The sequence below is a fragment of the Molothrus aeneus genome, unplaced genomic scaffold (genome assembly GCF_037042795.1).
Source record: "Molothrus aeneus isolate 106 unplaced genomic scaffold, BPBGC_Maene_1.0 scaffold_40, whole genome shotgun sequence".
Classification (NCBI taxonomy): Eukaryota; Metazoa; Chordata; class Aves; order Passeriformes; family Icteridae; genus Molothrus; species Molothrus aeneus.
In genome coordinates this window covers 1,179,177-1,240,499 of record NW_027099068.1, presented here as the reverse complement: position 1 = coordinate 1,240,499, position 61,323 = coordinate 1,179,177, and the positions used below count along the sequence as shown (strand labels likewise).

The 61,323-nt window shown below is 52.6% G+C and overlaps 1 protein-coding gene across 1 annotated transcript; it reads right to left on the bottom strand.

The window, feature by feature from the left end:
- Positions 1 to 15,599: 15,599 nt before the first annotated feature.
- LOC136570854 (serine/threonine-protein kinase PAK 3-like) lies at positions 15,600 to 24,988 on the bottom strand. The gene is made up of 13 exons (XM_066571259.1): positions 24,978 to 24,988; positions 22,385 to 22,572; positions 22,153 to 22,316; positions 20,842 to 20,964; positions 19,738 to 19,882; positions 18,993 to 19,056; positions 18,313 to 18,361; positions 17,890 to 18,002; positions 17,513 to 17,630; positions 16,652 to 16,751; positions 16,174 to 16,370; positions 15,940 to 16,077; positions 15,600 to 15,701 (listed from the first exon to the last, which is right to left on the bottom strand). Exons 1-13 carry the CDS (start codon positions 24,986 to 24,988, stop codon positions 15,600 to 15,602), a joined length of 1,512 nt encoding a protein of 503 aa, XP_066427356.1.
- Between the last annotated feature and the right edge of the window lie 36,335 nt (positions 24,989 to 61,323).

The window sequence follows — 61,323 nt, the reverse complement described above, 5'->3', positions numbered from 1 at the left end:
CTGTGAATTTTCTCTTCTCTCCTTTCCCATTTCCCTTTTCCTTCATCTCTGGCCTGACCTCAGGGCCCTTTCCCCTCGTGTCAGGCCCTCTGTTTGCTGCACTCCAGGGAAGCTCTCAGCTGTGGGTTCCCCAGCGTGGCAGCTCCAGGCTTGGAGCAGCAGAACCCAACTGTGGCTGAGAGCCCAGACCCCCCCTGGGCCAGCTGGGCTTTCAGCTGCCAGGGCAGCACGCAGGGAAAGGGGCAAGAGAGAGCTGAGGACGCTGCCAGAGCAGCCCTTGGGCAGTGCAGGGTGAGAGTGGCTTAAAGTGCTGCTGAGCCCCACTGCGGGGGCACAGGAGGCTGCTCTGCCATGGCCACGGCTGTGCCGCCCATCCAGACAGAAAGGCAGAGCCAGCAGGCTCTGATGGGGGAGAGCAGCTCCATCCCTACCAAAACTTGGTCACTCCTGCTAAAACCTCTCTTTGTCCTTCTGTCTGAACACTGACACTGCTTTGGAAAACAGAATGGAGGTGACACGAGACAATCGATTATAACTTGTAAACAAATTTCCATGGGTTTTTTGGTTTTGTGAAAAATGCATGTATTTTATGATTGGCTTTGTGCAAATATTAAAATGAATGTTATATGTCTTGTGTTAGAAAGCAATGCTGTATTAAGTCTCTTAAGTACTGTGTTAAATATAGTTTTAGGTTATAAATATTGTTAAAATAGAAACGATGCTATGTAGGATACTTTTTTTAAAGGAAGGGCTTGCAGCAAGGTAGCAGCCACAGGACACCTAAATCTTTCAGAGAAAAAGAATTTATGGCCCTCTTATCAGAAGAAACGAACTTCTTCCCGCCTCCAAGGCACTGTTAGGATTCGGAGGAAGAAGCTGACCATGACCAGACAGGATCCTGTGTTTGAATGGAATTTATGCATCATGTATGAAGTGTATGAATATGCAACAGGCTGTTGCTTTTAAGGGTTAATCCTGTGTTAACCGGGTGTCCTTTTTCGGACTTTTGCTGCCCAGAAAAAGGTACCTGGACGTCCGTAACTCTTTGTTGTCTCATATTGTCCTAATTCAAATTTCCAAATTATTACTACTCTAATTGTATTTCTATTTTTATAACCATTTTATTACTATTAAACTCTTAAAATGTTAAAAACAAGTGATTGGCGTTTTTCAGAGTTTGTTGTGGTGTTTCAGTTTGGTTTGGGTTTTTTGCATGTGTGTGAGGCTTAAATGTGTCCTAAAGTTCTTGTGCATGCATGAGGCTGTAGAGTGGCCTCCACGGGGATCTCCTTGGCTCTGCACAAGCCCAGAGAGCAGCACGGGCACCTCAGGCCGAGCACAAAGGAGCACAGGATGATCTGCAGGGTGCTCTGTGACAACAGGCACTTGGAGCTGTTGTCCAGTGTGTAAGAACTACATCCCCTTTTCTTCAGATTCTCCTAAAAATGCCCACTGATGTTGTTTTGTATGATGCAGCTCTCCTAAGCCCCTATTACACTGTATCTGCACGAGCATTCACACAGGTGTTTGCTAAAACAATTCTGCTCCAGCTGAAAAGCACCAGGTACCCTGAGCAATAGCAGCAGATAAATGGACATAGACTTCAGGAGCAGAAGCAGCATTAAATCCATGACAATTGTGGAGATGTGAAAATACAGAAATCCACCAATGGTAGCAAAGCCCACACATCTCCACTGGGTTCTGCAGAATGGCAGCAAATAATGCACGGGTGTGGAGACCATGAACTGGTTGGTGCTGCACTTATTTGTCAGTGAGCAGAGCTGTGGGAGGCAGGGATTAAGGGTGATTTTGGAACAGGAAGAAGAAAGGGACAGACAAATTCCAGGTGGAGGCAGAGTGGCTCTGCTCTGCTGACCCAAGGAGAGCAGGGAACAAGTTGGAAAGGAGTAGGAAAAAAGAGTTTTGTAAAAGGAAACCTTGCTATATAGGCATTGGTGTTCTTGCCACAGCCCACAGAGCTTAGAGCATGAATATTCATCCCATTTAAATATTCCTGCAAGATGTAAGAAAAATTCCTTTCCATGTGGTTATTTACACAAACATACCCATGAACAAATAAAAAAACTGCACAACTACATGTATCATTAAACAGGATACTCTGTAGATTCTCACATTAACACTTGCAGAATTATATATGATACTTCCAAACATATAGAGACTCTTGTTCTCCGTTTGCTTCTTTAAAACTCACAAAATGTAATGAAATTCTCTTTCAAAACTGCAGAGCCTGCTGTGTGGCTAAGCAAGCCATTATTTGCTTGCTCACAATCATCTCTTCCTTGTGTGTTAGTCACTGATGCATTAATTGCTTATCCAAACTTGAAACGGTTCATGAGTCATTCTGAAGAGAAACTAAATGTGAGGGAGCCCATTTGAATGGAATTCATGTCCTCTGCCTCTTAAAGCTGAAGGTCTGTATTTATTACCTGTCAGAATGAAGTCTTGTTGCCTAATAAATGGGAAAATAGGAAAAATGCTGACTAGAGCACCATGTTTCAAGGGATCATTGCATTTTAGTTTTATTTGACCAAATCAGTAGTCAGAGAGAGAAAGGACTGGTCAATTACAACAGAGAAAGCAGGTGAAAGAGATGTCTAGGTCTGCTGCAGCTGGAGTCAAAAATGAAGTGTGTGGGTTTTGAAGTGGGGAAGGGATTCCAGATGAGATGATTTTAACTAACTTGCATTACTAAATGCATGATCTTCAGACAAACACGTTGGTATTCCTTGTATTGAGGAAAGGAAGGGTATTGGGGAAGATGAAACAGGAAAGCCTTATAAATATGATTGTCTGGCAAAAGATTTTGAGAATATAGAAACTATAAGCAAGATTGAAATGAAAGCAAGCTTTGAGATACCTTAGTTAGTGAACAACTGGAAAACAATGGTGTGGCCCAACTGAAGGTAATCCCCTTTTGAGGAAACAATTCCCTCTGCTTGCAGGCAGGTCCAAGGTTCAGAGCAGACCCTACTAGCTCAGCAGAAGGGGTCCAAAGAGGAGTTTTTAGGGTTTAAAATGTAACACAGTATGGTGATGTAATGATTCTTACAGGCTGGATGTAAATGCTATAGGATTTGTATCTTGGACTAGATTGGTTAGTGAGAATTAGAATGTTCAACAGAGAAGAAGATTTATTGTATTGTAGCGGGAACCTCGCTCTCTTACGCTCTTCCCCTCTTACTCTCTCCCCCTCTCATCCTCTCTGCCCCTCCCTTCTCCCGGGCCTGCTCCGAGCTGTGCCTGGCAGCTCCAAGCAGGGCCCTGCACCCAGGCCCTTTGCAATGAGCCGCAGGTTCCACGGCCTGGCTGCAGAGATCTCTCGTCTCCGTCCGTCCCGGCCGTCCCACCCCCCAGTGCTCCTACAGAAGGGGAGAAAGAAGGCATGGAGTTTCCAGGAGTATCCAGATAAATCCACTTTGTTCTGGATCAATATGGAATTTTCATGAAGCAAAAGCATTAAGTGGAGGGCTCTTCACCCATTTCTTTTTTTACTAAAATTCTATGAAAGATACTATTTTGGAGTGTAAAAACTTTCATGTTGAAAACATGAATGTGCTGAGAAAATTTGAAGTCTGGGCCAATGACAATTCACTGTTGAAAATCCAAGTCTAAAACTTTTCAGATTAAATGACCCAGGATGAAGTAGGAAACACAAGTCCTTCCCTTGAACCTTGATTTGCCTCTTCTAGCTCATTCCTGAAAGTGGTAGGCAAAGAGGATCCCACAGAAATCAGAGGAGCATCAGGGTCTATCCCTAAAAGGCAACTGTAGATGGGAAACAACTTGGGAATTAGAGGGACATCAATGAGCCACTTGTGAGTCCAACTGTTAGTGAAGAGCCCTTTTCCAAAGAAATGCCAGCTTCTCTCAAGGAAGCTGAGCAGCAGGATATTGTGGCTGATGTAGCTGGCAGGTACAAAGCAGAGAAAGCAGGAAATTTCTGGAAATGAACCCTGTATTCACTGATCACAGCAGGATGAAGAACCCATTTGATCAGACTCTGGCTCTTAGTAAGAAAGGAAGAAAGCTCTATTTATTATATCAGGCCCAGCTGTTCATGGTCAGAGGTGGTATCAGCTGCTCAGCAGAAGGCACAGCTTTAACTCCAGCTCATCATGCCTGGAGGCAGCCCTGGAAGTGCTCCTGCACTTCAGCTGGTGCCAGGGCACAGGGACACCCGCACACCCTCCCTAGACCCCTGTATGCCATAAAACTAAAGGCATCTCCCCAGCCAACCATCCTATCCAGCACTTAGCACAGAGCATGTCACTGCCAGTGACATCTGCATGAAAAAATACAGAGAAAAGTGCAATTACAAAACATATTGGGGGCTCAATATAATACAGGAAAAATTCAGATTTTTGTACTTACCTTCATAAATGAGCATACCTACTAGCTCTTTTCCCTAAATTAATTCATGGTTGAACATCTGCACTTTCCATAGCAGTGTCCTAAAATTCTTCCATTTATGCATTCCCAGCTAGCAGAGCTCTCACACAACCTGTTTTTTCTCTGAAGTGTATGGAAGGACTTAGTTCAGATGAACTGTGCTGCTTCCTCTGAAAGATATAAAATTATGGAAATAATATCTGCAAAGCCATAGGTTCTTTAAGGCAGGCCTCTGGTATGTAAAATAGGGAGTGTTTACATTTAGCATCATGTGCACATAAGATAACGATCAAACCATTTTCTTACCTTCATGAAAAATAGTTTTTGTGCTCTCATATATGGCACAGCCAAATAAGGCCGAGCTCAGACACAAATGCGTTCCTCACCACACAAATGGCCAAACAAATGACAGCTGCCAGTGACACTTTTCCTGCGGTCCCGAGTGCCCCAAGCGCGGATCCAAGCGGCGTCTCACCTGCTCAGCTCTTTCCGGCCCGCGGATCCGAGCCTGTCCCGGAGCGTCAGGAGCAGGGATGGGAGCTCAGCAGCTCGGGCTCGATGCCGTGTGCTCCGCTCGGGGCTCCCGACAGCTCCTGCGGGGCCGGAGCAGCCCCGGGCAGCGGGAGCAGCTCCTGCTGCGGCAGCCGGGCAGCCTCTCCCCAGACACACAGGTGACTGCACACCCGTGCATTCAGGGCCAGCTCCATTCTGCTGCCCTGGGGCTGGCGCTCTCCACTGTGTTGCTGTTAGTGCACATTGGTGTGTTGGTCCTGGAAACACCCAGGAACAGGCAACTCTCAGGCACACATTCTGCTCCCCGGGATGTGCTGCACAGTCCCTGCCTGTTCCAAACACCAGTTTGGTTTTGTTCTGAGAGCTGTGTTTTCCATCTCAGTGTTTGACCAGCTGAAGGCCCCGTTGATTATTTTCATTCAGCATTTGTGGATTTCACACATTTGCAGTTGTGCTGACTGCTCCTTCCAGCTGCGCAAGGACAGCCAGTGTGGACCTTTTCCTATGTAAAATGCATTGTGTGAGGACTGTTGGGCTGGAGGGCCCTTCTGTAATGTTATTGCCCCAATTCCTTCTGCTGAGAAAGATAATTGGATTCAGGCACTTAATCCATTTTGTAGATGCTGCAAAATCTAATCTGTAACAAACACATGATCAAGTATATGGGAATTGGTGTCAGTTCCTTTCTTCCTTCCCAAACTAGGAAAGCCATTTTTTCTAAAATCCTCTAGCAAATGGCTGTTCCATAGTGGAACTTCTCAGCATTAAAAAATTGCATTGACATCTCTATAAAATATTTCTCTGAATTTTCTTTCTCTCTTTTAAACTCTCATTGCAATCTAGATGGAAACCAATGTTTAAATGGCAGAATTTCTCTGCCAGTCCAAATACAGCAATTTGCCTAAACGTAATTAAACTGAAGTTTGGTGCAAACCTACACAGGCCTATGTAGATAAGAAAAAGATGAATACTGATTATTCCTATGCAGTATAGAGAAAAAATAACCTATGATTAAATCACGTAATGTGATATATCATATTTATTTATTTATTAAATAATGAAATCAGTTTATTATTTTCATATATCATGTAGCGCTAAATCCTGGTTTATTGTTTTCCTATTAAAATGTCATTGGTGGATGACATAAAGCAATGAGTCAAATTAAGAAAAAAAATTTTTTGAATATTTTTCTGACAAGATTTTTTTAAGATTCAGAGGTAAATAACAATCATCTGATACAAGAAGTTGGTGAAACTGCATTTTGCCCTTTAGTCAGAATCTTTGATTAGCTCTATCCAGTGGTTTCTAGATCTGGCTGAAATGAAGTAGCTTTTTACAGATAATATATGGAAACTTTGAGGGAGAGATTAAAAAAAGGCATTGACAGATCCTGATATCTGATTTATTGGGGTATTTAGCCATGTGCATAAGCACATGAACTGCAGTGATCTGTGACAGGATTCATTTGCCTAAAGGATCTGACTTAACTTGGAATGCACAATTCGGAAAGAAGATTCCATGGACATAGACAATGAAGTAAGCTTTAAAAACTTGACAACAGCAGAGGAGAACTAGTGAAAGCCTTACTCAGAAATGAATAGAGAATTTTCTTTTTTCTAAAATTATAAGAGCATATTTGTTTGTGCCTCACCACTGCCTAATGCTTTCTGCAGTTCAGCACGAGGAGCCATCCTAGACCAAATCCAGACCCAGACGAATCTCTCAGATAATCACAGCTCACCCCCTCTGCTCCTCTGCCTCGGTGAGCTGCGGGAAGGCGTTGCTCCAACCCAGCTTGTTTTCCTTTGGAGGCCATTCCAGATTGTGAATCCAATGGCTATGTTTGGCAAAGGACATGTGCTCTGTGTCATGCCATGGTTTCTGTGACATGGGTCAGCCACAGGATCCATCTCCTTTTGCCTCTCTGTTTTGATTTACTCAGTGAAAAAGTAGCCATGTACATATGTTTGGATGTACAGGCATGTGAGCAAATGGTTCATCTTGCTCACTGTGAAGGCAGGTGGAAAAAATTGGAAGAAAAAGACTGCTTTTATACAAAATTCAATACTAATTTCATAGAAAATCACTAAGGAGCTGATTAATGAAGACGATCACTTAATGCTTCCTAATTAGATTGATGGCATTTACCCAGCGCCCTTAATTCATTGTGCATTAAGGAGAAATGGCAAAGGTTTTCAATTGAAGGCTTTGTTTACTCCCAGTCCTTAATTTCAAGGTTGTCATCCATGCAGTGGAATTTCCTTTTGTTTTTTTGCATTAAGAGTTCAGTGTAAATAACTTGGCTGGTTAAAACCAAAGTACAAGGAAGGCTCCAAGGGTATTATGGTAAAGATCTATGGGCAGAAACATCATTAGGGAGAAGAGGAAAACACCATTATATAAGGGTTGCAGTGTTGATCCAAAAACAAGGCAACGAGGATGATGGCATCCAAAAGTGACCAGTATGATTTGATGATTATGTAATTGCTGGAACCAGATATTACAAGAGGTGAAAAAAATCTGAAAAACCTAGAGGAAATGCTCCTGGATCTGAATCCTGATTTCCCCACTGTACAGCTGCTTATGGCCTCTGTTCTAATTTCCATCCATCTACAAAAAAAGATGAAATTACCACAGAAGCTTTCTTTCCAGACTGATTAAAGGGAGCAGGATAATAGACAACAGAACTGGTAAGACATTAGAAGTAGAGACTTGTTGCAATGTAATAGTCTAAGGCATAATTTGTGGCATAAATCCTATTTCAGGAAAGAATTTAAGCATATATTTAAGTCTATCTTTATTGACACAATGCCTTTAAAATATGCTTCAGATGAAATGTGGGCTTAAAGTCAAATTAAATATAATATTGAAATATATGTGCAAACTTACAATGATTTTTTTTAGGATTCCCAAGTGAGGATAACTTCAAAACCCTTTTATTTTGTCTTAAATTAACATTGATTTTGTGCACAAGAAAGTTATCCAAGATATTGCTGGCCGGGGGTCTATGTACAAGTCATGAACGGGACGGGACTGCTGAGGAACGTGCCTCGAGCTGTTTGTTTTCCAGCATCAGTCTGTTATAAATGATAATCGAAAGCCAATTTATCAAAAATGCGAAAAGATTTATCTTTTTGCGCATCCAAAATATGGTCCTCAAAACCACCACAGCCAAAGAGACAGCATCGAGCCCGGGATCGGCACTGGGTGAACCTGGATCCAGCCTCTGTCGCATCAAATCCTCCCCCCGTTCATGAGAGCCGCTTCTAGCGACGAGGTTTTATACAGTTTATTGTGCCCGAGGCAGAGGAGTCCCAATTTCTTTTGTAACTCCTCACATTCATAGTTGGTTCTTTCACTGTGCAGAGCTGGACAAAGGCCGTCTCCTGGTTGATAGCCAGCGTTGATTGAGTCCGGGGAAGCCATGTATTCACATGTATGTTCCTGGCGTCCCTGGCTATTTGATCGCTGTTATCCGCAGGACGATGATCGCTCTTAGGCGGTTTCTGATGACTCGAGATACCGGTGATCATCCTGCTGGGAGCGTCCATTCTTACGCTAAAGTGTCGAACTTTATCTAGCCGTCTCTGGGAATCTTAGAGTTTGAATGGACATCCGTCCCTCGGGCCGTGTGTGGTCAGAGACACGTTTGGATTTCACAATCTTTATAAAATACATTCTTTGGCAGCATGAATTATTTCTAACATATATTACAAGTCTCATTACATGGTTATGACAATGGGAAGATGCCAGCAGCTCACATCCCCAGCAGCAGACAAAGAATGTCTGTTATCAGCAGATGTCCTCTCCCGAGGGAGGTGTGAATGTGGTCACTCAAAGAGAGAGATAAAGCAAACTGCCCACTTGACAAAAGATAATCTGCCATACAGATGGTAATTGAAAACATCTTGCATTGCAATCTTCAACATTATCCACCCCTTTTTCTATTTCCATTTGCATCACAAAGAAACCTTACACACAGTTCTCACTTAAGACTAGGTTTCCCTGTGGTACACAATGGCTTTCTCCATCTTTCTGCTTTACCCACCAAGTGCAACCAGGTCCTTGAGCAAAAACAATTCCACGGATGGGTTTGTCTTTGCCTGAGGTGGGAGTAACCCAAACAGTCTTTCCTAAAATACCTTTCACGTGTACAACAGGGACTTTATCTCCATCCACTGTGTGCAGGGGTTCAGACTGGGCAGGACCAGCTCGATTTATGGACCCTCTGGTGTTGACCATTCAGGTGGCTTTTGCTAAGTTCATTTCCCAATTTCTAAAAGTCCCCCGAGCCAGTGCTTAAGGGTAGTTTTAAGTAGTCCATTGCACTGTTCAACTTTCCCAGCAGCTGGTGCATGATAGGGGATATGATATATCCATTCAAAACCATGTTCCCTGGCCCAGGTGCTGATAAGGCCATTCTTAAAATGGGTCCCGTTGTCTGACTCAATTCTCTCAGGGGTGCCATGTCTCCACAGGATTTGCTTTTCCAGGCCCAGGATGGTGTTCTGGGCAGTGGCATGAGGCACAGGGTCAGTCTCCAACCATCCAGTGGTGGCTTCCACCATGGTCAGCACGTAGCGCTTGCCCTGGCGTGTCTGGGGCAGTGGGATGGAGTCAATCTGCCAGGCCTCCCCATACTTGTACTTGGATCACCACCCACCATACCACAGGGGCTTCACTCGCTTGGCCTGCTTGATGGCAGCACACGTCTCACAGTCATGGATAACCTGAGAAATACTGTCCATGGTTAGATCCACCCCTCGGTCTCGTGCCCACTTATAGGTGGCATCTCTAGCCTGATGACCTGAGGCATCATGGGCACATCGAGCTAGGAACAACTCCCCCTTATGTTGCCAATCTAAGTCTATCTTTGACACCTCTATTTTTGCTGCCTGATCTACCTGCTTGTTGTTTTGGTGTTCCTCATTAGCCCGACTCTTGGGGACATGGGCATCTACATGGCAGACTTTCACAGGCAGCTTCTCTAACCGAGCAGCAATATCTTTCCATTCATCAGCAGCCCAGATCGGTTTTCCCCTACGCTGCCAGTTGGCCTTTTTCCACCTTTCCAGCCAGCCCCAAAGAGCATTGGCTACCATCCATGAATCAGTGTAGAGGTAGAGCTTTGGCCATTTCTCTCTCTCAGCAATGTCCAGGGCCAGCTGAACAGCTTTGAGTTCAGCAAGTTGACTTGATCCACCTTCTCCTTTGGTAGCTTGTGCAACCTGTCCTGTGGGGCTCCATACGGCTGCTTTCCACTTCTGGTTCATCCCTACGATGCAGCAAGAACCATCAGTAAAAAGAGTGTATCATGTATCTTCTGCTGGCAGTTCGTTGTATGGTGGAGCTTCTTCAGCACGTGTCACTGGTTCTTGTTCCTCTTCATCGTCAGACCAAAGTTCTCACCTTCCGGCCAGTTTGTAATTATCTCCAGAATCCCAGGGCGATTCAGGTTTCCAATACGGACGCGCTATGTGATAAGAGCAATCCATTTACTCCATGTAGTGTCGGTGGCGTGGTGGGTGGTGGGAACCTTTCCTTTAAACATCCACCCCAGCACTGGTAGTCGGGGTGCCAGGAGGAGTTGTGCTTCCGTGCCAGTCACCTCTGAGGCAGCCTGGACTCCTTCATAGGCAGCCAAGATTTCCTTCTTTGTGGGAGTGGAGTTGGCTTCGGACCCTCTGTAGCTTCGATTCCAAAATCCCAGTGGTCGGCCTCGAGTCTCCCCAGGCACCTTCTGCCAAAGGCTCCAGGACAAGCCATGGTTCCCGGCTGCAGAGTAGAGCATGTTCTTTACCTCTGGTCCCGTCCTGACTGGGCCAAGGGCTACTGCATGAGCCATCTCCTGCTGGATCTGGGCAAAGGCTTGTTGCTGCTCAGGGCCCCAGTGGAACTCGTTCTTCTTGCAGGTTACCAGGTAGAGAGGATGCATGATCTGACTGTATTTGGGAATGTGCATCCTCCAAAAACCTATGGCACCCAGGAAAGCTTGCGTTTCCTTCTTGCTGGATGGTGGAGACATTGTAGTGATTTTGTTGATGACCTCAGTGGGAATCTGACGCCGTCCATCTTGCCACTTCACTCCCAGGAACTGGATCTCCCGGGCAGGTCCCTTGACTTTACTCTTCTTGATAGCGAAGCCGGCTTTGAGCAAAATCCTGATGATCCTCTCTCCTTTCTCAAATACTTCCATTGCCGTGTTCCCCCACACAATGATGTCATCGATGTACTGCAAGTGCTCTGGAGCCTCACCCTTTTCCAGTGCAGTCTGCATCAGTCAATGGCAGATGGTGGGGCTGTGCTTCCATCCCTGGGACAGTCAGTTCCAGGTGTACTGCACGCCCCTCCAGGTGAAAGCAAACTGAGACCTGCATTCTGCTGCCAAAGGAATGGAGAAAAATGCATTAGCAATGTCTATAGTGGCATACCACTTTGCTGCCTTGGACTCCAGCTCGTACCGGAGTTCCAACATGTCTGGCACAGCAGCGCTCAGCGGTGGAGTCACTTCATTCAAGCCACGATAGTCCACAGTCAATCTCCATTCTTTGTCAGACTTGCGCACAGGCCAGATGGGGCTGTTGAAGGGTGAGTGAGTCTTGCTGACCACCCCTTGGCTCTCCAGCTCACGGATCATTTTGTGGATGGGGATCACGGCGTCTTGATTCCTCCGATACTGCCGGCGGTGCACTGTCGAGGTGGAAATTGGCACTCGTTGCTCTTCCACCTTCAGGAGACCTGCTGCTGATGGGCTTTCTGATAGTCCAGGCAAAGTGTTCAACTGCTTGATGTTTTCTGCCTCCACAGCAGCTATGCCAAAAGCCCATCTGAGTCCCTTTGGGTCCTTGTAATAGCCGCTCCAGAGGAAATCTATGCCCAGAATACATGGGGCCTCTGGGCCAGTCACAATAGGATGCTTTTTCCACTCTTTCCCAGTCAGGCTCACCTCAGCTTCCAACAGGGTCAATTGCTGGGATCCCCCTGTCACCCCGGCAATGGAAATAGGTTCTGCCCCCACATGTCCCAATAGTATCAGGGTACACTGCGCACCAGCATCAACTAAGGCATCGTACTTTTGTGGTTCTGATGTGCCAGGCCATCGGATTCACACCGTCCAGAAAATCCAGTTTTCCCGTGCCTCTCCCTGGCTAGAGGCAGGGCCCCTCTAACCCTGGGTATACATGGTAGAGGTACCTTCCAGGGGATCTGACAGATCATACTCAGCAGCTCGGTCATGGGAGGCTGAGGCTACCTTCACTTTACTGGAGTTCCCTCGATTAGTGTTTCCCTCCTTGAGTTGATGCCCCCGTGCTGCCAGGATAGAAGTGGGTTTTCCATCCCACCTTCCCATGTCTTCCCCATGGTCACGCAGAAAAAACCACAGATCAGCCCGTGGGCTGTACCCTCTCTCTGTAGCTGGGGAACGTTGGGCTCTGACTCTGGGGCCTGTGACTCGCACTGGTGCCATATAGGAACTGTTCCTCCTCATCATCTCCCTCATCTCCTCTCTGAGTCCTTGGACCATGGCAGAGACATGAGCCTGCATCGGGCCATTGATCATACTTTCATAATTCCTAAGCTTGTTGGCCACAGAACCCACAGTCTCTCGGTTGGTATCGGCATTAATTGTTGCAATAAAGGTGGTGTATTGGGATGGCCCTAGATTTGCCAGGCTCCACAACATTTGCCCTGTGCACCTGACTTGCCCGGGGTCATTATCATGCTGTCCATCCTTCCCAAAGAGTACCTCCAATACTGCCACTTCTCTGAGCTGTTGAATCCCCTTCCTCAAGAGTCTTCCAGTGCATTCTGTGGTGCTGCTCCTGCATTCTTTCCCTGTGAACAAACCTCTTTCTGACACTTATTAAAAGCCACTCCCAGAGGGAAAGGGACCCTGGCTCCCTTACAAAAATCTGATTGATACCTGAATCCTTGGTCAAGGGTCCCAAATTCCTTGCCTCACCACCATCCAGCTGGACGCCTGTACCCATAAGATCCCAGACTCGGAGTAGCCAGGTTGTATAAGCCTCCCGTCCCCGTCGTACAAAGTCTTTGTGCAGATTATGGAGACTTTCGTACGTCAGGGACTCGGTGATGATTGCAACCTCTGGCTCCCCTGTGGGTTGTGAGAGCCCTCCCCTATCTGGGTGTTCTGCTTTCATCTTAGATCTCCTTGTTTCTACAGGGGCAACGGCTGCTGGCTGTGATTGCCTTTGCAGTTCAGCTGGAACCTGGACAGTTGTAACATCTGTGGGTTCTGCTGCTGCACTATTAGACTCTCCCTCTTCAAGGCAGGGGGAGGGCTTCTCACCATCTGGGGAAGTGTATTCCTTCAGCACCTGGCCCATCTCACGTATCTCCTTCACCAGAGCCCCCATCCAGTCTGGGTAGTTCACATCTGGGCTGGGCTGTGGGGCAGGGTCAGGCTCTGGGGCAGCAGCATCCCTAGACTCTGGCGGCGTATTAGGTTCTGGGGTAGGTGGCATGGTAGTTATCCAGGTTAGTCTCCCCTTCTCTCTAAATCCTAAATAGAGCAGGCCTACCAGCAACACCAGCCACTGTATGATATCATTAAGATTTAGAATGGATCTGAACCCTTCAAAAACTGGTGGGGCGGACCCAAATAAATGGCTTAAGTCCTGGGAGAAGATTTCACCTGGTGTCATTTCTTTACAGCAGGTGCCATTATTAAAGTAACCCCAAAAACATACAGTTAGTGTGTGATAGCTGTGAATCCATTTGCCTGCTTTCCAGAAGAAGTTAAAAATCCATTAATTCCTCACCTTATTCACCCATAAAACAAAGCGGATAACAGACACAGTAGCCTTGGTTATAGGACCCATGTTTAGATAAGGGCCTATAAATGGGAGAAATACAGCCACGATCACGTGCCACCCAAACCAGGGCAAGTTGGACCACATGGTGTTGCTTAATGAGGTTGCTATAGCCACACACAAAAATTAGATTGCTCAAGAACTGTTATTCCCTTTTTGTTTCTGTGCCCTTGAGCCCTACGTTGGGCGCCAAAATCTGTCTTGGTTTTGGAAAGACGGGAGTCTGCTAAGGAAGGCAGGAGCCTCCCCTGAAATGGAGAATGTAAACTCTCCCCACCCCTCCGAATTGCTATAAATTTTACATTAAGGGGCTCTCAGGCAAAAATATGGGAGCAGGAAATAACAGTTCTTTATTGGGGAAAAGAAAAAAAAAGGATAAAATAAACAATGCAGTACACTAGAACAAGACTGACAGAGTCAGAACCTGACCTGAAACCCTGTGGGCCAGGGTGCTGGTGGCAGTCCAATTGGAAATGTGGCTGCTGTCCTCCTAAAGTATCAGGTGTGGTGCTGTTGGAGCGAGGGGGATCTATAGAGATGGATGTATTCTTCCTCTGAAGATCCAGTGGAAAAAGAGGAGCTGCAGTTTCTCTAGGGAATCACGTGGAGAAAGCCGTGTGGTGTCTCAAGAACTTCTGGATTATATCTGGGGAGCAATGCTTGGCTCCTCCCTCTGGGCAGAGCATCTCACAATGGGATGTTTTAGTCCTTATCAGCCATGCAGTGACATTCAATGGTCTGTAATCAGCAGATGTCCCCTCAGGAGGGGGTGTGAATGTGGTCACTAAAAAGAGAGAGATAAGACAAACTGCCCACTTGAAAAATGTAATCTGCCATAGACATGGCAATGGAAAACAACTTGCATTGCAATCTTCAAAAGGGGGGAAACGAGAAGCAGGGAGGAAGGGCCAGATGCCGCTATGAGAATGCCATTCCATCCCATAGGTGACATAGTGAGAGGAGGCTGGGAACAAAATGGTCATTCCTGCTGATCACCCTGACATCTTCACGACAAGAGGCCCAGAAAGGAGTGCACATCTGCCTCCTGGTGTTGTCCTGAATGTGAGCTCATTACCTGGCGTTCATTACCCGCAAGTCTGGCAGCTTCCCGCGGGCATTCCACGCTTCAGGCAAGCAAAGCTGCTTACCTCACTATGTTCTTTGGGCCTCTGAAGGGGACCGTCCACTTAGCTACAGCCTGGCAAGGAAGGGAGTCTTACAACACTCTGGATATTTTAGACTTTTATTGTCACTTGGGCTGAAACAAAGTATCCCCTCGCTACTTCTCCATCTTCATCCTTCTGTCCTGCAGGTGGCCTGTTCAGGCTGACAGCTTGGAGCGCCTGCAGGCTCCAGTTCGGCTGCAGCGCAGCTTTTCCTCTCACAGCTTAATTCTTATTATGACAATTCTTTCATTTCTACTTCAAAGATACCTCAGAGCTTGCCTAAATTAAAAACACTCTATTCTAAGCTAAACAATCCTCTATTATCTAAGATATCTACGTTCCATAGCCCTTAAATGGTGATCCCTATATCTCCTAATTCTTTTAAACTTTCATCTCTTGGAGAAAGAAAAAACAACTCAGCTTTAAATTGAACCTAGCACACACCTAACCAAACCTAACCTAACCTACCCTAACCTTACCTTACCTAACCTTACCTTACCTTACCTTACCTTACCTAACCTAACCAAACACCTAAACTGAGCAAATATGAAAAAAAAAATCACATTTCCTATCTATGGCACAGCTCCTCTTAATACTCAGGGGATGGCTGGAGCTCTGCCTAAAGATGACACATCCCCTTTTCCCTCCTCTGGGCTGGCGGAGCATAAGGGCCTCCTCAGGCGCAGGTGTCTCCTCTCCAGTCTTCCTGCACTTGCTTGGCTGAGATGATCAGAGCAGCCAGGCTGGAGGCAGGATCGCTGGAGGTGACAAAGGGATGCTGCCCAGAGGAAAAAGAACAAAGAAAGGAACTCTTACTTTCCAGGATCCCATCCTCACGGGCTCAAGCAGGATTCCCTGGCTACCAGGAAGACACACAAAGAGCACCGAGGGCAGCATGTCCCCCTGCGCCTTGCTGTGCTGGGAGCTGCCTGCGCCACGTGGCCCACACTCCTCCTCATGCCTTCATGCAGGTGTCCTCAGCTGACAGGGCTTTTTGCCCCTTTGCTTTTTCTTACCTGCAGGAGCTCCTGGGCAGACCAGCGCCTGTCCTCGTCTGCCTGCAGGCAGCAGCGGAGGAAGTCGCGCAGGAGAGCCGAGTGGTGCCTGGGGTTCTGCAGTTTTGGGGGCCCGTTCCTTTCTATCAGTTCAAAAACCTACAGCACACGGATGCAAGAGGACACTGCACCTGCTCCTTTGCTAGCCACAGCAGCTCTCTCCACACAGAGCCCTCTTGCTAAGCTGCACCTTACCCTGAGACGGGCTTCCCGCTCGTAAGGAGCTTCCCCTTCCACCATTTCCAGCCCCATGATGCCCAGGGACCAGATGTCCACTTTGGGGCCGTAGGCTTCTCCTCTCACCACCTCCGGCGCCATCCAGCTGGGAGTGCCGACGCTGGAGCTGCGCTTGCTGCGCTCAGGGCTGAGCTGAGCACAGAGGCCAAAGTCACCTGAGGCCAAAAACAAAGCCTGTCAAAGCCAGCTCCCACTGGCAAAGCGGCCAAAACCATTGCCCACTCCAAGCCTGACCAGGCCTTGCTGAATCTAGCTGAAAAAGCAGCTGAGCTCTCCTTCCACGTGCCTGGAGCCAGGCAAATAATGCATCGGCCACATCCACAACACCCTCACCATTCACGCACTGGCCAAGCGGCGCTTCTGCCCAAGTGGCAGTCACCGAAATGCAAGCGCACGGCAGGTGCTGGAAATGCTGCAGCCCAGCAGGGATACCCACCCAACTTGACAGATCCATCCATGCCCACAAGGACGTTGTTGCTTTTGATGTCTCTATGGATGACTTGGCGGGAATGAAGGAAATGCAGTCCTTGCAGGCACTGAGAGAGAAAAAGGAGGGAGGGAAAGTTAACGTACAGGATCGGATTTCATCCCACCAGAAAGGAAAGAGCTCGACGGGACTGACGGCTTTCTCAGGGAATTGTGAGCGAGGGCACAGCATCATGGTGCTGTCACGAAAAAGAGCTTGCTGCTTCAACACTCTTGGAAGTTTTTTCTCGATTTCCAAGCAAAGGCATCCAAGCTCCCAAAAGTTCCGCCGGCCTTGGGTAGGAAGCGCGTCACCTTTGGCTGGGAGGCGGCACGGCAAAGATTTTTGGGGAAGCCTAGTGGCAGCAGAGGAGGAAGCAGCACCTTAGAGCTGTTCCAGAATCCATCGCCATGCGGGCTGCAATGCTATCCTTTGCAGCTGAGGACAGCTCTTTGCCCTTAGCTTGAAATTCTGCCGCCTGCATGCTGCCTTCGCGTGGCAAGGAATGTAGGACAGACAGACAGGCTCCAGGCTAACATTCCCAGGCAAAGCTGAGAAGAGGAAGCAAGTGAAACCAAGCGAGTGAGCCAGCACCAGCACCAGAGGACACACAGGATGGAAGAGTGCAAGAACAGAGCCTGAGGAGTGCGGGCACAGCGGCAGGCAGTTCACTTCCCATGCTCGCTCTTCTCCTATGTGTGTGGTGAGAAGAGCAGCAGCAGCAGCAGCAGCAAAAGAAAGGCGAGAGCAAGAAATCCCAGCTGTCCTTAACCTCCAGCTGGCAAGCAGCATCCTGGGCAGGCTTGGGGAAGCACAAGCGGGATCCCTCACCTCCCGACAGACAGCGCCTATCTGTCCTTCCTCCGGGTACACCGCGCTGAGCACATCAAACAAGGTGCCGCCGTCCATGAACTCCATGGCCAGCCAGAGCTCCGCATCCACCAGGTAGCTGAAAGAAGAAAACCACGGCATGGAGAGACAGCAATGGGCACAGCCTCAGTCAGCCAGGGGCCCGAGCCAGGTTTTTGCAACTGCTCTCCAAGCTACGTGTGCCACAAGAGATTCATGATCACCAGCTCCAACTCCTCCCACGCTCTGGAGACCAGCAGAGAAATCACCACCAGCTCCCTTCTCTGCCAGGGACCAAAGGGCATCGTCTCTTCGGGCTTGCACTAGCTAAAGCTACATTGACATGAGAATAGGCCAACCTGTCTAAGTAGGTAACGATATTGGGACTCCTGTTGTCCCTCATGGCCAGGATTTCATTGGCAGCCAGCTCCTCGGACATCTCCTCCTCAAGCGACATGATCTTGATTGCCACCTGAAATGACATTGGCCACCGTTTACCTTGAGAAGACGCCCCCTGCTCGAGATCACAAGCAGCACGGAGCGAGTGCTGCTGCAATGAGGCAGCGGGCTGGGCCAAAGTGCCTTGTCACTCGACAGCAGAGCTTAGCAGAAGCACCAAAGGCCATCCCAAATGCATTCTGCCTCCTGAGCCTAGAGTGTACTTCAGAGGAACAGCCTCTGCTGCAGACATGGAGCTGCCACCCAAACCTCCAGGCAGGGCTCACAGCAGCGGGGAAAGCGCTCCAGAGCTGCAAAATGGCATGGGGCTGTTGGCACTTTACCTGTTGTCCGCTGCTGGTGTCAAGGGCTTTATAAACACCTCCAAAGCCCCTGGAAAGACAAAAGCAGCAGAAAGAGCCCTTTATCCCTTGGCACTGAAATCAAGCCTAGGCAGCAGATCTCCCCAGGCTGCCTGCACGCCTTCCTTAGAAAACGCCTGGCTGCGGCGTCTCTTCGGCCAGCAGCACGTCGGCCCGTGAGCCCTCTGCCCTGCGGGGCAGCCTGTCCAAGGGAACACTAAGGTGCAGCATGAAGACCAAGGGCCGCTGGAAATCTCCAAGGCGCACGCCCAGCCAGGTCATTTCCAAACCTAAGGGGAACTCTCCTCCTTGTGCGGGTGTGCATGCATGTGTGTGTCAAAAGAGTGAGAACAATTAGAGTCAGAAGACTGTCCTTGAGAATCTGACATTTCTTGAGTGGCAAGGTGCTCTTTCAGGCCAGAAAGCGGCAGGGGCAGAGGGTTTCCCAGCTCCTGCTCCTCCTTGCTGCAAGCAAGACAATGCCAGCATCAACTTGTCTTTGATGAGGCCTTCGCATTGCTCTGACCCAGCAGTCCAGGCAGGCGACAGGAGGTAAAGCCAGAGCCTGACCGTGATTGGAGCTTGCCTGACTTCACGCTTGATATTGCACCAGCCAAAGACCTGGCCCACACTTTTGTAAAAGGAGCCGAGGCCACGCTTACCCTCGTCCCAGTTCTTCAAATGCCGTGTATTTGCTCATTGGCTGGCCCGGACTCACAATGCTCCCTGAAAGACAAAAGCAGCGCAGGGCGCTCGCTCGCACACAGAGACGCCGCTCCCCACACCCTCCCAAAGGCAGCCCCGCAGCCGGCAGCTCTGGGCCCTTTGCGGTCCCCTGGCTTCCAGCTGCTGAGACCAGCAAGTGGGAGGGCCATCTTCTCCACCTTTCATCAGGTGGCCTTTCGAGGAAGGCCTTTATTTCTTTCAAGCGCAGCATCCCATGCCATAAGCCAAAATGATGAGACCTTAAGAAGAGGGCCCTAAGAGGTCACCAAGGGCCTTTGCAGCCTCTGCAGTCACACCCACCATCACTGGCAGGTCCACTGCCAGGGCCACAAAGTGTCTGAGCCAGAGGAGGTGCAAGAACGGGAGCCCGAAAACAGCTGGGGCCAGAGAGCTCCCTGGGGCCTAGTCACTTGCTAGGTGCCAGCCTTCTGCTCAAGCAGAAACAATCTCTGCTTTTGTCTTTGGCACACAAGGCAGCCCAGGCCGAGCCAAGCCAGGCCCAGCCGCCCTCACAGGCAGCAGGAAGTCCCTGAGCGCTGCCGCGCTGCCTCAAAGCACAACAACAGCTTCTGCCGAGAGGCCTAAGCGCCTCTGAGACCGAGGGGCAACTTCTGGCACAGCCTACCCCCAGACACGCACACAACACACTGCTCTGGCACACAAGAAATGCACCCGACTCACTCAGTGTCTTCCGGCCCTGCTCCTGCCTCTTCTCGGGCTGCTGGGCTGCGCTGCTGCAGGAAGTGCCAGCAGCGGGGGGCGAGCTGGCTGCTGCAGCCCACGCTGGTCCAGCGGCACCAGGTTGAATGGCAGAGCCTGTGTTGAGCTGGGACAAGGAAGGATTGCCCATCAGAAGGGTGCCTGGCACACATGCCCCGCCCAGCGCACGGCCAAAGCAAGGCCTTGGGAAGGTGCTGTCAGCCACCCCCAGGCCTCTCCAGCTGGGGCGTTTCCCATGTCCCCTTCTCAAAGGCAACTTTGGCAAAAGCCCAAAGGCTACTTGGATCCAGCCCCTCAGGGCCACCTCCATGCTCCACGTTTTCAGCTTTTCTGCAAGACATTGGCAACAAGGGATCGATGGGGCTGCCAAGATCCAGAAAGACATCAGAGCAGTTCCCCAGGGCCTTGTTGCTTTCCTCCTCCTGTCTTTCCCTGGGCAATGAAATCAGCCCGCAACTGGCATGCAGTGGTCTGCTCAGAAGCCCGCAGCATGGCCCTTCTCTGATCTTTTTCACGCATTGCCCCTCTCCATGGCAGCCTTTAGGGAGCGGCCCTTCGGAGACGCCTTCCTGCCCTGCCCAGACCCACCCGCCCTTCACAATGTAGGGCTGCCAAGGATTCTCCTCTCCAAAGGCTGCTCTGACCGGCTGGAAGTGAAGCACAGCCTGAAGCTAATTAGTCCATGGAGAGGGCAGGTCCCTTCCAGGGGCCAGTGTCTGCCAGGTCCCCTGCAAGGCCGGCAACTGCGTCTTTGGGCCGCTCCGTCCGCTGACCACAGGCAGCCTGCACTGACAATGGGCACACGGGGCTGACTTCTACACTGAGAATCATTGAATGCTGCCTCCTGTCTGATGCCAAGAGACATTCTCAGGCCCTCTCAGCATCCCAGCTTAAATGCCAAACTTCAGAACTCATTGGCCGGGGCTCGCTGGCTTGCCTGAAGCAGCACTAGGTCCCGGCAGGCACACAGCCTCCAGCATCTTCAGCCACGAGCACCAAGGGCTGCTCCAAAACTGGAAGCGTGGCCCTGCACCAAAGGCAGTGCCATGCTCAGCTGCCACTCACCGGCTCTGCAAGTTCAGGCTGTGCAGAGAAAGCTGCTGGAGTCTTCATGCTCCTTTGCTCCTCTTCAGCCTCTTCCTCAATGCCAGAGGCAGCCAGAGGAGCTGCTGACCCTGCTGTTGAGGCCTGCAGACAGACAGACGTGAGAGAGATGGGCAAAAGGCAATCCCTTAGGAGCTGCTTTCTGTTGAGCTGGGAACGGACCCAGAAGAAGGGGAAATGGTAGACTTTGATACAAGTGGGACTCTGAGTCATGAAAAGCCCAGGAAGTTGGCTGAATGAGGTGCTACTCCCATCTTGCTGTGCATTTGAGCTTCCCTGCTGCCTAGAAGCAGCAAGATGCCTTGGAGCTGTCCCATTTGCCTTTCATCTCTTGAAAGGCTCTTCCCTGCAAAATCAGCAAACAGCCAGTGCTCCCTTTGCTACTGCTGATGCCACGGGGCACTTGGCCTTTCTTTCAGCCTCCCACGCTGGCACTCCACACTGGACTGCAAGAAGCCAAGCTGGCAGAATTGCCGCCCCGTTGTCACACGCCAGCAACGTCACAGCTTCCTTTGCCACTCACCAAAGGCCAGGCTTGCCTCCATCCGCGGGTCAGGTGACCTGCAGCCAGCAAGGGAAAAGGAACCAGAGGCCCTTAGAAAAGTGCCTGTGCTGGCCACTCCTGCAGCACAAGGCAGTCCCAACACAGAGCATTTCCCTTTCCCAACAGGCCTCCCGGAGCAACAGCTCTTTCCCACAGCAGGCAAGAGAACAACAAGGACGCTAGAGTAGGCTCTGTCTACATTTGGGCCTCTTTTGCCAAGAGAGAAATAGAAAGACGCTGCTGGAAATGCCCCTTGCTCTTCAACACTCTCAGCTTCCCTTGTGCCCAACAGCTCAAGCAGCATTTTCCTCTTCTCTTTCCTGCATTTTAGATCTAGATTCTTTTAAATGGCATGCCCTAATTCCCATGCCTTGGCTGAAGATGGTAGCCCAGCAGAGCTTCCACAAAGGGCCCCTTCCCTGTGGCAGCTCCCTGCTGAAGCAGCCCAGGAACAGCTGCTGGACTCAGCAGCAAACCCTCCCTGCACTGGACTTTGTGCTGCATCGCCAAGGGAATCGCAGTCTTGGCACACCATCAAGGGCTCAAGTCACGCAGCCAAGGCCTCTAAGGGGCAGAATTGGGAGCGAAAGGTGCTTTCCTTTGCTCCTGGAGAGAGCCACCGAGTTGCTAGCAGTACTTCTGAGCATCTCCCCTCCGAGTCTGCAATTAGCAGCTTGTCTTGCTTGAAGCAGCAAGAGGAGGAAATGACAAACTCCAGTGCCGCGCACTCTCTCGGGGAGGGAAGGCAACCGCTGCAGGTTGCGGGGCAAATACTCTGCACCCGCCCCCCAGTACACAGATGCCCCCTTTTTAGCTGATGCTGCTGGCAGGACATTGACCAAAGCGGTGGCATCTTCATGGCCATTGTGTTCCCAAATAAACTCGGTCACTGCTGCGGCATAACGAGCAGAGTGAAGCAAAAGCCGGGTGATGCCAGCCCCAGGAGAAACCTTTACTTACGAGTCAGCTGGGTCAGGTAGTAGCCAGAATAGACAACAGAAAAGACCGTGCAAACCGCGGCACAGACCTGCCCGATCATTTTGGCAGCGCTGTGCGGGTTTGCACACTGGATGCCAGCCAAGGCAAAGCCCAGACTCCTCTCGGGGTGCAGGCCGTCTGCTGAGAACTCCTTGAGCACAAGGATCCTCCTGCAGGGAGCGAGCAGAAGAGCCGCTCTGGACAAGCAGGCCTTGCGTGCACCGGGGCAACGCTGTGCTGACAGCACTGTGACGTGGCACCGCTCCCCTGACCTCACAATAGCAGCTGTTCTATGGCTTTCTTGTGCCCAGCAAGGCAACCTTCTGTATAGCTGATGCGAAAGAAAAGCCTGGGAAGTTCTCCTCACTCATAAAGCAGCAGAAAATGTCCTCCCAGTCCATAAGGCAGTGCTCAAGGCGTCCCAGGGGAACTCAGAAAATGGGCCAACCCAAGCGGCATCCAAGGAATCCAAGCAAACGCGCCTTTTGGTCCCAAAAGCTTTGACTGAAAGCAAAAGTCTGCTTCTTCTAGGTGGCATGGGAGCTGGTTCTGAAAAGTCTCACTTCTTCAATGACATTTAGGGGGGAAAAGAAGCAAAGATAATAAAGTTCCAGGAGTATTTTAGGCTGCAGTCACTTCTCAAGCACGCGGGTGCGTGCTGACCTATGGAGGGGCTTGACAGCTGGCCTGCAAGCAAAGCTGAGTTCATAGAAGACATCCCAATTGATGGGTTTTCAGTGTATCCATAGCAAGGAAGAAGACAAGGCCGTCAGCATGGAAACCGATTAGTAAAGAGAGATGAAATTTTCGTAAGCTAGACTAGTGCCTAAGTAGATGTGTATACTTGCCTTATAAATTTCTGTAAAACTTTTGCCAATTCTATTGACGTTAATTGCTTTGCACCAATGGATATAAGAAGTTCTTGTGGTGTAGTCAGTGACTTAAGATCACGCTTTGTTAAGAGTGTAGAAGCTGGAGAACACGCAGAATAAAGAAAACTTTTTTCTTCTTGGACCCTGATCACGTGTGTATGTCACGTCCGGCCTAATGGTGACAGTTCCCCATCTCTGGATCAAGAGACAACTATCGTCTGACAGGTAGCTTGTCAACAAACTGAGAAAGAATTGAGTACCTAGGCATGCAGATTTCTGAAGGGAGGAAAGAAAAGTGTTGACAAGAATAAGCCTGAGTTTTAAATGCCTGAAAGAGTCAAAAATAACACGTTGTGGGATATTGTACCAGATGTTCCACAGAGTTAAAACCAACCACAACTCATTAGTATCTGGACTTCCTTGCCCACTATGCTTAGAAATGTTGCTTGAAGGCACTTTGTATCTAAAAATCCAGTTCCTGTAGATGACTGTAGATGTAGATCAAAATCCTACCAAAAACTCCGTGTCAAAACCAGCAAGAGTGAGACTTTTGTCCTTGGCAGTAGCTTCCAGGTGCTCCTGGACATTGCCAGGCCTAGACACAAAGATGTGTATTCGGCGGAGGGAGAGAAGCCTTATGCTTAGCTCTAACTGTGACCTTTGCTAGCAGATCTTACTAGCAGGTAAGAAATTCCATTTGTTCTGCTCTTAGCCAGAGCCAAGACGGGAATCCAAGTCTAGATCACAGGCGAAGATCACAGGAGCCTCAGCTTTTCCAGAGGAGGAAAAATACAAAGGCTAGTAAATTTGCCCTGGGTTGACAGGGGGTTTTTTACAGATCCATAGACAAGTGATGAAGCTTAAAAGATGACAGCAGAGGAAAATCAACAGATATGCTGAAACTGAGTGAAGAGGAAGGAGACTTCAAATTAACTGAAAAGCTGCACTGAAAGCTTCTCTACTTTTTGCAGTTGCTTCAAGTTTAAAATGACAAACTCTAGCAGCACTTCCAACTTATTGTTCTTAATTCTAGGATAAAGACAATCAAAACTGGGCACTCCTGCTTAGAGTATGAAGTAAAGCACAGAAAGGCATTAGAGTAAGAAAAATTGTGTTTAGAAGGCTGAGGCAGCCTTAGGGCTAGGAGGAATGGGGAGGCGTGGAAATCAGGCCTGTGGGCACCAGTCAAGGAGCATCCAGTCCCTGAGCGGTCCCTCACAGAGGGTATCCCAGCAGATGGAGTCCAAATGGAGCCACAGCTCGGTGGGAAAAGTGCCGGGCTGCTGAGCCGTGCTTAGCAGGGGCTCCTGCATCAAATTGCTCCCTGACAGGTGCGGTATGCTGTGTTTGTGTGCCCAAAAGCTGGCAAGAGCAGGCTGGCCCAGATGTGGGAAAAGGCCAAGGAGGCAGCAGAGTGGGAATGGGGCTGTGCAGGAGGCCTGGTGGTTGCACACAGCCGTGGGGGATCAGGCTGGCCCAGATGGTCCCTGGGGCTCTGGGCTGAAAAGGGGGGAAAAGAGAAGCAGGGAGGAAGGGCCAGATGCCGCTATGAGAATGCCATTCCATCCCAAAGGGGACATAGTGAGAGGAGGCTGGGAACAAAATGGTCATTCCTGCTGATCACCCTGACATCTTCACGACAAGAGGCCCAGAAAGGAGTGCACATCTGCCTCCTGGTGTTGTCCTGAATGTGAGCTCATTACCTGGCGTTCATTACCCACAAGTCTGGCAGCTTCCCGCGGGCATTCCACGCTTCAGGCAAGCAAAGCTGCTTACCTCACTATGTTCTTTGGGCCTCTGAAGGGGACCATCCACTTAGCTACAGCCTGGCAAGGAAGGGAGTCTTACAACACTCTGGATATTTTAGACTTTTATTGTCACTCGGGCTGAAACAAAGTATCCCCTCGCCACTTCTCCATCTTCATCCTTCTGTCCTGCAGGTGGCCTGTTCAGGTTGACAGCTTGGAGCACCTGCAGGCTCCAGTTTGGCTGCAGCCCAGCTTTTCCTCTCACAGCTTAATTCTTATTATGACAATTCTTTCATTTCTACTTCAAAGATACCTCAGAGCTTGCCTAAATTAACAACACTCTATTCTAAGCTAAACAATCCTCTATTATCTAAGCTATCTACGTTCCATAGCCCTTAAATGGTGATCCCTATATCTCCTAATTCTTTTAAACTTTCATCTCTTGGAGAAAGAAAAAACAACACAGCTTTAAATTGAACCTAGCACACACCTAACCAAACCTCACCTAACCTAACCTACCCTAACGTAACCTAACCTAACCTTACCTTACCTAACCTAACCTTACCTTACCTTACCTTACCTTACCTTACCTTACCTAACCTTACCTTACCTTACCTAACCTAACCAAACACCTAAACTGAGCAAATACGAAAAAAAAAATCACATTTCCTATCTATGGCACAGCTCCTCTTAATACTCAGGGGATGGCTGGAGCTCTGCCTAAAGATGACACATCCCCTTTTCCCTCCTCTGGGCTGGCGGAGCATAAGGGCCTCCTCAGGCGCAGGTGTCTCCTCTCCAGTCTTCCTGCACTTGCTTGGCTGAGATGATCAGAGCAGCCAGGCTGGAGGCAGGATCGCTGGAGGTGACAAAGGGATGCTGCCCAGAGGAAAAAGAACAAAGAAAGGAACTCTTACTTTCCAGGATCCCATCCTCACGGGCTCAAGCAGGATTCCCTGGCTACCAGGAAGACACACAAAGAGCACCGAGGGCAGCATGTCCCCCTGCGCCTTGCTGTGCTGGGAGCTGTCTGCGCCACGTGGCCCACACTCCTCCTCATGCCTTCATGCAGGTGTCCTCAGCTGCCAGGGCTTTTTGCCCCTTTGCTTTTTCTTACCTGCAGGAGCTCCTGGGCAGACCAGCGCCTGTCCTCGTCAGCCTGCAGGCAGCAGCGGAGGAAGTCACGCAGGAGAGCCGAGTGGTGCCTGGGGTTCTGCAGTTTTGGGGGCCCGTTCCTTTCTATCAGTTCAAAAACCTACAGCACATGGATGCAAGAGGACACTGCACCTGCTCCTTTGCTAGCCACAGCAGCTCTCTCCACACAGAGCCCTCTTGCTAAGCTGCACCTTACCCTGAGACGGGCTTCCCGCTCGTAAGGAGCTTCCCCTTCCACCATTTCCAGCCCCATGATGCCCAGGGACCAGATGTCCACTTTGGGGCCGTAGGCTTCTCCTCTCACCACCTCCGGCGCCATCCAGCTGGGAGTGCCGACGCTGGAGCTGCGCTTGCTGCGCTCAGGGCTGAGCTGAGCACAGAGGCCAAAGTCACCTGAGGCCAAAAACAAAGCCTGTCAAAGCCAGCTCCCACTGGCAAAGCGGCCAAAACCATTTCCCACTCCAAGCCTGACCAGGCCATGCTGAATCTAGCTGAAAAAGCAGCTGAGCTCTCCTTCCACATGCCTGGAGCCAGGCAAAGAAGGCATCGGCCACTCACGCACTGGCCAAGCGGCGCTTCTGCCCAAGTGGCAGTCACCGAAATGCAAGCGCATGGCAGGTGCTGGAAATGCTGCAGCCCAGCAGGGATACCCACCCAACTTGACAGATCCATCCATGCCCACAAGGACGTTGTTGCTTTTGATGTCTCTGTGGATGACTTGGCGGGAATGAAGGAAATGCAGTCCTTGCAGGCACTGAGAGAGAAAAAGGAGGGAGGGAAAGTTAACGTACAGGATCGGATTTCATCCCACCAGAAAGGAAAGAGCTCGACGGGACTGACGGCTTTCTCAGGGAATTGTGAGCGAGGGCGCAGCATCATGGTGCTGTCACGAAGAAGAGCTTGCTGCTTCAACACTCTTGGAAGTTTTTTCTCGATTTCCAAGCAAAGGCATCCAAGCTCCCAAAAGTTCCGCCGGCCTTGGGTAGGAAGCGCATCACCTTTGGCTGGGAGGCGGCACGGCAAAGATTTTTGGGGAAGCCTAGTGGCAGCAGAGGAGGAAGCAGCACCTTAGAGCTGTTCCAGAATCCGTCGCCATGCGGGCTGCAATGCTAGCCTTTGCAGCTGAGGACGGCTCTTTGCCCTTAGCTTGAAATTCTGCCGCCTGCATGCTGCCTTCGCGTGGCAAGGAATGTAGGACAGACAGACAGGCTCCAGGCTAACATTCCCAGGCAAAGCTGAGAAGAGGAAGCAAGTGAAACCAAGCGAGTGAGCCAGCACCAGTGCCAGAGGACACACAGGATGGAAGAGTGCAAGAACAGAGCCTGAGGAGTGCGGGCACAGCGGCAGGCAGTTCACTTCCCATGCTCGCTCTTCTCCTGTGTGTGGTCAAGGCAGCAGCAGCAGCAGCAAAAGAAAGGTGAGAGCAAGAAATCCCAGCTGTCCTTAACCTCCAGCTGGCAAGCAGCATCCTGGGCAGGCTTGGGGAAGCACAAGCGGGATCCCTCACCTCCCGACAGACAGCGCCTATCTGTCCTTCCTCCGGGTACACCGCGCTGAGCACATCAAACAAGGTGCCGCCGTCCATGAACTCCATGGCCAGCCAGAGCTCCGCATCCACCAGGTAGCTGAAAGAAGAAAACCACGGCATGGAGAGACAGCAATGGGCACAGCCTCAGTCAGCCAGGGGCCCGAGCCAGGTTTTTGCAACTGCTCTCCAAGCTACGTGTGCCACAAGAGATTCATGATCACCAGCTCCAACTCCTTCCATGCTCTGGAGACCAGCAGAGAAATCACCACCAGCTCCCTTCTCTGCCAGGGACCAAAGGGCATCGTCTCTTCGGGCTTGCACTAGCTAAAGCTACATTGACATGAGAATAGGCCAACCTGTCTAAGTAGGTAACGATATTGGGACTCCTGTTGTCCCTCATGGCCAGGATTTCATTGGCAGCCAGCTCCTCGGACATCTCCTCCTCAAGCGACATGATCTTGATTGCCACCTGAAATGACATTGGCCACCGTTTACCTTGAGAAGACGCCCCCTGCTCGAGATCACAAGCAGCACGGAGCGAGTGCTGCTGCAATGAGGCAGCGGGCTGGGCCAAAGTGCCTTGTCACTCGACAGCAGAGCTTAGCAGAAGCACCAAAGGCCATCCCAAATGCATTCTGCCTCCTGAGCCTAGAGTGTACTTCAGAGGAACAGCCTCTGCTGCAGACATGGAGCTGCCACCCAAACCTCCAGGCAGGGCTCACAGCAGCGGGGAAAGCGCTCCAGAGCTGCAAAATGGCATGGGGCTGTTGGCACTTTACCTGTTGTCCGCTGCTGGTGTCAAGGGCTTTATAAACACCTCCAAAGCCCCTGGAAAGACAAAAGCAGCAGAAAGAGCCCTTTATCCCTTGGCACTGAAATCAAGCCTAGGCAGCAGATCTCCCCAGGCTGCCTGCACGCCTTCCTTAGAAAACGCCTGGCTGCGGCGTCTCTTCGGCCAGCAGCACGTCGGCCCGTGAGCCCTCTGCCCTACGGGGCAGCCTGTCCAAGGGAACACTAAGGTGCAGCATGAAGACCAAGGGCCGCTGGAAATCTCCAAGGCGCACGCCCAGCCAGGTCATTTCCAAACCTAAGGGGAACTCTCCTCCTTGTGCGGGTGTGCATGCATGTAAGTGTCAAAAGAGTGACAACAATTAGAGTCAGAAGACTGTCCTTGAGAATCTGACATTTCTTGAGTAGCAAGGTGCTCTTTCAGGCCAGAAAGCGGCAGGGCCAGAGCGTTTCCCAGCTCCTGCTCCTCCTTGCTGCAAGCAAGACAATGCCAGCATCAACTTGTCTTCAATGAGGCCTTCGCATTGCTCTGACCCAGCAGTCCAGGCAGGCAACAGGAGGTAAAGCCAGAGCCGTAGGCGAGGACCGGCCTGGGGAAAACAGGTCTACCCCAGGGGCCAGGCTTCCGTGGGCGAGGGCCGGGCCAGGGAAAGGAGGTCTACCCAAGGGGTTTCTGGCAACAGGTCTACCTAAGGGGCCTGGGACAGGTCTACGCAAGGATTCTGGGACACCAGGTCTACCCAGTGGCTGGGTTGCCTTATGCAAATGCCAGCCTGGGACAAGAGGTCTACCCCAGGGGCCTGGGACATAAGGTCTACATCAGGGGCGTGGGACAACAGGTTTACCCCGGGGCCTGGGAAGACAGGTCAACCCCAGGCGTCTGGGACACCAGGTCTACCCTGTGAATGGGCTGCCTAATGTGAAGACCAGGACAACAGGTCTACCCCAGGGGTGTGGGACAGCAGGTCTACTCCAGGGGCCTGGGAAAACAGCTCTACCCAGGGCATCTGGTGCAATACGGCTACCCTGTGGATGGGCCGCCAAAGGCGAAGGCCTGGCCGGGAACACAGGTCTACGCCAGGGGTCTGGGACAACAGGTCCACCACAGGGCATCGGGGACAACAGGTCTACCCTATGGATGGGATGCCTAATGCCAAGTCCTGGCCTGGACAACAGGTCTACCCCAGGGGTGTGAGACAACAGGTCTACCCCAGGGGTTTGGGACAACAGGTCTAACCCAGGGGCCTGGGTGGACAGGTCTACCCTTGATCCAGGCGCCCGAACTCGAGGTCCGGCCTGGGGACAACAGGTCTACCCAAGTCATCGGGGACAACAGGTCTACCCTGTGGATGGGCTGCTTACTGCAAAGACCAGGAGAACAGCTCTACCCGAGAGTTTTGGGACAAGAGGTATACCCTGTGGATCGGATGCTTAATGCAAAGCCCTGGCCTGGACAACAGGTCTACCACAGGGCCTGGGACACAAGCTCTACATCAGGGGCCTGGGACAACAGGTCTACCACAGGTGTCTGGACACCAGGTCTACCCTGTGCATGGGCTGCTTAATGAGAAGAACAGGACAACAGGTCTACCCCAGGGATTTGGGACAACAGGTCTAACCCAGGGGCATGGGACAACAGGTCTACACTAGGGCCAGGCTACCGAACACGAGGTCCGGCCTGCGGACAACGGGTCTACCCCAGGCATCGGGGACACCAGGTCTTCCCAGTGGATGGGCTGTCTAAGGCGTTCCTGGCCCAGATAAAAGGTCTACCCCAGGGGTTTGGGAAAACCGATCTACCGTGTGGATGGGTGGCCTAATGCAGTCCTGGCCTGGACAACAGGTCTACCCCAGGGGTTTGGGACAACAGGTCTACCCCATGGGCCGGGGACACAAGGTCTACCCCACGGGCCTGGGACAACAGGTCTACCTCAGGCCTCTGGATAACAGGTCTACCCTGAATGGGCTGCTTAATGAGAAGACCAGGACAACAGGTCTACCCCAGGGGCCTGGGACAACAGGTCTACCCTCGGGCCAGGCTGCCGAACTCGAGGTCCGGCATGGGGAACAACAGGTCTACCCAAGGCATCGGGGACACCAGGTCTCCCCTGTGAATGGGCTGCTTAATACGAAGACCAGGACAACAGGTCTACACCAGGGGCCTGGGACAATCGGTCTACCCTGTGGATGGGCTGCCTAATGCCAAGTCCTGGCCTGGACAACAGGTCTACCCCATGGGTTTGGGACAACAGGTCTAACCCAGGGGCCTGGGACAACAGGTCTACACTAGGGCCAGGCTGCCGAACACGAGGTCCGGCCTGCGGACAACGGGTCTACCCCAGGCATCGGGGACACCAGGTCTTCCCAGTGGATGGGCTGTCTAAGGCGTTCCTGGCCCAGATAAAAGGCCTACACCAGGGGTTTGGGAAAACCGATCTACCGTGTGCATGGGTGGCCTTCTGCTCCAACAGCCTGCTGGCTGTTCAGAGAGGAGATGATTCCTATATTTCAAACACCACAGAAGCTGTCCCTAAGAAATCTCCATCTTGGGAAGCATCCTCAAAGCACCAGCAGTGCAGCTGCTGTTCAGCCCTCAGAACAAAACTCTGCTCACTTTATTCCATTCCTCAGCTCAGCTGCTCCAGCCCTTGGCATGCCAGAGCCTGACCAGCCCATGTTGCCTCCCCTTGCATAGGCACAGGAGAAGCAGCTCCCCATGCCCAGCTTTTGGCCTGGAGCGGATTTGAACAGCAAGCTCCAGAGCTGCATCAGTCATTCCAGCCGTGCCAGGAAACAATCTGGCAGTCAATGGTCTATGACTGGAGCCAGGCAGACAGACAAGGCTGCCTGCTGCAGCCCAGGCTGCTTTACCCAATGGGACTGACAGGGATAGAGACCCACCTCTTCATGGGAAACATCTCTGGAATAATTCAGAACACTGGAGTGGACATGAAGGTCAATGCCAGTGCCTGCCTGGATAGAAGACGTTCCCTTCAGGATGTCCAAATCTCTCTTCAGAGACCCCTTGGCAAGTTCACTCTTGCTCCTTGCAGCACCCAGTATTTGAGCGTTTTCTCTACATGTCTTCAGTGCAGCACTCAGGATTTGAGCATTCTCTCTCCATTTCTTCAAAGCAGCAATCCCATGCTCCAAATCTTCCTGCATGCCTGCCCTCTCCACCTCCAATTCTTGAGTATTTTCCTTATGATTTCTCATCTCAGGTGCATGCATTTCATTCTCCTTTTCCAGATTTCTCATCTGCTGCTGGTACAATTCCCGTTCATGCTGCCAAAGCAGGGAGAAAAAGGCTCCCTGATTCCCTCTCTCACTTTGCTTTTCATACCAGATCTGGACTCCTGCTGCAGGGGCTTTCCAGCTTCCCTTCTGCCCTTCCCTGACCTCCTGCAGCTCCACTCCAGGGCTCCTTTGGGGAGGAGCTGCCAGAACTGCAGCCAGGATTTCAAGTGCCCGCTAAGCAGGATTCAGGCAGTGCCACGAGGATGTGCTCTCCATCAGGGAAGAAGGGAAGAGCAAACAGCCCCAGCCTTTCATTCCCTGGGGCTGGGCTGACAGCAGTGCTTTTCCACCTCTCCTGTGTAGAGTTTCCATGGCTCCATCCCCAAGAGCCCCACTGCCCTCTCTGGGAGCAGCAATGGCCAGATCAGTCTGTCATTCTCTGCTGCCACTCAGGACCAGTTCTCCCCTTGCAGGCACATGTCCTGCTGGGGATCAGCACTTGGCTTTCCTCTCCTCTCTCCCCACTGGCTGCTCTCCCATGGCCAAGGCCAAACACCTTTCTATTAACAGCAAACATGGGACTCTCCCCTTCCTTCCAGACCCAGATATTTAGAAAGCTGAACATGGGTTTGGACACCAGGAATTCCCCAAACCATGCAATGTCAGTAAGGACACTGAGGACATTGAGAACTAAAGGTTCTAGGGCACAGAAGTCTAGCATGGAGGAAAATCAGCAGCCTCAGCATTAACTGACTTTGCCATGACTACAACATCTTCTCCTCCTTATTCAGAAGAATGCAATGACCAAAGTTAAACCGGGAAAAGTTGCTCTTTAGAACTATGAACACAAGGCCCAAACATAGCTAGGAAATGGCACTTAGTGGCATCTGCCAATCTCACCAGCACATCCTTCCTTTCCTTCTCCAGCTTTTCCAATTTCCTCTTCAGAGATGCTACCTCCTGATGAAGAGCCACAGCCTCTTCCTGCCTTTCAGTGGCCTCTTTCTCCAGGGCAATTTGGCGGGAGATGTGCTTGGCTTCTGCCTGCAACCACTCTGCAGCAGGGAAGGGAAAGAAAAGGGAAAATGGGAAAGGGAAAAGCAAAGCAAAGGCAAACTGATGTGCATCTTGCAGAGACAACAGCACTGTCTTCTCTACCTGCCTGTGTTTGCCAGGCCCTAAGCCCACAAAGGCTCCAAAGCTGACAGAAATGAAGGAAAGTTCCAGGCACAGAAAAAGGCAGGAATGAAAGGGGCAAGGGCTCAGAGGGATAGGAGAGTGTGTTTGCTCTTGGCCTTGTGCAGAGTGAGCAAGCCAAGAGAGACAAAGGAGAGGGGATGCCTGTGCAGCCCTGCTCCAGAGAGGCCAATAGCCTGGAGGCTCTGGCAGGGCCTGGAACTGAGGCATCCAGCTACAGCTCCTTAGCACAGACACAGCACCTGAGAGGCACCAGCTGTGCACGGGATCAGCCCTAGCACAGCCAGATGGCACTGCCAGCCACAGCATCTTTCTCAAGAGAAAGCTTTCACTGGCACTCGGATGGAGAAATCTCCTGCTGGCTGTTTTTCCCTCTCTGCCATTTCAGGCCAGTGCCCTTTTCCTCTGCATGGCATCAGAGATCCCCGCTGGTGAGACAAGATGGGGCAGTGGCTGGGAGAGCAGAAGCTGTACCTTGCACATAATCCTCCATCTGTTTCTGCAGCTCCTGATTGTGGGCTCTGAGATTGTCCCTCTGAGCCTGTGTCTTCCTCAGCTCCAGCACCACGGCCTTACACTGTGTGGCCATGGCCTCTGCTCTTTCCTCAGACCTCTGGAGCCTCACACACAGCTCAGACACCTCCGTTTCCAGCAGCTGCTTCTCTTGACTTGCCTGGTGCTCTCTCTTCTCTACCTCTGCAAGCAGCATGGCCTGCACCTGGAAGATGGATGCACACAGCCTCAGGGACAGGGCTGCTCCTGAGGCAGCAGAGTGGGCCGCAGGCAGAGAAACAAAGGAGAAATTATTTCAGGCAAAATCATGCCAAAACCAGAAGGCACAGAAGCAAGGATTGCAATGGAGACAAATGGAGAGAAAACAGGGAAAGTGAGCCAATGGGCATCCTTGGGCTGCAGCTCTGAACAGCGGCTGAACTGGCTGCGCTGGAAGTGCCCTGCCCAGCCTGCCACAGCCACCTCTGTGTCCCCACATTGCTCAGTGCCTGGCACAGGAACCAACTCTGTCTGGGACAACACTGCTAACAGAGGGACAGAGAAGCTCCAGAGGAGTCTGCTGCTGCTTCTCCTGCCACATTTCCTGCAGGGACCCGGGAGAGGATGGGAGAAAACTTCTGCAGCTGACAGCAGATCCAACCTCAGCCTCAGGGTGCAGCAGCAGCCCCGGGCAGAACACGGCAGCTGTGGATGCTGCTGGCAGGGGAAAGAGGTTGGGGTCTCCAAGGCAAAGGTGCTGTTGTGTGTCCCTGGAGAAGAGGATGCCACTGCACAGCTTACCTGGTTTTTGACTGCCTGCACTTCTCTTCTCTGCTGAGAACGGAGCAGCTCTGCCTGCTTAAGAGCAGAAAATAACCCAGACACATCATTTTTCAGTGTCAGGTTCTGTTCTTCCAGCATTCTGAGGCACTGGGTCTTCTCCTCCAGAGACAGGATCAGCCTAGAAGGAAAGTATGCAACTCATCGTTACACGGTATCACATTTTAGCAACTCACAGGACTTGCACCAGCTGAGGGAAAAACTGCTCTGCCTGATGAGGTTTGTCTCAACAACTTGGCTGTTTGTTCCCCCTGCAGTCCCAGCCCAGCATGTGCCTACTCTGCTTTTCTCCCTGAAAGAACAGCGAGTTCCTGCCTACATGCCCTACCTTCTTTCTGAGATGGGAATGTGAATACAAACCTAACAAAGTCTTGCAATGAAGACCTTAGGGGAGAGGAACAAGTTTCTTCTGACTAACCAGGCTCCAAAGCGGGGAGGTTTGCTCAGCATGGAAGAGACATTTCCTTCCCCCATCTTACACATCCAGGTAGGAGGAGCAGACCCTAGAGCCAGGGCATCTCTGGCAAGTTCCCTAACATTTACCAGTACCCATCCTACTTTCAGCGGCAGAAACAAAGGCCAAAGGGGCAACTGAGGCTTGGAGCACAACCTGATGGAAGATGCAGAAGGCTCCAGGCAAGCAGGAGTGCCCTGCCTTTCCTTTGTCGTCTTCTTGGAGGAAGAATCCTGTGGCACTGAAGCCTGGCAGGACTTGATCGGCTGCAGGAGCCCCCCATACCCTGGTCCTGTTTCTTGCATTCTTTGCACAGTCAGAAATGCCTGTGACTGTGCAGGGTGGCAGGGACCCTGCTTGACCCCCTGCAGGCGCCGGGGGACATTTGATGAGGAACGATGCAACAGAGACATTCTTGTTTCTGGGCTGCCTCCAAGGCCAATCTGGCCTAGAGCAGCAATCAGGGCCTTAAGATGGTTCTGCCCAGAAAAAGCATCAGATGCCAGCCTGATCCAGACCCCAAAGGCTTCAAGTTACAGGCCCCAAGGTGGAGCTGATGGATGTATCCAGCTCCTTACAGTGTACCTCGGGCAGTGTCAACACACCCACCTAACAACACAATACCCCCTAGAGGGAAAGGGCTACTCCCAAAGCCTTTGTCTTCAGAAAAACTCTATCTGAAGGCTTAAAAGAAAAGAAAATGAAAGAGAACCTCCAGAAAATGAGACCTGTCTGCACTGAGAGTTCAGAATCTGCCACTTAGGGAATGCTGCCAGAGCCCCTGGCAGGTGCAAAGATGGCAAAGAGGGAATCCATTCACCACATTGCAGAGTCCCACAGGCTTTCATTTACCTGGCTTTTTCCCTCTCTAGGGCATTGATGGAAGCCTGCAATTCTGAATTTTGCTGAGCCATTTCTTCCCACTGGATCCATTCCCTCTCCAAGTTCTGCAGATGCACTTGCAGCTCCTTTTTCTGATGTTTTGCCTCCTCCAGCATCTTCTGGACCTGCCCAATCTCCAACATCTTCTGCCTGGACTCTTCCTGGGCCTCCCTCCCCTCTTGCTGGGCTCTCTGCGCAGTCCTTTCCTGGCACTCTCGGGAGGCTGCCAGCTGAGATGTCAACTCTGCCACCTCCAGTCAAAGAGAACAAAGCAGTCAGAGGCTACAGCCACAGCTTCTCACACTCAGCCACAGCACAGGCTGTGAGCAAAGGTAAAGGACAACTTCCCACTCCTCCCTGTCCTGAGAGCACCAGATTCACAAAGGATACGCACAACTTGTTTCAGTCTCTAAGTGGCCCGCCACCAAGGGCACCTGAGAAAGCACCTGCCAAAGCAAGGCTAGCAAGAAGAGGCCAGCAGGAATCCATGCTGCTGCTTGCTGGCCATCAGCACAGAGGACTAGCCCAGCTGTCCAGAGCAGCAGCTGACATTCAGCAGAGCACTGAGTGTCCTTCAGAGCAGCTGCCATGGAGCCCCCAGAGCACGAGACAGCCCCAAGGCTCACCCGAGCAGCTGCTGCTCTACCATGGAAAAGCAAGAAGGCCACAGACCCCTCGCTGCATGACTGCAGTGCCACTGCTCTTTCACTCACCTGCTTTTGTAGAGCCTCCCTCTGCTCAAGGAGGAGATTCATTTCCTCTTTGAAGTCTTGTAGATCTTCCTCGTGCCTCCTCTGAGCTGCCTGGGCTTCTCTGCGAGCTCCCTGCAGCTCCCCTTGCAGCTCTGCCTCCACACGCTTCCTGGTCATCTGCAGCTGAGCCATCTGCTGCTGAGCAGCAAACAGCCTGGATTGCAGGCTCTCCTTTGCTGACCTACAAGTTGCAAATATGGACAGACATGAGTTGCTTGCTCCAAACACCCACAGCCGGTTATTCCAGGACGACGTGGCTCAAGATCCCCACGCCTGAGGATGGAAAATGGGTCACCTGGAAACTCATCCAGAGAAGGCTCATCTGGGCCATTTCCAGAGCAGAGCAGGGCCTCTGAGGGACTGCCCAGGCCTTCCTTATGGCCTGCCATAGCACAGACAGCCCAGCCCAACTTGGCCTCAACAGCCAAACCTTCACTTGCTGCTCCTGACCCATGACTCTGGGTAGCTGTGCCCAAACAGGCTGGAGCAACAAGCAAAAGCCCAGCCCCTGCTCACAGCCCTTCTCTCATCAGCACTTCCAAGCTGCTCTGCAGGGGGACAGAACAGACTTTGTCCTGGCTGACTCCTGACTTTTTAATGCTCTCGATAATGGACATAAAGGTACATCATCTACCCGACACCTGGTGCCACCAACATATTTTATGAAAATCCTTTTGCTCAGATTTTTTCTCCTGAGAAACTGAGAGGCCTCAGAAATGAAAAGAAAACAATAATTATCTGCTGCTGTAGAATGCAACAGGTGCATCTTTGATTGGCCTCATGTGGTTGGTTTTAATTAATGGCCAATCACAGTCCAGCTGTCTCGGATTCTCTGGTCAGTCACAAGATTTCATTATCATTCCATTCCTTTCTATCCCTTGCTAGCCTTCTGATGAAATCATTTCTTCTCTTCTTTAGTGAAGCTTTATTATATAATTTTCTTTTAATATAATATATATCATAAAATAATAAATCAGCCTTCCAATACATGGAGTCAAGATTCTCATCTCTTCTCTCATCCTGGGACCCCTGTGAACACCACCACACACCCAGTATTTAACAAGGCTTCAGAACTACTTTGCAGATACAGTAAAATCTCACGGTCATGGCAGCACTTGTAAATAATCAGAACAGCCTTTTGTTCCAATTACAACTACCTGAATGCAGAGACTGCAGTTTCAACTCTTGCAAGGTCCAGGAGTAGAATTGCTGCCTTTATTTGAGTGATGCTGAACAAGCAGGCAGTAGCCCAAGGGACTTGTCCTTCCTTACACAGTGAGAGGGACCATCCAAGGGCACCTTGGCAGGTTTTGCAGCTGGGTGCCCACCAACAATCAGCAAGAATGCCCAGAGGCTGTTGAGAATTCCAAAGAGCTTTCCCTGCTGCTCTCTAACCAGCTCTACATCCTGTCCCACACTTCTCAAGAGTGTTCTTGGGAGCAGAAATGCCTCAGGATGGTCAGCAGCAGCCTCTGGCTTCACCCTGAATGGCAGCGTGCTACTCCCAACGTGCCAAGGTAAGAGCCTGGAATGCTGAAGATGAAGCTTCCTGGTCTGAAGATCAGGATCATGTCAAGCAACTTGGAAAGGAACAAGGGATGTTCAATGCCCAGAACGAGGAACCAAACCCAAGAGAAACTTGAGGTTTCACTCAGCATCTGCATGGTTTAACTACTCCTCAGTTCAGGGCTGGCTGGATTGCTTTTGACATCCCACAGGAGTGTGCTCGGTGGCACAAACAGGAGCCCAAGGCTCACAAGAGCTTTGTTGGCTTTACATGCCAGAAAAATAACCCTCACCTCATGGCCTTTTTTTTTTTTTGAGATTCTTCCATTTTTTGTCCACGGAATGTAAAAACATCAGAAAAGTTTCAACTCCCTGCCTTTACCTGGTCTCTGCCAGCTGCCTGGCAAGGTCTTGTCGGAGCCCCTCGCTGGCTGCCAGTCGGCCCTCAAGGTCAGCCTTCTGGGCCAGCAGCTCCTCCTCTCGCCACACCTGGGCCACTTCATGCCCTTGGCCAGAGGATTCCTGGCTCAGCTGCTCCAGACACCAGCTCGATGACTCTTGTTCCTGGGAAACCTGCAAGTGGGACAAGGTACAGCTGGAGCCCTTCCTCAGGAGCCCTGTGCAGAGCCAGCCAGTGCCACCTCACATGCAGCCAGAGGACAAGGAGCACCTGTGCTCTGGGCTCAAAGTTTCACAGCATCTGCCCCATGCAGCTCTCATAGCCTGGCCTGCCAAAAGCCTCTGGCACTGTTAGCTTGGAAGTGCTGTGGCAGGCCCTGCTGCCTTGCCTGGGACCACACAGCTCCTTCCCAACAAACATCCCTACTCCAAACTCTCTGTTGTCTCTCAAAACCACTGCATCTTCCACAACTGCCACTTGGCTAACAAAATTGCTATCTGGATCTATTTCAGTGCTGGATATTTTCAGAAAAGTTTGGGAAAGCAAATTTGCCGGCTGAATCAAGGGAAAATATACAGGATTTCTCCTTTCAAGAACAAAACCCACATCAAAGTGTCACCTCCTCACATATTCCAAGCAACTCTCTGCAACAAGAGGATGCTTGGCAGGCAAATGGCTCTTGTGCTGAGCAGACATTTAGTGACTGATGGATGTCTGGCTGATGTGGCCAAAGCAAAACCTCTGCTGTGCATTTGCCAAACCTAGCACATTCCCCAGAACTGAGACTGTCTGACAGAGACCCTCTGAAACACAGCCTTCTCTTGCAGCTATCCTGTAACACCCAATCCAAACCTCCCCTGCCACAGCTTGGGGCTGTTTCCTCTTCTCCTGTCCCTTGTTCCCTGGGAGCAGAGCCTGACCCTCACCTGGCTGCAGCTTCCTGTCACAGGGAGTTGTAGAGAGCAAGAAGGTGCCCCCTCAGCCTCCTTTTCTCCAGGCTGAGCCCCCCCAGCTCCCTCAGCTGCTCCTGGTCACACCTGTGCTCCAGACCCTTCCCCAGCTCCCTTCCCTCTTTTAGAGGCTCTGTGGCTGCCCAAAGCAACACATTTTGCAGAAGCATGCAACACTTTGCTGAAGAACATGCATATCCCTGGCTAAGAATTGTGTGTGCCCTCTTGAGCCAGGTGTGCACAGCAGTGTGCCTGTCTTCTAGTGCCAGAAAGAGCATCTGGCTGATCTGGCTGCCACAACTCCCACTGCCACAGGTGCTGCCTAGCAATAAGGTGTTCAGAGCCCTGCTAACATCATCCCTCTCTTGCTCCAGCACATCCCTCCGAAGCTGCAATTCCTCCAATGTCTGCCTCTTGACTTCCAGCTGCCTCTGCAAGGATGGCTCTTCTCCCTCGAGTGCAGCCAAATCCTACCGTGTACAAGAAGGGGCAAGATGAGTTTTCAAGGGAAAACCAATCTCATTTCTAAAACCAACCTCCATCCTGGTCTGCTGTTTTGCCTCTTCTTCCTGGGCTGACACTTCCTTCCACGCTGGAGCTCTGGAGGAACGTCCCTGGTGAGAAAGCCCTCGAGCTCCCTGCAAGTGCACAGGGAAGAGCACACTCAGACTGCATGGCCACCCCTGAGGCAGTTGCCTCTAAGTGCTTCCCAGCTCGTCCCAGAGCGCAGCACTTCCAGCTGAGCTCTTCCTCCCCTCCTTGGCAATATTTTCAGCCCAGGAGTTTGACAGCAGCACAAAAAAACATGCTGCAAGGTGTCTGATCACTTCTAAGAACACCAGAAGGGGAGCTGCCCAGAGCCCAATCCAACCTGGCCGTGAACACTCCCAGGGATCCAGGGGCAGCCACAGCTTCTCTGGCACCCTCAGAGGGCAGAATTCCCTCCCAATATCCCATCCATCCTTGCCATGTCTCATTAGGAAGCCTTGTCCTGTCCTTGCAGGCCCCTGGCTTAAGTCCCTCTCCAGTTCTCTTGCAGCCCTTTCATGCATTGGAAGGGACTCTAAGGTCACCCTGGAACCTTCTCCAGCCTGGACAACCCCAACTCTTGCATCCTTTTCCCTTGGCACAGGTGCTCCAGCCCTTGCAGTATCTTCCTATCATCCTTGTGACCTCCTCTAGGCCACTGGGGATCATTTTGGAGATGTCTGGGAGAAACTCATTCTTGACTCTGGGAAGCGCTGAGGCTGCGCTGTAATTTGGGTGAGGGGAAGGCAATGAAAAGCTGCTCCCTTGTTTGTGCCCGTGGCCTCCAGTGGGACAAGGACAGTGGAGGAGATGTGGCTGCGCTCTGGGATAGCCAGGAGCACCCCATTCCCTCCCAGGCCTGTCCCCAGGGCAAGCACCACAGCTGCTGCCAGCTCTGGAACAGCCAACTGTTAATCCCTTGCTAATCCCAAAGGGAACTGTTCCTCGAGGCACAGCCCAGGCCCAACCAACTCCCTGCTGGGCTTGGCACAAGGAGAGCAGCGGCTTTGTCACTCACCCTCCGGGTCTCCATCTGCCTCTCGCACAAAGAGAGAGAAAATATCAGTGACCAAAGGCCCTTGGTCTTTGCAGGGTCTAAACCCCAGGGACCAAAGGCCCTTGGCCTTTGTAGGGTCCAAACCCCAGTGACCAAAGGCCCTTGGCCTTTGTAGGGTCCAAACCCCAGTGACCAAAGGCCCTTGGCCTTTGCAGGGTGTAAACACCAATATCCAAAGGCTCTTGGCCTTTGCAGGGTGTAAACACCAATTTCCAAAGGTTCTTGGCCTTTGCAGGGTCAATAGCACAAAGTGCCCTTGGCCTTTGCAAGGTCCAAGCCCCAAAGTGCACGAGCTGTTGACAGCTCCAGGGTCCAAACCCCAATAGCCAGGAGCTGTTGCTTGTTGCCAGGATCCAACCCCCAGCATTCCATGGCCTTTGTGACAGTTGCCAGGGTCATACTCCCAGCGTTCCATGTCCTTTGTGATGGCTGCCAGGGCCCAAAGCTCAGCATTCCAGGGGCTGTTGGAGAGGCCCTCCCTGGCTCTCTCCCCATCCCAGCTCCCTGCTGGTCCTGGCACCGGCCCTGCCTCCCCCATGTCTCCAGAGCCCTCCTGGGCAGCTGGGCAGGGACCTGGCTCAGAAGTCAGTTTTAAGACTCAGCATTCTCAAGACCTGCAGGCTCTTTAAGGATCTGCTTCATTCCTGAGTCACAGGAATTCTTCTGTCTTCCCTGACAAAGGGGACATGTAAGGAAAAGCCTAAAAAGACTCTTGGTGCTTACAAATATTCATGGAAAGAAAAGCTTTGCCTTTAGAGCAGCTACATGAGGAGGAAGAATAGTGTTTCAGGGGCTTTTCAAATTTCTACAGAGAAATGCCGAGAGCTGCAGTGTTTAAGGCTCACAAAATAGATTAAGAATTCTGAGACAGGCAGGAGCACATTTTTTTCTCTGCTCTCTGTTTGGCAAGATATCACTAGGTCTTGTAGGCAGAAGAAAAGTCTTGCTGCTTCCATCAAAGATTCCTCACTAGGAACAGACCCTCAAGAACCAGATGGGTCTGCTTGCAGAAGCTTTGGCAGCTACTTTTTGCCCTCATCTTGGACAGTGTTCATCTGTGTCCTAAGGAGGATTTTTGTGCCCCTGTTGACAGGAATTGGCTTCTGAGCTGGGCACAACTCCTGTGTGGAAGAGAAGAGCTGTAGCTGCCTTCTGTAAGGCCTGTCTCTCCAGAGAGGGACAGCCCAAGGATGTCACTGCCAAGTTAAGGTTCAGAGAGCGATGCAGCTTCAAGTCTCTGCTTCCACAAGAGCAGCTTTGGGCTCCTTGCACAGCTGCAAAGGAGCAGCACAGCTCCTGGTGAAGATCTGACAGCTCCTGCCTGGTCCTTGCACAGCTCTCGGTGGAGTTCTGCCGCTGCTGTCGCTCTTGGGCCAGCTGTGACTGCAGCAGGGACACCTGAAAGAGGCACAAAGCCCGGCTCAGACAAGCCCACGCTGGCAGGAGCACCTGCAGCCCCACGGTACCGGCTCTTGGGGCAGACACAGCCTCCAACTCCAGCCCTCACCAACACTCTGCCCTTGGGCAAGGGCAAAGGAACAGGCTCCCAGACACCACAGAGCTCAGAGCATCAACAAGTCCACTTCAAGGCTGCCAAACCCTTCCCACGTACATCCCTCAGCCACCACAGGTCTATTACAGAGACTTCCAGCTCTGATTTCCAAAGCACACATTTGGGCCACTGACCCATTTCTTCACAGGCTGTGCTTCAGCCCAAGGGCTACTCCCCTGAGCTCCTGGACGACTCTTCTACTTGAGCTGCTGGACCACCAGCCCAGGCATGAGGGGAATGTGGTGCTTGGGGTTTTTTGGTGCTTTCTTGAGGCATTTGAGCACTCCAAGCCTCATTTGACACGTCCCCAATTATGGCTTTAATTGATTTATATTTATTTCTATTTCTTATGCTTCTACTCAATTTTACTTAATTTCGAGGGATTCTTAAAGGGGCTTTAGGGTTTTTCTTGGTTTTGCCACATTTTAGTGCACAGTCTTCCTTTTCAACACTCCATTGGTTAAATGTAACTAAAATATAGCCCTAAATATTTCATTCTTCTTCTAATTTATTCCATTTTGGTCACCTTTGTGTAAATGTCGAGCAGGTTTTGAGGCTTTTGGGGGTCATTCTGTGGAGTCGCCCGGTAACCCCTGAGGGGACTTGGGCTGGGGCGGGAACTGCTCACGCCCCGCCCCTGTCCCGCCCAGCCAATCGCTGAGGGCACTTTTCCCCGCCCACGCTTTGGGCGGGAGCCGCCCCCCAGTGTCAATCCCTGAGGGGGGTTCGGCTGAGGCGGGAACTTCTCCCCGCCCTCCCCTCGCCGATCCCTGCCGGCCCTGCCCTGCCTCGCTGCCCGTGGCCCCTCGTGCCTCTGAGCTTGCCCCAGCTGCCCCAGCAGCCTGGGCTGCTTTGTCCTGCTTCATTCTCCCCCCTCCCCAGGTAGTGGAGCTCCAGCGCCCCCCACCCCCTGGAGCGGAACATTCGCCTCGCTAGAGGCTCGTGTCCACAAAGGAGACACAGGAGTCCTGTAAAAGTGCCTTGATAGGAACAAAGGGTGAGAGTCCATCAGTTGTGTGCCCAACGGGGTCTCTCTCAATCCCTTGGATCAAGCAGCCTTCTTTGCTCCTTTCCTGGCAGCATTTTCTCCTCATTCCCTTTCCCCCTTGGCTCAGCTCCTTGGAAGGCACTCGGGACGTCCCCATCTTCCCATCCATGTCCCCCTTATTATGTACCCTCTACAAAACACACGATCCATGATCATTTCAACTAGCTACATCAATAGATATTTTTTGTAAGCTTTACTAATTGACGTGGACAGTTCTGCAGCCAAGGTCATGCTAAAGTCCTGAAATTAAGGAAGAACAAAGACTTTCTGGGATTGTTAGAGATGAGGTGATATTTTGCTGAAGCCAAAAGGTTGTTAAGTAGAAGAATGAAAGTGGTTGGTTCTATGTGTTGCTGTTTGTAGTTTGGATATGTTCTGGTTGGTTTGCTGGGTGTTGCTGGAGAGGGGCGGGCTTGAAGCCTTGACTAAAGAGGAATTCCCATGAGAGGGGAGAGGACAGAAAAGTGGGCGCTCAGGAGAGAATGGAAGTGGCCGAGTACCCAACCAATGGGAAAGGGGACAGGAACAGCCCTGGCCGGGAAATGCCTGAAAATTTTCCAGTTTCTTGCAAGGTGTGTGTGTTTGGCTCTCGGGAGGGAGACGCAAATTCGGCTCGGCTGAATCGCTACTAATGAGCAGTTTTCTTTTGCTTCCGGGACTTAGTCCTCATTTAATTGTGTCCAAAAGCCAGTTCATTTCTAACAGGATTACAAATATTAAGTTCTTCGCCCAGGGCGGATTTAAAGCTAAGTAGAGCCCCCCAAACTCCCATGTCTCCACCCCAGACTTCCGGAACATCACCAGAGCTACCCCAAACCCTCGTGTCAGCCCCATAGAAACACCCCCGAGACCTCTGAACCCCTGTATCAACCCCCCAGCTGCCCATAACTCTTCCAAAGATCCCCCCTCCAGCTGCCCAAAACTTCCCCAAAGTCCCCCCAAGCCCCATATCACATTCCCTGACCTTAAACAAACCCTTATTTCCCCCTCTCCCCCCCTGCAATGCCACTGACACACAGCCATGATCTCAAAGGACACCCTGGTGGTCTTCAGGGGGGAGCTGGCCAGGGCATCCTGACCAAGGACCTTTGGGCCTTCAGCCTTTCCAGGGGAGGCTGGCAGCAGCTGCACGCCCGAAATGGCCCCCGCAGCCCCCTCAGCCATGCAGCTGCCCTGCTGGATGACTGGATCAATGTGTTTGGAGGTGGAGAGGGGGCTCAGGGCATCCTGGGCTGTACTGGTGGGAATTTCAGGAGGTAACCGGGCCAGGGAGCCTGGAGGATTTGGAAGTGCTGGGGGAATTTGGTGAAAGGGGAGGTTGGAGGGTTTTGGGGAGATGGGGGATGACTGGATCCATGTGTTTGGAAATGGGAAGGGGTCTCAGGGGGTCTGGGGCAAATTCTGGAAGGGCTTTGCAGGGACTGTAGTGGCGGAGCAAGCTTCAGGGCATCTTGGGGATGTGGGAGCATTTTGGAATCAGGGAGTGTTGTGTTGGGTTTTCTCCTCCCATCAAGGAGGGGGGTGGGCTTTGAGGATCCCATCTTCTTTGAGTGGGGTCCCTTTGTCACTGAAACTGTGGGAAAATGAAGGAAAGCTCCCCAACTGTATTTTTAGTGTTAGAGAACCAAAGGCATTACTTTATACTGCCAGGATGTTGCTCTGGCCAGGATGTCCAACAGAAATCACTGCATCTATGCATTGCTCGGCTGTGCAGCCAGCAAGACACGGGCAGGAGGACACTCATGGCCCTTCCTGGCTGGCCAGGAGGGCTTGTGGCCATCTCCAGGCACCAGTCCGGCAGGGATCCCTGCAGCTCCGGCCCCTGCCTGGCCGCTCTGTCGCCAGCACAAAGGCTTCAGCAGAACCACCCAAGGCCAAGGGGCTTCTGGCCATTTCTCCTTCCCCACTCCACACCAGGGCTGCTCGCTTGGCACAAGGACCCGTTTTCCCCTCTTCCCCCGTGCCCTGCAAACGCTGGGCACCAAAGAGAGCTCCTGGGAGTCTGGGTATTAGAACACATTCTATATTTCTATCCTAAAGAACAACAAAAAAGATGGAATAAAACAATCTTAAAGCAAAGAAAAATCCCCCCGGCTCAGAAGGCCCCAGCAGACAGAGAGCCTCTCAAATCAGCTCTCCTCAGAGCTCCAGCAGCACAGCCAGCTGTGGCCCCAGGGACAAGGCCATTTCTTGCGGGCCCTGCCAAGTTGATCTTGCAGCTTCTGCAAGATGGAGCCCGGAGCTCTCTCCACAGCGCGGAGGACAAAGGCTGTTTGGAGAGCCAGGCTTCTGGTGGCAGGGCTGATGTCCTCTGCCTTGTCTTCAAGGGCTGCGAGAGAGAGGAACAGAGGCACGGTCAGATCCCGGATCTTTGGGGAGCCGAGGAGACCCCCGAGGCAGGGCCATGCCAGCCGGCTCTGGCCATGGCCAGGAGGGAGCAGGGAGCAAGGGGATGAGCCCGAAGCTACCGGACACTATTGCCCCACGTGGGCCTGAAATGGGAGCCAGTGCTGTGTCCACGGCAGCCCTGCTGCGCAGAGGGAGCAGAGGCCTGGGCAGCGGGGCAGGGATTGCAGCTGGCCCCGGCAACTGGGGCTGGCAGCCGTCTGGCCTAACTCACCCTGACAGATGTGGCGGAGCTGTCGCTTGTGGCCCCTGAGGTGGCGCCCGGCCATCCCTGAGAAGACAGAGCCTGTCAGGGCGCCAGCGGCACAGCTCCCTGCCAGCCCAGCGGCGCTGCCAGCCCTGTGGCCACACGGCCTCCTGGCCCCAGCAGGGCTCGGGCCGGGCCCTTGCCGCACGCTACCGCCCAAGGGCACGGCGTCCAGAGGGCGGCAGCAGCGCCGAGGCCAGGCAGGGCTCCACGGCGCCGGGCACGGATGGCGCTGCCAGGGCAGCAGCCGGGCTGGGGCCGGGGCTGGGACCGAGCTGCGGCGGGCCGGGGAGGGGAAGGGCAGCCCAGGCTGGTGGCTCACCGATGAACCTGATGGCCACCTGTCGCAGGGACTCCTGTGGGCTCTCCAGGTACTGCAGGGCGTGGCGCACTTGCTCGGCCGCTCGGCTCCTGTCCCCTGCCAGCTGGAGAGAGCGGCAGGAGGGTGCACTTGGTGCAGGCTCAGCCCCTTGTCCGGGCGCTGCGTGCGGCCAGCACTGGCCGCCCCTGCCCGCAGAGCCCTGCCAGGTGGCCAGCAGCCGCCGGCGCCGGGCTCGGAAAGGGGCAGCGGGGCGGCTGCTGCCCGGGAAGCGGCGGTGCCGCCCCGCAGCCCAGCTGGGCCGGGGCTCCATCGGCGCCCGCCTCGGGGCCACAGGAGCCTAGAGCAGAGCCCGCGCGGCCCAGGGAAGGCAGCAGCGTGTGGGGTGCAGGCTGGCAGCCCTGGCTGCAGCGCTGGGCAGGGGCGCAGCTGCCAGCCGCGCTCACTGAGCAGCGCGGCCAGGGGGCTTCTGCAGCCCGAGGCTGGGGCTTGCAGGCCGTTCTTACCAGGCTCTCGCCCAACCTCCAGGTCTGATCCAGCCGCAGCATGTGTTGGAGATCCTTCCTCTGCAGGAATGTGGCTGAACAATGCAGCGTTTCCCGGGAGGCCTGGAGAGCAGCAGAGACCCCAAAATGGCACCAGAGCCCAGGGCACAGGACGCGCACAGGTGCCTGTACCAAGGCCAGGAGGAGGCTGCAGCCCACCAGGCGCCAGAGCGGGAGGCAGACCAGGCCCCCTGCCAGGGGGCCAGCGGCGGCCGCTGAGTCCTCACCTCTGCCACGCGCTGGTTCTCGTCATGGCAGTGGAAGAAGAGTGGCAGTAGGCTCTGGCGCACGTGTGCCTTCATGGCCTTTTTGTCCCTTTCGGGTAAAACATACAGCATCTCTCGGAAGATGAACATGGAGCACAACTGCACTTGGCTGTCATCCTGTATGAAAGAAAGGAAAAGAGACCTCGGCATGGGCTGCTTGACGCCCACCTGGGCACAGGCCTGAAAATGCACGGGGCACAAAGTTTGCGGGCAGCAGCCGGTGGCCGTGGCTGGAGGCGCAGAGCCTTACGTTGTCAAAGAGCGGGAGGAGCGCCCCAGCCAGCTGCAGGGCGAGGGGCCTGGCTAGCGGGGCGCCATTGCACAGGAACAAACCACTGAGGAGAACCATGGTCATCCTAAGCATGTCGCTGTCAGTTTCCTGCAGGAGCTCCACCAGCCTTTCATGCAGGCTCCACATTCTTACGGCCTGCGTGGAACACGAGGGTGTGAAATGCCATCCTGCTGCCACAGGGCCCAGAGGCCAAAGGGCTGTGCCAAAGCACTCGGGCAGCTGGAGCGGGAGGCAGGAGAGCTGGGAGCAGCTGCCTCAGCGCCCAAAGGCCAGCCAAGGCCAAGCCACTGCCTTCCCCAGCCCCACGCTTGCAGCACGGCTTCAGCCGCTGCCCTCTTCTCACCGAGACACTGGTGCCGAGCACCAGGAGGCCTCTGAGGGCCAAGCCACGCATCTCCCTGCACTGGCTCTGCAGATTCTTGGACATGACCTCCAGGACGCTATCACGGCATTCACTCAAGTCCAGGCAGTCCAGGATCTGAAAGGCACAAGGCCGGTGATGGGGGAGCCCCACAGGGCCGGGCCCAGGCAACAGCACAGGGCGCGGGCACCGTCCCGGGCAGCTGCGGCCACGAGAGGGCAGAGAGCCGGGAGGCAGCTCAGCCAGGCAGCGCTGGCCTTTAGGCCCACCTCCACAAGGAACGCCATAGCAGTCAAATCCCGGCATGGCATGTCTTTGTTGAGCAGCCCCAGCAGGTGGAATGCAATCGCGGAACACGAGGCTTCGGATGCTTGGTGCATTTCTCTGATAGGAGGAAATGGGAAGCAAAACCCTGAGGTGGCAGGGGTAAACCTCTGCCAGGACTGACTGACAGAGGTCAGGCCTTTTTCCAGCACCCTGCAAGGGGGAGCCGGGCCCTGGTGCAGGTGGCTGCTCTTGGGCACGCTCCTCTCCCAGCCTTTTGCAGTCTCCTTGGCCGTCCCTTGGTGACAAGGCCTTGTGGCCCACCACCACGGGGCCCCACTGTGTGGGGCACCCCGGGCGCAGGGCACAAATGCCAGGCGCAGTTGGGGAGCAGGGGGTCTCACCTGGCCAGCACGCCCACAGCACAGTGGTGGGTGTCAACACAGAGCAGCGTGTCCCAGCCACGCTGGTCTTCCATTGCCACTGCCACATCCTCATAGTGCAGTCGGCAGAGCAGGGCCTTCAGGGTCTGCTCTGCAAAGCTGTGTGCAGAACAAAGGCCAGGTGACGCTGGGGGCACTGGCACCTTCCCTGGGCACATGGCAGGGACAGGAGGACTTGCATGGAGCACCTGTTGGGCTCAGTGGCAAGGCCGTGTTGCTGCTGGCATCCCTTCCAGAAGGTATCGGCCGCCTCTGGCATATCCAAGGTGCTGAAGAGCACTTGGAAGAGCAGGTGCACAAAGAGGCGGGGGAAATGCACGGTCACCACATGTGGGACACAGGGCATCTGGAGGATCTTCCACATCACCACAGTTGCCTGCAAAGGGCAGAGCAGCCCAAGCTCAGTGCCGAGGTGTCCGTGTGGCTGAGCCCGAGGGTGACAAGGAGAGGCCAGCAGAGACGCGGGGGGGAGCACCGGGCCTGGTGGCTCTGAAGCTGCCCCTAGGCCAGGTTTCCGCCCAGTGCCTGAGGCAGGGAGACACTGTGGGCGAGGGAGGATGGAGAGCTGATGGAGAGCTGAGCTTGGGCTGAGCAAAGGCCAGTTGCAGAAACTCACAGCCAGGGCAAGGACAGCCGTGTGGTCCCCATCGGAGGTGCACGTGCTGTGCTCTGGCCAGTTGGCCAGCACGTCCAGGAGTATGAGCATGGCCGGCTCTGCAGTCCTGCACGAGCACATGATGGTCTTCCACATGGTGGTAGCAGCTCTGTGGGGTCAAAGCTCTGTCTCAGGGGGGTCTGGGACACAGCACTGTGGCCTGGGCCGCAGCGGGGAGCTGAGCTGGCTGCCAGCCCTGCCTCTGCCCCCTGTCCCTCAGCACACAGGCAGCCCAGCCCTGTGGGCACTGGCCCCTGAGGAGCAGGGAGAGAGCATGGCAGCACGCTGGGGGCTGACATGCCAGGGCGGGCAAAGGGAGGAGCCAGAGGGCCCTGGACTTCTCTGTGTGTCAGACTCCTGGGACAGGCTGGACAGGGTGATGGGCTGCTGAGGCCTGAGCCTTGTGGGCACGTGGGCCCCGTACCTGTCACATGATGGGGCCACACGCAGGAGAGCCATCACCACATCAGCGGGCTGTGCCTCTGTCAGATCCAGAAGGGGCCTGTAGAGGTTGTACTCAGGAAACTCATTGGCCCCAAGCCACTGGTGGATGTACCTGACCATGGCGGGCACCTGGAGAAGGCAGGGGAGACTTGGAAAGCTGCCAGAGGGAGTCATGTGCCCAGCTGCCCCAGAAAAGTACTTCCCTTGCCACCCCACTGCCATGGCCTCAAGGCTTCCTGTGAGCAGCAGGCGTGGCTTGGGCAAGCAATTGCTGGGAGGATGGAAGCCAGGCCTCAGCTGCTTACTTGCTTTGGACTGGAAGGACCCTCCTCCACAAGCATATCCAGCAGGGCAGCACTGGTCTTAGTTTTGAAGATGGGAGGGTACGCTCTGAGCACGGTGCCCGTGCCGCTGCTCTCTTCCTCCCGCATCCTCTTCATGAATTTGCCAACCATCTATAGCAGAAGGGCAAGAAGCCGGGGATGTTGCATGGAGTGCTCCGAGCACAGTGCTGGGCTGAGCAGTGACAACAGGCCCAGCGCGGCTGAGGATGGCTGCCGGTACCTGCGCCGTCGTGCGGAAGAGGCCACGGGTGCGTTGCTGCCCTTGTGTGCGCTGCACGGCTGCACCTGGCAAAGAGCGAGCGCAGCCTGAGCTGAGGGGCTGCGGGAGAGGCCGGAGAACACAAGGCCAGCCCTGCGCTCCCCAGGCAGGGACAGCCCTGCCATGCCCCAGGGCATGGAGCACGGCTGTGGGGTGTCAGTCCCTCCCGGCCCCTGCTCTGTCCTTTCCATGGGCATGTCCCCAGAGGATAGGATGGGACGGGATGGGAGGGGATGGGATGGGATGGGATGGGATGGGATGGGATGGGATGGGATGGGGCCAAGCTGGCTTCAGGCTCCAGCCCTGTGGCCCACCTCTGCCACTCACCCTTCTGCAGTAGCTGGAACTGCTTTTCAGGCTGCTGTGCTGGAGCAGTTCCAGGGCCTTCTTTGTCCTCCTTCTCCCAGGCCAGTTTGGGCATGCTCGCAGGTCTGTGCTCTACGTCACTGCCTGGATTCATGGCTACTTGCAGGAGAAGATGGCTGGGAAAAGGTGGGAGTCAGCAAGTGCTGCAGTTGTGCCTTGAAGGCACCTGCAAGAGTGAAGTCTTGGCAAGGCTACAGGACAGCAAGTCCTGCACTCTGGTCTCGAGGCCTCCAGCCACAAGGACAGGAGATTCCTCGTCAAGGACCGTGCTCAGCCAACGCCACGGTCTGCCCTCAAGGGCACCTGCAGAAGAGAAGCCTCGGCAAGGCCAGAGGTCAGCAAGTCCTGTGTTCTGGCCACGAGGTCACCTGCAGGAGTAACGCCTCGGGAAAGCTGCGGGTCAGCAAGGAACGAGGGCACTGTGCTCTGTCCCGTCCTGTCCCGTGGCGTGCACCGAGCACTGTGGTGTGGCCACGTCGCTGCCAACACCTATGTCACCGCATGTCACAGAGGTGCCATTCCATGGCATGGTGACTTTGCGGCACCGTGTCACAAAGGGCCCTTGCACACCCTGCCACCTGCCCTTGGGGCTGCCCCCAGGCCCCCCAGAGTGGCCCAGGTTGGAAGGAATGCCTTGCCCCAAGTGTCTCAGACAGCCCGACAGGATCTTTAGGAACGGCTCAAACCATAAGCAAAGGCTGCCCTGCTCGGCAGGCTCAGGGCAGCAGGAGCCCCCGTGGCTGCTGACCCAGCCGTGGCGGGAAGGGCACGGGGCCTTCCACAGAAGCTGGCACGGCCTCCTCGGGACACGTCCCGCATGGTGGCCACGCTAAGCGCGGCCGTGTGACAGAGACAAGGAGCGTGTGAGCCAGGGCACAAATGCTGCTCTGAGCCCTGGGGCCCAGGGAGCCCTGAGATCAGCAGGTGTGGCAGAGTCCCCGCCAAAGCAGAGTCCCCCCGAGCCCCTGGCAGCGCTGGTGCCAATCTCCTGCCCCAGAGACCTGTGCCTCCAGAGGCTTCTCTGCAAGAGGGCAGCCAAAGCCGACTTTGTGCACTGGGGCCTGTGCTCCTTCCTACAGGGGCTCTTGCCAGGAGCACCTGGAGCAACTGGTGGCAACACTTGGTACGTGTCAGATGATGTTGCTCCTTTCTGGAATGATTTGTTCAAGGAAGGGATTAGCAGTAGCACAGAAACAAAAACAGCTACAGAATTTCACAGGACAAAGAGACTCCACCAAAACACTGTCATGTTTCCTTGTGCTTTTCTGTCTTTCTTGCACTTGGAAAGAAAAAGAATTGGCCCAGCCTCTGCTATTCAATGCTCCACTTCCTGTGTGTCTTCCTGTGGCAGCTCACGTGCAAACGCAACTGGCTGCTGGCTGAGCATGGCAAAGGACGGCCACAAACAGGGAGGTCCCCGGTGAACATCAAGACAGACACCTGGGGAAGTGCAGAGGATAGGCATAACTCTGGCAGGAGAAGCTGTTCTGTGTCTCTGGTGATGCTGTCAGCCCCCTGAAGGAGCGGCCAAGACAAGTGTTGGAAGCAGCCATGTCCTGCTCTTTTCTGCTGTCAGATGCACACGGGACAGACTTGTTGCCCACAGGTCCAGCAGACTTGATCCGGGAACCATGGAAGCCCATGCAGTGGTAGGAACGGGCTCCAGCAAGAGCAAAGCAGGATCTTGCAGCAGCAAAGCCTGAGCATGTCCTCAGCAGATACCAAAGTGCTTCCCTCCAGCCCTGAATGGTGGCCACAAGTGCCTGCCTTTCTTCAGCGCCTGCTGCTGCTTCCTTTGTTCCAAGCCAGTCCAGGATTTAGGTTGGAAGCTCATGCAGGTGTTTTTAAGGCGCTTGCATGGAGGAGAGGGATGGCAGCTGCAGCGCAGGGCTCGTGCTGCCTCTCGCCATGGCATCAATGCCGCTGCCTTGGGACGCCTGCCAGTGGAAGGCAAGTCTGCCCTCAAGCACGGTCACTGTAGTCAGTCAGGGGCACAGGCTGCAGCGGCAGCTGCCAGGCATTGCCATGAGGCTGGCAAGGCAAGAGAAAGCCATTGTGGCTGAGTGTGCTGAAGCCTTTTGCTAAATCAAACGCAATAGTGCCCAGAGTATGGCCCCTTTGGAATGGCGGCTGGTGCAGACACCTCCTGGAGCAGGTGCTGCTCTTCCTGTGCGCGCTCTGGTGCTGTTTCTGTGGCGTCCAGAGCCGCTTTGGCAGCAGCGACTCAGCAGCCCTGCTCGAGGAGACATTGCCGCCCTAGCCACGGAGGCAGAAGCTCTGCGGGCCCAGAGCTCTGTGTCAGCAGGGCCTCATCCTCAGCACCATGGCCTGGGCAGCCGCGGGGCCCAGGCTGGCCACCAGCCCTGCTCTGCCCACTGCCCTGGCAGCAAGCAGTGACCTTGCCTCGGCAGGGCCCCCTTGCCCTCCTTGTCCCCAGCCAGGCCAGTCTGGGCACCTCGGGGGGTCCCCACCCTCCTGCTGAGGCCCAGCCAGCAGGGCTTCTGCCCCAGGCGTGGCAGCCTCTCTGGGGAAGCGCCCGGCTGTCAGGAACAAGGCTGACACCCAATTCCTCAGGGCTTGCCAGCAGCCCGGCCCCTCAGGGGCCTCCTGTCCCTTTGGAGCCTCCTGCCAGCCACTCCCTCCCACAGGGCCCTCCTGCACCTCGTCCAGCACCTTGTCCCGTCAGGGCCTCCACAACACCTCATCCCTTCACGGCCTCCCACCGCCCCGTCGTCCCCTCAGGCTCTCCCCCAGCCCGGCCAAGCTGCCCGGCAGCGGCGCAGCCCCGAGGCAGCTCCAGAGGAGCCGCATCCAGAGGCACCTCAGAGGCCTCAGCAATGCAGCCAGCAAGACACGGGCAGGAGGACACACATGGCCCTTTCTGGCTGGCCAGGAGGGCTTGTGGCCATCTCCAGGCACCAGTCTGGCAGGGATCCCTGCAGCTCCGGCCCCTGCCTGGCCGCTCTGTCGCCAGCACAAAGGCTTCAGCAGAACCACCCAAGGCCAAGGGGCTTCTGGCCATTTCTCCTTCCCCACTCCACACCAGGGCTGCTCGCTTGGCACAAGGACCCGTTTTCCCCTCTTCCCCCGTGCCCTGCAAACGCTGGGCACCAAAGAGAGCTCCTGGGAGTCTGGGTATTAGAACACATTCTATATTTCTATCCTAAAGAACAACAAAAAAGATGGAATAAAACAATCTTAAAGCAAAGAAAAATCCCCCCGGCTCAGAAGGCCCCAGCAGACAGAGAGCCTCTCAAATCAGCTCTCCTCAGAGCTCCAGCAGCACAGCCAGCTGTGGCCCCAGGGACAAGGCCATTTCTTGCGGGCCCTGCCAAGTTGATCTTGCAGCTTCTGCAAGATGGAGCCCGGAGCTCTCTCCACAGCGCGGAGGACAAAGGCTGTTTGGAGAGCCAGGCTTCTGGTGGCAGGGCTGATGTCCTCTGCTTTGTCTTCAAGGGCTGCGAGAGAGAGGAACAGAGCCACGGTCAGATCCCGGATCTTTGGGGAGTGCCAGGAGGGTGCACTTGGTGCAGGCTCAGCCCCTTTTCCAAGGGCTCCGTGTGGTCAGCACTGGCCTCCCCTCCCATTCGCAGCCCTGCCAGGCAGTCAGCAGCTGCTGGCACTGGGCTCATGAGGGGGCAGCGGGGCGGCTGCTGCCCGGGGAGCAGCAATGTCACCCACCCCACAGCCCAGCTGGTCCGGGCTCCATTGGCACCCGGCTCAGGGCGCAGAAGCCGAAGAAGCGAGATGTGCTTTTGCCATTTTATGATAAGAGAAACAGAATGCACCAAGCTATGATAAGAGCAAAAGAATGTGTTGAAACCACTGAAACAGCCAACAAAGGACTGCGCATGCTTCAGAAAGAAAGCTGATAAGTGCAGACTGAATAAGACTGTCGGCCTTCATTGGAATGACCCCAGGGTAAGACTCGGAGCCTTCTTCAGTGGCGCCACCAGAGGACACTGAACTTGCCGTCACGTATGCTAATGATATTAATGACTTCTGAGAAGTAATTTGTATAACCACTCCTAACCACGGAATGTAATGAACATGCTTCAAATGGAACCATATATTGTGCTGTGCAAAGTGCTGACTCTGCCTGTTAGATGGAGGGTTGGAAAATCCCAGCTCTACAGAGACGGGGCAACTGAGAGGCATTTTAAAAGATTTTATTCCATTATCATTCTTACAGAAGGGTGAGACATAAGTGAAATAAATAGGGCAGATGATCTTTCTCTGTGGGAACTCAGCACATCCCTCCGGATGTCCAGAGTTGCTGAGAACCCCGTCGGGGGGCTCGGAGACCCTGGCATGCAGCCCGGAACACCTGTTGGCTTGATTTTGATCCTTCCAACCAATTGTCAGCTTGGTATGGGGATGTGAAAGCCACACAGGTTTGAATGGTGTAATAATAAAGTATTCACAGGGTGAAAATATAGATTTTAGGATTTTTGGTGTAGGGGTTATTGGGGACAAGATGGAGGAATCAGGGCCTGTCTAGTCCTTCTTCTTTCTTCTTCTCGTTCTCCAATTTCTGCTGTGATGTTGGCACTTTGGGATTGGTTTAGAATAGAAATGCACTGTTTAACATAGGTGATAGGTATTGGGAATTAAAAGTAAATATCATATATGTAGTTTGTAGTAGAAAAAGACGACACCCCCTCGGGGGCGGTAAGAGTGCTTGTGGCTGCTCTGCTGAGTGAACCTCGGCTGGGCAGAAAGAAAATTCTGTAGATAAGAATTAATAAACAACCTGAAGACTGAAAAGTGAAGAGTCCAGACTCATTCTTCAGAGCACGGGCTGCCGCAGAACCATCCCAGGCATCTCGGGGCAGAGAACAGACAGCCGACCCGAGATTTCTCCTTTTTAATGCCTTTATTAAAAATCAGCTTGGGTGGGAAGAACCGAGGGGTCGCGCTCACGCTGCTGCTGCTTCCAGGAGTGGCATGGAGGAGGAGGAAAAGTGCAGCTTTGTCTGCTGATCTGCAGGCAGAGCTGGAGCTTCCGTCCTCACGAGAGCACCAGGAGATTCCCAGTTTTTTGGTTTGACATTCGAGGTCCTCTTTCCAGCCGACATCTTTTAAGGTTAGGGTGAGGGGTAAAAAGGGTCTTAGCAGACACTGGATTCTGTTCCTCATGTCTAGAAATCACTTTGATCCCTCAATTCCATGTTGGCTCGTTGTTTTTAGGGGTTTTTGCAAAGTTTGGTGAGGGGCTTCCTCATTTGCATGCCAACTTCGTTGTCCCTTCCTCTTCACCGTTTTGGGTGCCATCCTCTAGGAAGCAGCAGGGTGCCACTTGACAAAAAGGAGAATTCCCAACCAGCAAGAAAAGGTAATTAACAAAAAACTATTAACAACCGGTGATTACAACATGAAACTATCAACAGTTAGAACTCTACCCTGGCAGCAACTGGCCCAACCTGTGAACTCTGTAACCTTTTGAAAAAACTGGGTAACTTTTCTACTCATAACAATAAGAGATGGAGAACGTAACACCATTCCACCAGAAGCCACCCTATTTCCTGGTTACAATACCTTATCAATGTTTTTCAGCCTACTAGCTTTTGACACACAATGCTGCTAATACTTCTAACACCAACCACCTAGTATTTTACCCCACATGGTCTTGCTACATTGCATCTTTCACAGTTCTAGTTCTCCAAAATATCAGGTCCTTTTGCAAGGCCATCTTTTGAAACTTGTTTCTAGTTCAATCTCTCTCTCAACAATGCCATCTCTATTCCATGGCCTTCCTAAGGCAGCACACCTTATCTCAGAGTTTGCATACAGATGTACAAGAGCCTGTGAGCTTTCAGGCAGGTTTTGAGAATCCTTTACAAATCCATTTCTCACAGAGGAGCAATCCCCACGTAGCCAGTGCCAAATAAAGCAAATGCCCACCTCACTGAGTCAGTCTCTGTGGTGCCTCTCGGCTCAGTGTTGCAGCCAATCAGTTCTTTTCTCAAAATGTTAAAACCAAGCGGTATCTCTGAACAAAAACACAGCATCTGGTGCGGGCAAAATCAACACATTGCATTTCCTTCCTTCAACCTTTGTATTTGTGGACAAGTTTGGTTTCTTGATTGCTGGATTAGGTACCACGCTCCCACATACACTGCAATGATGAAGACAAACCCAATCCCAGTTAGTGCCAGTATCACAACTGCAGGATGTAGCTTAGGCTGGAAAAGCCTGTGGCAGCTGGGGACCATCCAAGCGAGTTTTCCCACCAGTGATTCTCTCCATGCCTCTTCATTTGTTCTAGGACATGATGTGCCTTTTCTATATTGTGATGGATACTGATCAGTGTCTTCTGACTTTTCTTCTTCTGCTGTTGTAGTTTTTCCAGTTTGTGCAGGCCAGGATGTTCCAACAGTTTTTCTGACCATGGTAACGTTCATTTCAATTGGTGGTGGAGAAAAGTTGATGTGTATGCTCTGTAACACAGCTTGTAGTAGGTAATAGTTGAAATCACATCCTGTTCTGTTAGTAAAGTCACAAATACTGACTTCTGAGTGCTTGGCAAGCTGGATGTGTTACCTACTGTTAAGTTGTCACAGGGGGTTCTGAAACACAGACCTCCCTGCCTTATCCATACCAGGATGGATTCAGGGTCATTGTTGGAGTAGATTTCAATGTGACAGACCCTTTGTTCTGGGCTTTCAGAGGGTTACTTTCACATTGTCTTGGGGGGTGGCTCATGGTGATGGGGAAATCTCATGGTCATTTGTGCCAGGTACTGTCACTGTTTCCTGCCCTTCGTCTTCCACAGCTTGGGGGACATCAGGACAGGTGTAAGCCCCACCTGGGATCCCACAGAGGGTGGGGCCAAGGCTGCCTCTTCCCTTCCAGGGGAGGAATGGCAGGAGCGGCTGTGGGGGTATAGGGGTGTTTACGTTTATCTAGCCAGGGGTATGGCTGGGTTTTAACTTGGCACTAGAATCGGATCTGCCTACCTTCAACGTTTCTGCTGGCTGCCGGTGGGTGATCCTGAGATCCACTGCTGCTTGATCTGATCTGCCTGCCCTCTCTGTTTTCTGCCTGCTGCCGCTGATGGTGCTGAGACTGCTTGCTGCCTGTGAATTTACCAAAGGAGCCATTTCCCCTCTTCCCCCTCACTCGAGACTCCATCACACCTGGGAATGGTGCCCAGCTGGCGTTGGAGCGCCCCCTGCTTGCTGGGAGGAATCATCGCAACTGCCCGGCCTCCCTGGGGCCTGCCAGCGCCCTCTGCCGGCTGTGCTTGTAACTACACCAAAGGGGAAAGTGGTGCTTGATGGGTGGAAAACTCCTGTTATTGTTTTCTCTTGTTGTTGGTTGTTTGTTCTGTTTTATATATATAAATATATAAAACAGATATATATACATATATCTATATATATATATATATGTACCTATATATATAGCAGAGAACTGTTATTCCTTTTCCTTTCTTTTTGCCTGGAAACCCCGTAATTTTGAAGTTGTAATAATGTGGCAGGAAGGGGTCATCTTTTCCAGTCCAGGAAGGTTCTCGCTTTGCTTGGCAGACATCTGTCTTTTAAAACCAAGACAATTATTTATGCCCAGTGTATGTCATGAAAGCATTGAGAGGAAAGGGTGAAAAGAGAATAACAGCTCTTGGGTAACCCATTTGCATACAGGATAAAGAATCTCCTTAATTGGCACCATGTGGTCTGGCTTACCACCTTTGGTTGGCACATGTTTGTGGCTCTATTTTTCCAATTTGCAGCTCCTTATGGAAACAAGGGTCTTGTGACTAAGAGCATTGCGGCTGTTGCTCGCGGCACAGACTATGCCCCAGCCAGGTGACGACAACAACAGGGGCGCGACAGATCCCCCTCACAAGCTCCGCAAATCCCAGCACAAGCAGTGGTTTGGCACAGGAGCAGAAAGGCAGCAGCACGGATCTTGGGGGTGAAACAGGAGTGCCTTTATTTCATGACCAGCACCCAAGACAAAGACTTGGGGCGAACAAGAGCCTTTATAACATCACTTGGGAGAAGGGGTTTAGGGTAGCAAACCAATAGGGGTATGGTTGGGGAGGGGTTGAAGGCGGGACATTTTACACTTGAACCAATAAGGGAGCAACAGGGAGGGACATAACTTGGGTAAGCCAATAGGGTTCTAAAAGATACAGAATAGACAGGGATTTCTCCAGAAGGAAGGGCAGGTTTGGGGGAGGCTTGACACTCAATGGGAGGGGAAAGCAAGGAAGATTCTGGGGAAAAAGGGCAGGGATAGGAAGGATTGACAACTGGGAAGGCTGGGGATTAAAACTTGGTACGGAGTGGCTAGGTGACAAACAAAAAGATTGACATCTAACTGAACTGAATAACAATGAGGGAGTATTGTCTAATTTTAGAAACATAAGATACAAAATGAGAAGCCTTTGCCACTCGGAAGTCAGGGGGAGGACAATACAGGAGGATTCCAAAACCACAGATTAAGCAGAGAGCAAAACGACAAATTCAGCAGTGAACCTGCCAAAGAAAACACACTACAACAGCTGTTATCCACTTTGTAGAACAGGTCAACAAGGCGAGAAATTCATGCTTGTGTACTTCTTCTGGAATGTGGGCACATGGCTATATAACTATCATGAGCTAAGTTCATGGTTTTGGGCTTTCCTTACTAATGGTACCTAGTATGAAGCAACACGGGGGAGTTTTCTCCTCACCCTTCACTCACTTCTTTGGGCCTAACCGAACAGCTTTGGAAGAGTTTTAATTTCACCTAGAAGCTAAAGGGATCATCTACTTATGTTTTTGCTGTGTGGGGTAAATAGGTATGATTCGTGCTGACAAAATTGAAGCAGTAATCAATATTGATAGAGTAATTAATATTTGGAAATAATAAAACAGTTAAAAGGTGTAATGCCAAGAAAGAAAGGGAGAGGAGGGGTTCCACCCCCCCTTTTCTTGCAGATGTTCAAGGCAGGAAAAAGCAAGAGATAACAGTTACTAAAAATTAACAGAAAGAAAGGAAAATCTGGTTGGGTCCCAGGAAAATGCTAGTTATAAGAGATTGTCTTTGCACACTTGCACCTGCCTCCCACACCAAGGGCTCTCAAGACAATGGGCCATGAATCTTGCCCACCGTTTGGCTAGATGCACTGGCTTTGGATTCAGACTGTAGAAACTGTAACTTTGGAGACAACTTTGGCCAACCCCCATGGACGACAGCGAATCAATGGGGCTGGAGCATGAGGATTGTGTCTTGTTGGTAGCTGTATTGCCCTTGCCCTCTTTTTCTTTCTATCGATTTTCTTTTCTGATCCCTCTATGGCATTTGCTGTTGGCCCTCCAGAAAGGTGCATTTGTTGTGATGAAAGTGCCAGTCCCCTGCTGTTTGTGTTCTGTACTATTGGGATGTAGAAAGGAAGCATCGGGACCTGGCTTGCCCTAGCAGATTGTGCCAATGGGTGACTGAGCAAAGCCTCAGCAGTGGGAATGCAGCCAGGGCCCCAGGGCTGAGCTGGCTTGCTGCCTCTGTGAGCCAAAGGCCACGGTGCAGGTGGGGATGGGATGGCCCAGGACATCTGCCAGTCTGCAGGGGATGGTGAGGAGAGGGAGAGGAGCCAGAAATACACTGGAGATGTGGCTCTGGAGATGGGAAGGGAGAAGGTCTTTGTTCTCCATGTGTGAAACCCTGGAAAGGAAATTCTTCCTCTTCCAGACATGAGGTCATTTCCCTGAGCTGACAACAGAAACGCTCCTCATGGTAAGTGATGTGCCACTCCTCCAGTTGATCTCCAAACTCCTCTCCATGAATCCCACTGCTGAACAGGAGGGGGAACAGGTTTTGTTTTGGCGCTCAATTGTGCCAAAGTCCCCTGTCACCTGAATCATCTTCTGCAAGCATGGGGTACAGGTGCAGAGGCTGAAAGGCCAAGAGGGGCAGGAGAGCTACTTGATGGCCTTGAGCATGCTGAGGGGGAGCCCAGGGACACTGCCATGTGGATCTCAGCATCAAAGCAACAGGGACTGAGTGGGGAACTTTGCCCTCAGTGCTGCCCTGAATCCAAGTGTCCCAGGTGAGCTGTGGCACTGGGGCACACACAGGAAACACTGCCGGGCCCCCCAGAGCCCAAGTGAGGCAGGGGAGCCTGGCCTGCCCCATGGCATGTGCCCGGGCAGTTGAGATGCTGGGGACCAGGGTGCACTTCAGCACAGCCTTGGGCAGCAGGGACACACCTGCCAGTGCCAGGAGAGCATGCTGCTCCTCTCCTGCCCCAGCATGACAGAAAGGGGAGAGTGCTGCTGCCAGATCTAATGCAGAGCCACAGCTAAGCAGGGCATTCATGTCTTGATCTTGACAATTGCTAGAGCGTGGAGCAGGGGGTGCCCACAGTGGATGGGGCTGTGCAGGACCTGGGGCAGCTGCAGACTGTCTCCCTGTCCTTTTCTCCTGTCAGGCAGTGCCTCCAGCTCCTAAGCAGGAACATGCACTGATGGGGAGTGATTCCCTCCCTGCACAGCCAGTGCCCATCAGCTTTGGGCCAAGGCTGCCCAGCTGCCAACACCATGGCACTGAGAGGTTCAACAGACAGAATCTGGCTTGGCTCTAAGGGCCTATTCTGCTCCAAACTTCCACTCTCCAGAATGTCCCTTTTCCCACAACAGCTTCTGTTTCTTCACTTACCAATCCTCCATGCTTCCACAAGTCTCAGCAAGATATCATGATAGAGTCGGTGGTCATGTCTCTCTTCCTCCTGGCT

Coding starts and splice junctions, on each gene's coding strand:
- LOC136570854 (XM_066571259.1), bottom strand. Junction 19,883..20,841: donor AGCCTGAACTTGCAGAGCCG/GTGAGTGGCAGC, acceptor TCCTTGTCCCAG/CTCAACACAGGCTCTGCCAT. Junction 16,078..16,173: donor AGCGGGAAGCCCGTCTCAGG/GTAAGGTGCAGC, acceptor CGTGTGCTGTAG/GTTTTTGAACTGATAGAAAG.